Here is a 72,089-nt window from a genome sequence, read left to right on the forward strand (position 1 = left end):
CGGATCGGGTTTCAGCAGGTCTGTGCTGTTTCCCGGTCTGTGCGCCCTGCACCTCCACCCTGCCTGCCCCCCTTGATTTTAAATGCATCACACACACTCCACACGTTTTAATGCACCACATACACCCATCTCTGGGGGGCGGTGGGTCGTGGGTGGGGGGCGTTTGGCTGTTAGGCAGTAGTACCTGGCAGCCGTGCATTGGGTCCCTGCGGCCCCCACTGGGTGGCCAGTTGTCAGGGTGCCTCGCCAGCGGACCGCCCTGGGTCCCTCGGTGTGGGACGTGTCCCGTCCGCGAGGGTGGACCCATGGGCCTGATCCCGCCCCTCAATTGATTGGGTGGGGACCTCAGCCTCTGCGGTGCGGCCACAGCAATTACAGGACACTTCTGTCAGTCTTTGTGCATGTAAAACGGTGTCAATTCACTTGCATGTATCCGCAGGCACACACCCCTGATTCTCAATAAACCTCAATTATAATACTAAGAAACCACAGCGGAAGGTTAACTGTTTCGGCATAAAAGGGATACAGTTTTCCATTCTGCTTGACCTAACAGCCGAACAGGACAAAAAAAAGAAAAGAAAAAGATAGTAGCCAACCCCTGCATATGCGTTCCAATCATCTTTCGCGTTAGTGCATTCACTGACATAATTGGAAATGCACAATTTGAAACCCCAATTATGTTTACTTGACTTGTAAGAAAATATATACACCATTATATCCATCCATCCATCCATTTTCTGTACCGCTTTATACTCACAAGGGTCACGGTCATGCTGGAGCCTATCCCACCTATTTTTGGGCGAGAGGCGGGGTACACCCTGAACTGGTCGCCAGCCGATCGCAGTCTTTCCATTATAATGAAAGCTTATACAGTATATATAGACAACAAGTAATACTTAGAAGTACTTTGTAGAGAGGATTAAAAGGTGCTTTAATCTTTTATCACAGTATTGTATTCTCGAGGTGATATAGTTTTATTTATTTATTTACTAATTTATGTAGGGGCAGCCTTTGGCATGTTTAATTTATGATTTAATGGTTTAGGATGTTTTGTAGTTGTTGTTTTATGTAACAAGTTTCTTGTAACTCTGTGGTTAAATGGATGTCGTCATTTTACTGTGAAACAAATTTACCGAAGGGTATGAATAAAGTGAGTTGAAAATGAAAATGAAACTCATCTGTAAAAATGTCCAATCATCCACACATTTGTCAGGAACCACACACAATTAAAACTAAACTAGAATTTTTAACAGATTATTTCACGGATTATTTCTTGGTTTAGGTTCCATTCATATGAACAAACAACGATAAAAACAGAACCTCCTTCGTGGAGGAAATATATAAATAAAACCTAATCATAACCTTTCATTTTACGGCAAAACCCAATCATATTTGTTTCATAACGCAATTGCTTGGTACTGAAACAGTGCTAAAAATACTGAATTGGAAACTGAATTGGTTGGTTACCCTAGCAACAGTGTCCTAAAATGTCTCCTTTCTCAAATACAGAAGCCATTTTAAAATTAAACACTCAGTGGGTTTAAGATGATCAAAGGAGGCGGCATATTGTACGCCATTAAGGTGAACTCAATCACCAACGTCACCGACTCCTGTTGTTGCTGCAGGCCAAGCAGTGGACGTCATGTACTGTATACAATAAAAGTAGTGGGTGGATTGGCATGACCAAGCTGAAAGCAACATCTAAATAATCCTTTTTGTGCTCACAGTATGAGTAAAATTGATTTCCCCCCACATTAATTAAACAGCATTTTTCTTGGTGACACACTGACTGTCATAATACCTTTCTCCGGTGTAACACAAGAGGGAGCAAAAAGTGCCATGAAATATGGGCATTAAATAAAAAACACATCAATGCAAAAAAATTATATGTGCACTAAAAAAAAAAAAAAAGCTTGATTATGGCTTCGATTCATCGTCACTTGAAGGCAAACACCACACTTTTACATGGTTATACAATATGCTGATAATACTACGTAAAGCTATAAAAGAAACAGAGACACAGAATTGGGGAATGATGTTGAAACATTGTGGACAACCTTTAACACTAACCTTAAGCCCGATACTAAACTCCTAACCCTTACCCTGACAGTAGCCCAATCCTTAACATAACTCTTACACTGATCTATGTCATGTTACTGGGGTGAAATTTTAATTTATCTTCACTTAACATTTGTCATTTAGATCTTGAGAACATACTAATAACCTATTTTGGCACTGGAAAAGGTACCTTGAAGTCCACAAATTAGCGTGATTTTGAATGTACCATAAGGGACACAAATGGACTTTCGATATATTGCATTTTTGACCGTGCATTCTTCTTTTTCCCTTTATGGGATCACCTTTTTGGAGGAGCTTTCTTCAAATCTCCCTCTATTTGTTTTGGCATAAGCTTCATGGACAGATGCCCATCCTGACTCCAACCCTCCCAATTTATCCAGGCTTGGGACAAGCATTGAGTTAGGCTGGTTGCCCACCCTCCAGGAGGCTGTGACCATATACATATACAATTGATATGAAGCGAGCGAATGCAGGCAGCGGTGACGAGCGTTGCTTCTGAGTGAAGAAGATAGATTGACACGTGGGCGGCAGGAGTTGAAGCAGGAAGCAGATAGATGTACTACATGTCTTGATCACAGGTGAACTTGGGATAACTGCGCTGCAGGAGTAAGATAAGGGATAGGCTGGGAGGACAGATTAATGCAAGTGCATGAATGGATGGATGGGTGGACGGATGCGTCAGTCAGAAAAAAATGAATTAGAGAGAAAGAATGGGCACAAGGTCAATGTGCCAACAAGATTAGTGACAGTGACTAAGAGAAGCAAGTGAATGATAAGAGAAACTGCATTTGTTAAAGGCGAAGACTAACATGAGATGCGAGCTCTGCATTAGTGCCCCACAAGATCCATCAGATAGTGATACATTTTTTGGATTTATTTTACATTTGTGATACATTTTTGTGCAGTATGTTTTTTACATTTAGTTAATTTGCAGTTTAAGAAAAAAGGTTTGTGTCATATATGATTAAATTGTCTGTATGACCTGACAATAAAATATTATTAAAAATGATCTTTTGAAAAATCAACACTCTCTGGCCCCATCTAATGCCTTTAATTAATTTAATTTGCATAATTATTTAACAACTGGGGGGAAGGATGGGTGCGTGGGGGGTGTTTGGGGTAGATGGGTAAAGTGGACATCTATGGGGGTGAAGAATTTGAAAGACAATAGTCATGATAGTTGGGACATAACAAAAAAGAAAAAAAAGAAAAAACACACAATTTCTAAATTGCAACAGGACCCGAGCCCCCCTGTTCTTCTATTTAGCTAAACTCTGATTACGATTCTGTGTTCATCATGCCACAACGATTTTGAAGTCTGAATTGAGTGTCAAGCCAGGCTAATAGTATTTGGATCACATCTACATTGGCCAACATGAGCGCTACACAGGCCCGAAGGGGTCAAAAAGGACGAAATTGGACTGGTCACTGGTGGCCTCATACTGCTCAGATACAGGAATTTTCCTTTCTCTAAAACACCACATTGCACTTTCATTAACAATCATGAAAAGCCACAGCACTGTTCTTCATAAAAAAATATATATACTCATTTTATTCATCATGCTTTGTACATTAGCAATTACCACAGGAATGCACACAAGGACTCCATGCAGCCGTATTCTGCATCAACCAATTTCCATCCGGCCCCCTCCAATGTGCTGACGGCGCTTGAGTAAATACTTGCTCCGAAGGGAACTTTCATGCCAATGTCGACTTGACATATTTCAGATCAGCATATATCATTGTGGGTCTGACACACAACCCAAATAAAGCATTTCTTTTTGACGTGCAAAGCGCGGGGAGCTTTCATCACGCGAACACTTTAGTCATAAAAATAAACACTGTGGAAATTACTTCCAGGCAATTTGAGCTCGCACTGCAAGGCGATTTCAGCAAATCACTGAAAATGAAGGCCACATATTTGATATTTTTGGCATAACTTGGCAATTTTACTGAGTTTTTGAGTTTGAGTTTTTCTCGAACTTTCTCTCTCAGCAGAAGTAGACTAAAGTACTTATTACGATGCAATACTTCGACCATCCATCCATTTTCTGAGCCGCTTCTCCTCACTAGGGTCGTGGGCGTGCTGGAGCCTATCCCAGCTGTCATCGGGCAGAAGGCGGGGTCCACCCTGAACTGGTTGCCAGCCAATCGCAGGGCACATAGAAACAAACAACCATTCGCACTCACAGTCATGCCTACGGGCAATTTAGAGTCTCCAATTAATGCATGTTTTTGGGATGTGGGAGGAAACCGGAGTGCCCGGAGAAAACCCACGCAGGCACGGGGAGAACATGCAAACTCCACACAGGCGGGGCCGGGGATTGAACCCGGGTCCTCAGAACTGCGAGGCTGACGCTCTAACCAGTCGGCTACCGTGCCGCCACTTCTACAAACTGTAACTGCAAAAATCAAATGTTAAATGACATATTCTATCAAAACTCGGCCATCATATTTTTGTAAATGCGGAATTTTCCAAACAGTTCCTATGCAAGTGTCGCTAATGCTTTGGCCTGACGAGTTTATGTGGACTCGTTTTTTTCTCCGCAATTAAAATGTAATTAAAAGTCAGGACATGCATAGAAAACTTTAATTATTTGTCTGTGGCCTAGTGGTGCTTTTAACCTCCGGAACAGTTTGGACGGTTGGCATGGTGGTAAAACAGTCTGCCATCTCAGCAGTTAAGGCAGACACTGAAGCATTACCTGCATCTTAAAGAGTTCAGGCTGAGAACATCAGCTGCATACCAACATGTATATTGGCATGGAAAAACAATACCCCAGTGAGATACAACGAACAAGCTCTAGTTTGGGAAAGAAAAATGCAGGAAAACTGAATATCATTTAAATTAAAATTTTTGGGAAAGTCTTAAAATCAACACATATAAAACACTGTTAAATATATTTTAGAAGTTATCATTTATTTGCTTAGCTTGCATTAGTATTATGGATGATTTTTAGAAAGGAAGATGTCTCGCCTTCAAGAAGATGACTCAGCATCATCCGATGGAAGGGTGCCTTGACCAAGGACGTGATCGGATGTGGTCGGGGACGTGACAGATGTTGGTCCAATGTTTTGTGTTGTGTATTGCTGCTTGGAACGTTATGTCTTGTAAAACCCTCCTATTTTCAAATGTTTTGTGTTGTGTCTTGCTGCTTAGAACATTATGTCTTGTAGAACCCTCCTATTTTCAAATGTTTTGTGTTGTGTCTTATTGCTTAGAATGTTCTGTCTTGTAAAACCCTCCTATTTTCCAATAAATGCAGGAGCGACGGGAGAGATTGTTTAGAGCGTGTTGAGAGGCTGTAAACTGAACAATCTCCCATACGTCCTCCTCATGAGAAAGAGAAACCAGCGTCTTCATTCCTTTTTTGCATTTTTATTGGTGTTGGGTGAGATAAATCCAAAGATCAGAAGGTGATCTTTAAGAACAATAAAATCTACCTCAGAGATGTATTAAAATCTGTGGAACTCCCCAAGTCAGACACGCTTTCCACCTCTTAAATTGTGGCATCGTAAATAGGGCTGCTCGACAAGTTGAAAGTTCCGAGGAGTCCAACACCAATCTTCCTTCTACACAGGTTTGATGTGGGCCCCCGGAGGTAACTCACGGGATTAATCTGACAGTTCCCAATCACAGTCGGAGAAATGCCACAGGTGGAGGAAGCACATTGGAACCACAGGAGGGGACAGAACTAACAATGTTCCTGGCCTTGGGTTCAGTGTGAGAAATGGTGAGTCTATCACCCTCTAATTCCACTTTTTTTTCCCTTCAAGTGACGATGTATTCCTGAAACTGAAACTGTACGGACATTGCAGAAATAAAATAACATATGAGTTATTAAAGTATTATATTAGTTAGTCATGTATTAATCTAATTGGCATTGAATAAATAAATAATTATATAATTGTGAAAATTAATTAACATGTTAATAACAATACAGTATACAGTATATATTCTGGTCATGTAATACATGAATATAAATGCAAAAAAAAGCAGCTCTGGCCTCAGGTGATTTTTTATTCAATTGCAGATGGAACTTTTTGGAATAACATTACAGGTATTTGCTCTAGATACATTTAAAAAATTTTGTGCGGTGAAACTAGAGTTATAACAAACTTAAAAGGAAAAGTACTGGGCAATAGGAATAAGAAGGAAGACAGACTGGAAAGAAGACATAAATTGCACACAATATTGTTGAGCAATCAAAACGTCAGTCTACTGCAACACTAAGTGTTGTTAAAGAATGTCATCTGTGCACTTAGATGACATTTAATACTGTGTAGGAAACTCGCTTACAACATGTGATAAGTTTCCACACTTTAATACATCATAGAGATATGCACGGGCTTTGATACGTGCTGCTGTTTGAGTTAGTAGTGGAATTAATATCGTGGCGATTTAATACCACTGAAAATATCAATGAACTAAATCATGTTTTAATTTAATTTTTATTTTATATTCATACAATTTTGATCAAAATTAATCACATATCGCGTTAGATTGGTGGAAATGATTGAAAATATCATAAACATTGTCATTGTCCAATTAAAAGCCTTTTTTTGATAGTACGTGTTGTACTGTATGTTAATCATGCAATAAACCACAGTATATTTGTGAATACTAATTTTGTTATAAATGACAATTGTGTTGAACAAAAAGTGTTGGGTTATTATTTGGTTGGATTTAAGCTACTGTTTCACTTCAGTCTACCTCAAACCCTTCTGTAACCATTGGAGCACTAATTTGACTATTATTATCTAATTATGAGTTTCATTGTTAATTGCAAGACATATTGTCATACAAATAATACTTGGAGAGTTACTACTAACTACTACTAACTAATTTATAACCAAGGCATGAAACGCTTCATAAGTGTACCATATTGTAAGGTGGTGCTGATAATTGAAAGAAGAACTCGCCCATTGGGTAGGAATGTGGAAAGGTGTCAATATTATCTTCCAAAATTACATGACTACTTGATACTTTGTGCCTTGCCTGTACACATTGTTATCAGTATCAACTCATATGGCTGTTTTTACGCGCATATTCACGAGAGGTGAATAATCATCATACATTACATTCAATAGACCGCCATAGTCCGGTTTGTTATATTTACAAGGGTACTGACACCTAACAGAACGCAAAGCTACAACTACAGTGTTGTTTGCAGCACAATTGCAATACATCCGGCACGGCCACCTCATCCTCCATCACACCTTATTACACCTGTAAGCTCCAGTGACCACCTCTCGCTCACCAGTGTGCTCTTCTGCCTTCCATCAATCATGCTCAAGCAGCTGTGGAGCCTGAATGCGAGGTGAAGACAGCAGTTGAGAAGAATTTGAGATGAGCTAATTTAGCCTAAAAGTGTTTTAAGCCTGTATGGTATGCGAACACAAATGTGTACAAAGTTGCGATACAATTCCTGCTGGATAAAGGCTCACTTAATATATGTTCTATGTCATTTTCCAGGTTTTGGGCATGCATGGCCACACAATAAGAGATAAAAAGTCACGCAGAAGTGCACAACATGGCACTCGCATCCATCTTCATTAGACACTTAACCTTGGATGTGACCGTTGAAGCACAGATGATATGCGACAGCGCCTATCTAGATGGCCATTGTGCACTTGGAATGTGTGTTAGTAGGGTTTATGATCTGCAGGATTGGCCTAATGCAGCAATGCAACACAGAAATAAAGACTTACACTGTATCCGTGTGTGCTCATGTTTATGTATTTGGATTGCAAATCTCTTGCAGTGGGTCGACAGCAGGTCAACAACAGCTTTGCGGTCTCAGGCACCAACACCTCATTTCCTTTCGCCCCCTGGGGAGTTGGGAACAATAATTAAGACTATTCCTTAAAGGGTGCTTAAAGCGAGCCATAAGATTATATGTACAATATATGGAGGTAATCCTTATTATCTACTGAAGCAATACAAGTGAAACCTCCAAGGACCACAATTCAAGTTCCCGAATGCAGGTTAACCAGCATTCAGATCGTAAAAACATTCTCTACAGGAAATAATTGAAATCGAAACAATCTATTCCTAGGCCAAACTGTTGTCTTTGTAAAACTGTAGTTTCTTTTTTAAGAACCTCTTTAGTATTCTTAATTGGTTGATTTCTGTTTCCAATATTTCAGTCCAAATCCAATTTCAACAACCTCAAGGGGTGTTTGACTGGGCTAGCGTTCAGATTCGGAAAAATACAGAGGATTGAAAGACAGTAGACGACCATCCGGTATACATTTTTACGGGTCAGAATTTTAGAATATAATACTGTAGTAGCGGACATGCACGCCGCAACTTTGAGATGTCGCAGAGACTCGTGACCACCTGAGAACCCCCACTCCTCCACGCTGCCCTGCTGTGAGGCGGCGACTAGGACAAGGCCTCGTGTACGTCAAGTGGACCTTAACCTAATTAGAAGCTCAGTGCGTAATAATTGTGGAGAAATTACGTGCTTCATACAAAATCCCAACTTTTCTTTCTCTCGCTCTGACTCAACACATCAAACGCTCACACGCTCTTTTAGTTTAGCCCAGCGACCACACACGATGTCCTAATTTCCATTTTCGTACGCTTATTTTCTTTCTTTCGTTTACCCTTAGTGTTATTTTCTTGTTGTAGTTGTAGTTGTGTGTTTCATTAAATATACCATAAAATTCCACTAGTGGTCGTATTTTGTGTGTTCTGAATTTGAGTAAAACTGTAACCTAGGACTCAAAATGTCGTAGAGTGTAGCAACCTACAGATCATGAGATTGATTTAAAAAGGTTTGTCGTCATTTCGCCTAAAGTTAAACTTAAAAAATTTGACGAGGTGTCCTATTCGTGACATTAGTTTGATTTTAACACTCAAATCTAATTTTACGATAAACCGGAAGTAACGCAAACGTCGATCCCGGCTTATTCGTTATCCTAAATTAATTAAAATGTTTATTTCATACATAAACGCTACACTGTATTAGCTTTTTTTTTTTTTTTAAATGTGTCCAGATTTTGTTATCAGAATCAGAATCAGAATCATCTTTATTTGCCAAGTATGTCCAAAACACACAAGGAATTTGTCTCCGGTAGTTGGAGCCGCTCTAGTACAACAAACAGTCAATTTACAGAACACTTTGGGGACATAAAGACATTGACAAAAAACAATTGTGCAAAAAGATGCAGAGTCCTCTAGCACTTAGAGCAGTTCGAACGACTAATATTGCAATAGTCCGGTGCAATGACCATTGTGCAAAGGGCGCTGAGACTTCAAGGAGTGTATGCGGTTTAAAGTGACGAGTAGTGCGATCATCTGGGACAATGTTGGTTGTGCAAATGTTACAGATACTCCTCAATCAGTGTGCAAATGGAGCAGATGCTACTCTGGCATGAGTGGCCAGTATATGCAAATAGTGCAGCATGGCGAGACAACTACAATGAGTGCACGAGTAATACATAATTGGCCCCACAGAAATGTGACAACGAACTCAAGTCAAAAAATTGCCAGCTTGTTGTAATGGAATTATAGGTTAGGTGTTTAAGAAGTTGATCGCAAGAGGGAAGAAGCTGTTGGAATGTCTACTAGTTCTAGTTTGCATTGATCGGTAGCGCCTACCTGCGGGAAGGAGCTGGAAGAGCTGGTGACCGGGGTGCAAACGGTCCGAGAGGATTTTGCACGCCCTTGTCTTAGTTCTGGCAGCGTGCAAGTCCTCAATGGTGGGTAGGGGGGTACCGACAATCCTTTCAGCAGTTTTGATTGTCCGTTGCAGTCGGAGTTTGTCCTTAGTTTTTTATCAATCTACATCATTACATTTACTGAACAACATTACCTCAATTCTCCATTACTGCATGAATGTAAGTCAAGGACAAAAGTTTCCTATATGGGAAAACAAGAAACTGTTCAGAAAAAGATTTGGCGATAAAGGCTTTTAATTGGACAATGACAATGTTTATGACATTTTCAACCATTTCCACCAATCTAACGCGACATGTGATTCATTCATGTGATTCATTTTTGGTAATGGACCCAATTAATATCTAATGGGCTTGGATTCAGATCATGACCGTTGCTCTTAATGACTTGCCAATAAACCAAGTCAGCATGACAACCTTCTGCAATAACCTTTAGTTGCTTTAAGAACAGAAGCAGTATGGCAGCATTTCATAGTGTTACAACTATAATTTAATGATGGTTGGTTTATCTTAAAGTAATCAATTAAATATTACAGTTCTGTGCTCAGAGATTTTTCTAGAGATACGATACGGTAATAGAAGGTGTATGGTAACTAGCGACAAACCTTTTCTTGTTACATGCGTAATAATCATAATAATAGCAAAAGCATCAATGAAGGGAGAAAGGATGTAGATCATTTGAGAAACATTTTTGACTAAAAGTGACTTCTCTTTGTGTCGATCGATCAACTGAAACAAACTTGTTGCCATACGTGCTATCCAACGTTCGCATAACTGAATGAATCAGTGGTGTCTGACATCAAAGACGTTCTGATGTCCAACTCCTTTTTGACCCCAGTGAGGACAAATACAGACAGGTATAACAAACAGATGGACAGGGAAAAAAAACACATTATCGTAGATTTAATAAAGTTACCGAATGATTTTTCCTAAAGAAAAAATCACACTTGCACGCTCTTACACAAAAGCACACAAACACTCCCACACCTCCAGAAATAGAGGCAGCAATAGAGTCTCTGCGATTTTTTTCCCGTCAACCCACATGTTGATAATGTCACCTTTTCCCAGTGTTTCATTAACTTCTGCTAACAATCTTGGAGCACCACTAACTCCGTTCCCTCACCGCGTTCTCCCTGTCGCGCTCCGGCTTTGTTTTTAGATCAGTGGGATGTTTGAGATGAACTGTCATTGTGTATAATTGCCGTAGTTAATGATGCTACACTGCAATCTCTCTCACAGGGTAGAGACTTTATGATCCATTAATGTCAGTGCTCTTACCAGACAAGGGGAAGTATGAGGAAGGCACGTGCATTGCGGTAGAGTTGAGTCATTCTTCAAGTGTCAGGAGAGGTGCAATTATAATATTCACTTGATGTTAGAGTGATGCGCGCAGATCAGACAACAAATGACTTACGTTGATTTTACATGTTGATGTAGGCTACACATATTTTCCCCCAAATTGCTTCATAAAATCGGGCGTAAAAATAAACGGCCATGTCAAATTTAAACCCGAAGTCATTTTGCCATTTGCTGGTGTCACACAGGTCACAAGATTGAAGCATCCTGGAAGAAGGCGGAGAAGAACAAGGAAAAGAAGAAGCGGGGCAAGAAAGTTTTCCTTGAACTATGCTAGTGGCACATTCTCAAAGAGTCTTGGAAGAAAGCAAAGAACAATAACGAAAATGAAGAAAGACAGTTCTATGTTGGTGTCTTGAGTGAAAGTGAAGAAGAACAAGAAAGTACAGGCACAGAAAAAGAGCAAGAATTAGGTATGCTCTGAAATACACTTGCATCACTTTCTCAAAGCATATCGGAAGAAGGCAAAGAAGAACAGGATAAAGTGCATGCTATGGAAGTAGACGAACAAGATCAAGGTAGAGAAGAACAAAGTGAAGGAGAGGAAGAGAAGTTTCCGGTGCACTTTGGATTTACATTCTAATTCTTGGAAGAAAGGGAAAGAAAGCCAGGGTGACGAAGAATGAGACACAAAAGAAGAGGAAGACAAATGTTTATTCTTAATTATGCTGGTGTTACAGGCTCAAAGGGTCCTGGGGGGAAAAAGGCAAAGAAGATGAACAACATTAAGAAGAACAAGGCAATGAGGTTGATTTTGAGATGGTTTTGTTGTCAGGTGCAATGCTGGCAACACACACTGGAAGAAGGAAAAGAAGAACAAGAAGAAGAAAGAGATGAAGAAGAGTGAAAGAACAAAAAGACAATAGTATGAAGAATGTTGGAAGATGGTGGATAACTAAAAGGTCGAGAAGAGCAAGACGAAGAAGAGGAAGAAGAATGTGCGCTGTGCACAATGGCGGAGTTAGGGTCTCCAAAAGACCAAAGAAAATGGAGCATGAGGAAAAGAGGTGGTATAAGATCGTTGGGCTAGCTACTAGGATGGCAAAGAAGAAATTTTGCTGGAAAACATTGTGTCGCAAGCTTGAAGCATCGACGAATGAATGTGTAATATTTCTGACACAAGATGTTTACCTGAGTAAACACTATACTTACATTGTGTTTGGGCTGTTTTATTGAAACAATTTTCAAGACTAAGCACTGATGGAAAATGTATACAATCATATAATGATTTCTGCACATTCTTACATCAAAATGTAAATCTCACATATTGTATGTGCCTTGTTTTATACTGACTATAGAATTATTAGACTGTTGGGTATGTTTATTGTTAGTGTTATTCAACTCAGCATTAGATGCTACCTTTTGAATGTAGTTTATTGTTGTTGTTTTTAACTTTAGTATTCCTTTGTTATGTCACTGATGGTGTAGTGGTACACTCACCTGACTTTGGTGCGGGCAGCGTGGGTTCAGTTCCCACTCAGTGACGGTGCGAATGGTTGTCCATGTCTATATGTGCCCTGCAACTGATGGGCGACCACTTCAGGGTGTAGTCTGCCTTTCCCCTGAAGTCAGCTGGGATAGGCTCCAGTGCCCTGTGACCCTAACCAGGATAAGTGGTGTTGAAAATGGATCGATGGATGTTCCTTTGTTTTTGTGTTTAATTGTTTTTCCTTCATTGTTATTTTCATAAAGCACTTTCATTGAGCTGCAGTTGTTTTTTTTAAAGTGGTCGATGAATAAAGTTGAGTTGAGTTGGATTGATATCTTGCGAAAGATTTAAAAAAAAAAGAGAATTTGAGAAAGGCTTCGAACTGGGAAAACCTTTGTGGGGGCGTTAAAAAAAGAAATCTGCCTTCAAACAACAGACCCTGAATTGGGACACCGCTCAAAGCACATTGGAAAAGAGCAACAAATAAATAAGAGAGATTTTGCTTTGAACTATACTGCCATTATATTATAAAACTGAATATGGCGGGATAAAGCGAGGAAAGTTTGCTACAAACTATTGTGATGTTACATGGTTGGAGCATCTTGAAAGGAGGTGAAGAAGAACAACAAGCGTGGAGAAGCAAAAGAAGGACAAGATGAAAAAGAAGGATAAGAAGAAGAACGTTTGCTCTAGAAATGAAGAATTAGAAGAACAAAAGCATAAAGAAGGAGAGGGTTTGCAATAGTGTTGACATCACATGCTTGAAGTGTCTTAGAGGAAGCTGAAGAAGAAGATAAACATTGGTGATGTTTAAAATGTATCCTATGCAGCATTCTCCATTTGTAATACTGTATGTACTAAAAACTACTACCATTTTTGGCTCATGTTGAGATTTCAGTACTTAATTAAACGCTTTGCTCACTACCTAACAGCATACAGTGGGTACGGAAAGTATTCAGACCCCCTTAAAATGTTCACTCTTTTTTACTTTGCAGCAATTTGCTAAAATAATTTAAGTAATTTTTTTTCCTCCTTAATACACACACAGCACCCCATATTGACAGAAAAAAACAAAATTGTTGAAATTTTTGCAGATTTATTAAAAGAGGAAAAACTGAAATATCACACAGCCATAAGTATTCAGACCCTTCGCTCAGTATTTAGTAAGAGCACCCTTTTGAGCTAATACAGCCATGAGTCTTTTTGGGAATTATGTTTTTCACACCTGGATTTGGGGATCATCTGCCGTTCCTCCTTGCAGATCCTCTCCAGTTCTGTCAGGTTGGATGGTGAACGTTGGTGGGCAGCCAGAGATGTTCAATTGGGTTTAAGTAAGGGTTCCGGCTGGGCCATTCAAAAACAGTCACGGAGTTGTTCTGAAGCCAGTCCTTCAGTTTTTTAGCTGTGTGCTTAGGGTCACTGCCTTGTTTGAAGGTGAACCTTCGGCCCAGTCTGTGGTTCTGAGCACTCCGGAGAAGGTACAGCATATCCCTGTACTTGGCTGCATTTGTCTTTTCTTTGATTGCAACCAGTCTCACTGTCTTTGCAGCTGAAAAAAACACCCACAGCATGCTTCACTGTTGGGACTGTATTGGACAGGTGATAAGCAGTGCCTGGTTTTCTCCACACATGCCACTTAGAATTAAGGCCAACAATTTCTATCTTGGTCTCATCAGATCAGAGAATCTTATTTCTCACCATCTTGGAGTCCTTCAGGTGTTTTTTTTAGCAAACTCCATGCGGGCTTTCATGTGTCTTGCCCTGAGGAGATGCTTCCTTCGGGCCACTCTGCCATAAAGCCCCGACTGGTGGAGGGCTGCAGTGATGGTTGACTTTCTCGAACTTTCTCCCATCTCCCGACCACATCTCTGGAGCTCAGCCACAGTGATCTTTGGGTTCTTCTTTATCTCTCTTACCAAGGCTCGTCTCCCCCAATTGCTCAGTTTGGCAGGGCGGCCAGCTCGAGGATGGGTTCTGGTCGTCCCAAACGTCTTCTATTTCAGGATTATGGAGGCCACTATGCTCTTAGGAAACTTAAGTGCAGCAGAATGCTTTTTTGTAACCTTGGCCAGATCTGTGCCTTGCCACAAGTCTCTGAGCGCTTCAGGCAGTTCCTTTGACCTCATGAATTTCATTTGCTCTGACATGCACTGTGAGCTGTAAGGTCTTATATAGACAGGTGTGTGGCTTTCCTAATCAAGTAATATAATAATCAAACACAACTGGACTCCAATGAAGGTGTATAACCATTTTAAGGATGATCAGAAGAAATGGACAGCACCCGAGTTAAATATATGAGTGTCACAGCAAAGGGTCAGAATATTTATGGCTGTGTGATATTTCCGTTTTTCTTTTTTTATACATCTGCAAAAAAATTCAACAATTTTGTTTTTTTCTGTCAATATGGGGTGCTGTGTGTACATTAATGAGGACAAAATTGACTTAAATGATTTTTACAAATGGCTGCAATATAACAAGAGTGAAAAATTCTGAAAACTTTACGTACCCACTGTATGTTGTTGGTCTCCAGTGTTTGTGTTGCATTTGTGAGCTGAAGCATCAAATACACAATGAGAGCAATTATAGACGATGTGAAGTAAACACATTGCAGAGGACAAGCAAAGTATTTGAAGTGAAGCAACTAAGCGACAGAACAGATGGTCAGTGGGTTTTGAATGCTCGGGCCAACCTAAACTGTTGCGCGTTGGTTGGATAAATCGCAAGATTTTAATCACATGTTATGTAAACTGACAAGTGAGAGTGAGGAGAGGCCCGCCTGCATCTGCTGTGACGTTTGTGCGCGTCACGTACGGCGAGATTTCACAAGCATCGTGATCAAGCATCATCAAGACACATGATCTGACCAGGAGAACATTGGGAAATTAAGGAAGTGAAATACTTTATTTTCAGGGACACCCTGCTGCCCGGAATGCAAAAGCAACAAGTCAACACTTCCTCAAATAGCCAAAAGTGGTTGGCTTTCGGAAACAAGACATATGGTATGTATAGACGTTCTTTTAGGGGGCAAATTTAATGAAAATGCTGTAGTCTGCTGAGAATACTTCAGTTTATATGCATTATCTTTGTTGACCATTACATTGAATCTAAATAGCACACACACACACTAGGAAACACATTCAGCGGTGGTTTGGCCAATTTAAGTTATGTTATTATAAATTATGTTTGGGTTACAAAATACATTACACACAAGAGGACAGCAAATGGGATACATTCATAGAGGCAACTCCATTCCCAATTATTTAAATTTCAGCTAATTCTCACTCATAAAGGTCTTCTGGATGTTAAAACTAAACAGAATATATATATATATATATATATATATATATATATATATATATATATATATATATATATATATATATGACACATACGTACGCACTATATTTCTGAAAGTATTCACTCACCTGCCTTGACTCAGATATGAAATGAAGTGATATCCCATTCTTAATTCATAGGGTTTAATATGACATCGGTCGACCCCCTGTAGTTATAACAGCTTAAACTCTTCTGGGAAGGTTTTCCACAAGGTTTATAAAGGTAAATTGAGAATTTTTTAAAAATTAATTTCAGAAGAACAGTATTTATGAAACTGATAGCCTTTCGCATTAAGTAGCTCTCAATTCTGAAAAGGGTGGGGACCTGTGGTTTGGGCGCTAACGGTAATTAGCAAGCTGTGACCAAAAAATACAAAAATAAAATCCTCCTGGAATAGTTGGTAAAAACACATGCTTAATTTGATTGTTTTAAGGCTTGAAAAGGTGAAATATGGTCAATATTTAGTCCAGTAGAGTGCTACATTATGCCATACTAATGAAGACATTTGCCTTATGTATAGAATAACCAAAGCTTTTTCAAGTAACTGAAGAAACATGTCACATTCCCACTAATTACAGTTATTGTGAGATATATTTCAAGCAAGCTACAAGGACAATAGTACAACAGCAATAGACATACATATATATTTTGCACAGTACACGACGTCAGTTTATGGTTTATTGCTGCATGCAGTTTACAGAGGGCAGGACTTTTATTTTGTCCTCCACGTTGAGCTTTGATTTATTTCACTTGATTGAAGAAAATCACAGTCAATGCTCATGAATAATAATAATGACAATAAGAATACACTAAATAGAGACTTAGTGATTGAGCAATAATCCCCAACCAACTGAACTGCAGGCTATAAATTTTTTGTTAAAATATTTTTTTCTGAAATAAAACGGCGGCACGGTGGCCGACTGGTTAGAGCGTCAGCCTCACAGTTCTGAGGACCCGGGTTCAATCCCTGGCCCCACCTGTGTGGAGTTTGCATGTTCTCCCCGTGCCTGCGTGGGTTTTCTCCGGGCACTCCGGTTTCTTCCCACATCCCAAAAACATGCATGAATTGGAGACTCTAAATTGCCCGTAGGCGTGACTGTGAGTGCGAATGGTTGTTTGTTTGTATGTGCCCTGCGATTGGGTGGCAACCAGTTCAGGGTGTACCCCGCCTCCTGCCCGATGACAGCTAGGATAGGCTCCAGCACGCCCGCGACCCTAGTGAGGAGAAGCGGCTCAGAAAATGGATGGATGGATGGATGGATGCATGAAATAAAACGTGTGGGCAGCGCGGTGGACGACTTGTTAGAGCGTCAGCCTCACAGTTCTGAGGACCCGGGTTCAATCCCTGGCCCCGCCTGTGTGGAGTTTGCATGTTCTCCCCATGCCAGTGTGGGTTTTCTCCGGGCACTCCGGTTTCCTCCCACATCCCCAAAAAAAACATGCATGGTAGGTTAATTGACGACTCTAAATTGCCCGTAGGTGTGAATGTGACTGCGACTGGTTGTTTGTTTGTATGTGCCCTGCGATTGGCTGGCAACCAGTTCAGGGTGTAGCCCGCCTCCTGCCCGATGACAGCTGGGATAGGCTCCAGCACGCCTGCGACCCTAGTGAGGAGAAGCGGCTCAGAAAATGGATGGATGGATGGATAAAATGTGTGATCTTTCGAATAATTTCTGATTGAAAATTAAAATATTCAATTAAATATATAATATAATGTAATTTAATTACTTTTATTTGAAAATAATTTTGGAAAATTCAGCATACATCAGTTTTGCTGACAGTGCTACTTCCTTTGCAATTTGGCGCTGTACCATAGAGCAGAAAACGGATAAGGAGAGTTGGCAGGAAAACAACAAAATATTAATGAAATCACAAAATAAATGACTCCAAAACAAGATCATTACGATTATGACATATATTAAATCTAAAGAACCTATTGGAAAGGGAAAAAAGATCTTAGTTTGTTTTGTTTTTTAGCACAACGCCATCTGCTGGATGGAGGAATATGGTTTTGGGCCATCCAGTTACAATGTGACAAAATGTTTACTTAGATAGCAAGAGCAGCTTTGCAGTATTATTTAATTGACTTCACGAAATGTTGATAAGCACTCGCTGAAATTCATCCACCCCCACAAGGACGGACTCAATTATCTCATCCTTCCCAGATGAAATCGATAAAAGATGAAAAGATACCTTGCGTGAAGGTTGGGCCAGAGTGTGCTAACGAGACCCTGTTAAGAAGCTGACGTTCCAAGCGTAGCCGCAAACGGGTCCTGAAAAATCCTCGAGTCCATAAAAAGGCAGGGACCAAGAGAAGTGAGTAATCAAGTGGGATAACCACACTTGGGTTAGTCTCTCACACTCTTACTTACACAGCTTCATAAGGGAGATTCTTTTTGAGCGGAATTTTCTCAAGTGACCTCATCAAGGAAAAACCCTAACCTGGCTATGTGCGCTTACAGTGTTACCAAAATGGTTGTGCTTTTTATAAAAAATCTACAAATAAAGCAATAAAGGTGTGTTTTGCTTCTGTTTTTACAAAGAGGATGACTTTGTCGGATCTGTTTAAAAGGAAGTCAGATGACAAACAACTATAAGTGCCCCATTTGCAATTCTCAATAACTTTTTTACTACAGTCGATAAAAAGATTTAGACACAATGTTTTCCAATCAGTGCTCCTCCACAAAAATCCTGAATTATTGTAGACTTTACAATAGCAGCACATTAAACATTGTCGTGCATTTAAATTGTACCAACAGTCTTAATTTCTTGAAGCTCCGGGAGAAAGAAAACCCGCATTTGGATGTAAACGTTTTTGTTGGACTGAAGTGTAAATTTGTCCTCACTGTCAAATACCATGTAATCGTTGTAAAATATATTGTTACATTGCAATAATATCATGTCGCAAGAGACTCAATTCCAATCCCTAATTTGAATATCCCAAACCATTAGTTAAAGACTAAAATTGTAGGTGTGAATTTGAGTGAAAATTGTTAATCTCCATGTGTCACTAACAGGTGACCTGTCATCCCAACTCTTTCAAAATCCCCCCCCCCCCCCCCCCCCCCCCCACCACCACAAGTCAGCTATGATAGATTGACTTATATCCAGCATGGAAAACAAATGGATGGATGGATATGTTTCCGCTTTACACCAAAGCAAACCAACATTATTAGTGTGTTACTTAATAAAGATAAACATGCGAGTGACTCACACATACGACACTTGACACGAACCACTGAGCACACCGGGAAAAAGCACACATATCTGCTCAGCACTTACATGGCTGCAGGCCACTTTCTTTCCCCCACCCTCCCCCTTCCCACTTCCTATAAATGACACAAGGCTGGCTGCCACATACAGTTTAGGAATGTCAATTTAGTGTGTAGCCCACTGTAAGATTGTGTGACTCCAAACACATTATCAGCACGCATACAACGCGGCTTGGTGGATGTGTGACGCAGAGGAAAGAGGGTGCCCCTCATCCCCTTTCCACTTATTCCTGCAAAAGAACAAAAATCAAAAAGCCTGTTCACCGGGAGTGATTATTGGCTCATAACGTGCACATCTCTCAGGCAAATTAAAGCCATCAATCTCTCTCCGTTTAGTCCCTCTCTCTTCACGTCTTCATCACCTGGCCTGAGGTGGAGCTGGGATTGGCTCATTCCCGATGAGTCGCAGTGTGTGGAAAAGTACCGTTGCGTGCGGTGTGAAAGCTCTTCATTACGGGAGGCAGTGTCCCACCAGATGGCGCTATCTATCTTTCCAATGTTTATATTTAATACAGAGTGGAAATAAATGTCCATCCTTTTAGCTATCCATTTTCTAGGCTACTTGAACTCATTAGGGTCATGACTGAAACCTATCGCAGCTGAATTTGGCCAAGAGACAAGGTTCATCCCGGACTGGTCACAAGCCAATCGCAGGGCACAAAAAGACAAACAACCATTGACAATCACATTCACACCTATGGACAATTTACTTTAATTAACCTAACGCTCAGGTTTTTGGAATGTGGGAGAAAGCCTGAGTGACCTGAGAAAATGGCCGCAAGCAAGGCTAACTCCACACAGAAAGGCTGGTGCCGAGGTTCGAACCTTGAGGCAGACGTTTTAACCGCTAATTCACTGCGCTGCCTTAAAACAGTGCAGTACAACAGTACAAATTTCAAACAAATGTTGTCAACCCTGTGCACTGTGGCTAATAACAAGTGACCACACAAACGTGAGATGACCAGAGGCAAGAATTCTTTTGATTTATGCTGCTGCGCTTGCTTGATAGCTTGTTAAACAATTTCAGGCTCAGTTAAACAATACACTGCACATGGTTTGTGTTGGCGTTTTATAATTCTGCATTTCATTCGCAACATATTTACATGATGCAAGGTGGAATAGAGTTTTGATTCTCAACTGGTGGGTCGAGATCCAAAAGTGGGGCGCGGACTCATTTTGTGTGGGTCAGCTAGTTAAAACACATTTAAAAAAAATCACATGTATTCCCGTTGTGATTTTGTCAGTACAGTACAGAGATGGAACATGGTAGAAAAGTGAAAAGAAATGTTACTGTCTTGTTCTCTAGCCACTAGTTTACTTTGTAAACAAATACACTGCAGCTCATTCTTTGATTGATGGACGTCATGGCAAGCAATACGGCTTTGGCGGTACAGCAAACTCGTTTGAAACAGTATTTAAAAATATAATATACCATACAAATGTTTTCATAGACTATTTATGAACAGAATTGTCTTAATTGTCCATAACATATATGAAAGTGGGTCGTGAACATGCAACAATAGGAAAATGCGGATGTTGTTAAATGTTAAGCATGATTTTTTTTTTTAAATAGTTAAAATAATTGTAGTGGGCTTTCTCTTACCACCCTGTTGATTTAAATGAGGATAAGCTCCATGTTACTGTATATGACTTACTGGTTGGCATCGGTTATTATTTTGCTTATTTCATGGTCAACACAAATGTGAGTACAACACAAAATGTCCAAATTTGGTCCAATTGCATGTGACCTGTTTTTTTTTTTTGCCAGCGACATAGATATTCTGTGTTCAGCTATTTTATGGACACATTAAATTTAAGCTGTTTACTGACTAGTTTACAACATTGAAAAAAATACTTTCTTCAGGAAAGGACTTTACTCTGTTGCGCACATTGGACATACTGTCAAATAAAATATTTACAAAAAATGTGAAGTTGATATTATGTGAGATTGCCTATTATGGATTTTCAGATATGACGTGATTTTATTTGTATTTTTTTCTATTATTACAGAGATTGTCAGGAAAAAAAAGAACCACCAAATTATTCTGTCGCCTCACTGTCGCGCGATGACACGCGCACACATGCACGCGCCCCGGCAACACACGGGCACGTGTTGGACGCGCTCCTATCCACGTGCACGCGCTCAGAGGCGACTCGCGTCACTTGCAGATCAGATAGAGAAGAGAAGAAGAGGAGGGGGGCGATGGTGGAGGGAGAGGGGGCTTCTTAAGACGATACAGTTGAGAGTTATAGAGTGAAGATTTGGTGCTTAATTATTATTATTATTATTATTATGAAAAATGGCTGCAGGAGGCGCTTGGTTGGATGGAGCCGCGGTGTCGCTTCATAACTAAACATTCCCACTTTAACCACGCGTGAAAAAGGGCGGGGGGAGTTGTGGTGGGGGGTGGGGCTGGGGAAGAGGAGCCATGCGATGCAGTGCAGCCGAAGCATGCATGCACGACTGACGCGCACCACTCGTCCCCTTGCTGGGATGCAAATAAACGGAAGGCGACGCATGAGTCACTGGAACCGGGACGCTTATTGTAAATAAACCCCCCAGTTGCACAGGAAAAAATAAATACAATAAAATAAATACAATCATAATGTCATTGTTTATAAGCTCATGTGGCGCGCATTAAGCGAGGATGGTGATGGTGGTGGCATGCAGGGGTGGTAGTGGAGGTTTTTTTTTTTTTTTTTTTTGGGTGTCCTCTGATTTGTAGTTTAATTTGACGACTGCAAAAATTATAGGCTGGCTGCTTGGTGGACGAGCCCGTTTTTTCCCTCTCCCTCCCTTGCAGATGCACGCAGCTCGGCGCGCTCAGTGTGGAGTGGCGCGACTGCAGCGGCACATTCGCTCCTGCATACACTTTTATTTCCACGCCGAATAACCCCCCCCCCCTCTCTCTCTCTCTCTCTCTCTCGCTCGCTCGCTCTCAATCTCTCCGTATATTCCCTTTTTTCACGCTACGGAGAGAGAGATTCGTGGAGGATTTAATTTTGATTGCGAGAAGAAAGCAAACAGAGGAGGCTCGTCACGTCGGCGCAAACTGGTGAGCCACTGTCGCTTTCTATACTCTTTCATTTGAATTGTTTTGGCTGTTATTATATTTGAAGGGTGTCACCGTGCTTTTTTAGAGGCGCGTGTATACATGTCAGTTCATTGGGGGGGTCGGGGGTGAAGATGCAGTGCACCCCCCCCCCCCAAAAAAAAAAAACCAAATAGCATTCATTTGTGTTATATTTAGCTGCAATTGCAAAGAGATTACAGCAGCGGAAGTTAAATAGTGCTGCATACAGTATAAAATGGGCGGTCTCGCGTAATCTGACATGAAATCCTAACATGCATCCTCTTTTGGACGTGTTGCAAGGTGGAGATCACTTATAGTTTGGAGTGTTTTTTTTATGATTATTGTTCCTTTATTTTTTTTTATAAGAGTTGACTGAAAGAAACAGAGAGAGACCGGGGGGGGGGGGGGGGGGGGAGAGAGTCCGCGCGCGAGAGAGAGAGAGAGAGACCTGCATACATATCGTCTCCAGCAGCCTCCAGCTAGAATTCGTCAGATGTGAGATCACACAGGATTTATTTTCTATCCCCAACCCACCCCATCATTTTTTATTTTATTTTATTACCAGTCCGGCTTAGGGAATATATTTAAAGTTTGAGGACGGGGTACAAGCTTCTATTCCGATCCCATCTGCTGCTGTAAGTGTCTCATTTATTACCTCCCTTTTGGATGCTAGAAGATAGGAATTGAGGGTTTGGGGGCGGTGGGTCGGTTGGAGGAGATGTCAAGGAGGAGAACGAGGACTTCGGGAGTAAGGCGTCCAAATAGATTTTAGGCGAGACCGGAGGTGGATGGCGAAAGGAGAGAATTCAGCATCATAGCCAGCGCCCGCGCGTCGCTTCATTACGCACAAACCGGATCGCCATGCACAAAGCAGCCTTGCAGTGATGCCAGTTGCATGCTAAATCTTCAACTCCGGCTCCCACGTAGATACATGTCACATAATATTGTGGTGCTGCGAGAGGAGAGAGTGTATTTTTGTCTGGATAACTTAGAAAGTGTGCTGTTTTTTTTGTTTTTTTTTGGGGGGGGGGCAGGATTTTCTATTTTTTCTATATAATCTGCATCAGCCTTTAAATCCTTGTCAGATAAAGGATTTACTCCTTTATTAATTTATTTATTTATTTAATATAAAAAATATATTTTTGTGGTGCAGATTGCATCTGATTAGTAAATAATTCAGGCACACTCATGAGAGCACATGCAGCCACTAAATCTTGTGTTTTTGTGTGTGCAATGTGCATGCTTGCATCATTGATGACGCTCAACATCCCATTTTAATAACTGAGGAGGCAGCAAATGCTCTTATTTTATTTAGAGGGGAGAGGATAAGAGTAGGACTGGGGGCGGGGGGCTATCGAGGGTTTGATATTGCGGTACAAGGTTCGTTCACATTGCAGGCTTAAGAAGAGGAAGGAGGCGCTGCACAGGTGTTACCACCTTCCCTCCGACATCTAGTTGTTGGATATCTTCGGATTGTGGCTGTGATGCTTCCGTAGCAACACTGTCATCAATCATGTGTGTGTGTGTGCGTGTGTGTGTTAATGATACCTAACCTATCTGTGTATATGTGTCTCTCCGCTCTGACCTGCAGCAGTGAAAGGTCCTCATATTCAACAATGTGTGGACGGGGCAGCGTGGCCTCGCTGTGCCTGGGGGCTTGCTTGCTCGTAGCCAACATCGTCCTGGGTGCCAAAAGGTAAACACGAATCAACTCTGTTCCCCCCCCAGAAATGTGCATGGATGGCTGTATTGCATTGTTTGTTGTATGTAACATGACAAAATGTACACCGAAATACCATTTTGTGGTCTTATGTTAGTGTGATGTTGTATTTTGTTCATTTCATTGGAGAAGAATCCAATGCGGTTGTAAAGTGGGGCATTCCCACAAGACACCTCCATGCTTGTTATTCCATAGAGATAATGAGATAAGGAGCCAAAATAGCCACTACGCATGTCATAATGGTGTTACATATTAACTCTGAGTGTATGATTGTACGGGGGTCATGCTAAATTTCACAATTGACTTAGTCTGTACAGTGTGATGTAATTGTGGTCACATTTGGATGAGATAACAACAAAAACACACATTCTTGCGCGATTGTATCATAATCTGACAACTGCTTGGATTATAGGGCGTAAATCTGTCATAACAGCAATAGTAGTGGAACAATTACATGATTAGCAATCAGGCAAAGCTACAGTTGTAATTCTTTATCTGATGTAACTGCAGGTGATGTGCGCCCACCTTACTGAGGATCAATCAGGTCTCGCCTTGAACTATTCACCAAAAGTGTCACAGAGGCGCAATCGACTTGAGCGTTGATTCATGTCGAGATGCTGCGGCCTCGCAAAAAATTTACATCAGCGTGTCCTCTTGAATGCAAAAATGATGCCCTTGCATGATGATTTGCACTGATGTTAAGAATTGCCATGCGTTGACATCACAAGCCTCATTTCCATTGTTTATACTTTAGAGGACAACTAATATGAAGCCACTGAGGGCCTTCCACTGCAGCATAATTATCGACTCGCCATATAATCTTTTGCTTTTTGATGTCTCATACAGAATTTTGAGTTCCCTGATTTTTTTCCCCTAATTATTATTAATTAGAACAATCTAGATGAGATGTACAGTAGTATGGAAGAAGCGTGGGAGTTAGAGAGACATCAGTGTTGAGCGGCACTGTTGCTGTCTCGATGACCTGTAGATGGGGATGGTGCACAATGTTTTATGAAGAAGTGGGCCCCCTGGCTGATAAAGTGTAGTTTTCCCTGAGCATCTTTTCCGCCTTTATTCTTACCTGATGGTTTATTTATTTTCATCACATAGTGATGCTGGATGTTCAAAATAGACCCCATAAGTCCACCGCAAAAAGGCAGGAATGAAAGAACATTTGAAATGCAGAGTAGTAGATGACCTCAATGTATCCCACCATGATTATGATACTCCGTCTATTTCGTTTTAGACTGACAACAACCGAGTTCTAAAAGTGCAACATTTGTAGGTGGATTTGTCTGGAATGTTTGTATACGAGCAAAGACATGTGAACGTAGTAACACATTTCATGAGAAACAGAAACAGTACTTACTTACAAGCAGTTTATGTTTCTGTCAGTTTGACATAATGGGTAGAAACAACATGCTTGCCCAAAGATGGCAAAGCCCTGCAATGATACTACTTCACATTGGAATTACCCTAATTCGTAATTTAACTCATACAAAGATGACCGTCTTGACTGTCTTGTGAGTCTAAACGCTGGACTTTTGGTCTGAAGCATAAAGGACATTTATGGGGGTCGATGGAGATACTTAAAAACATGCCGTTATGACAATTTCATTTGTTGTTTAATGACACACTTTCAAGAGTACATGCTGTGCAACAATCTCCGTTTTGTTGTTGTTTTCTTTAAAAATAAAGTCACAAGATTTACATTACACAGCTATGGTGAAATTATTGTCTTTTAATAAATAAAAATCATAACTTCATCAAAGAAAGAGACATTTGTTGGCTCATGTTGAGACAAGTACTAAAGTCTGGTACTCGCAACACATTTTAACCTCTTAACGACATTTTACAAAATGAGAGACCCTATATATGACAAGGGGAAAAAAAACACAATGCTGGTGTACTCTCAAGATGACCAACACAGCACGCCACACACGTAAAAATATTTCTACCAATAATCATGAGTCTCTTTGCCCAGAACTTAAATCTGGCGTAGTACCTGGACTGACCTGTGAGAGGCAACACAATGCCACAGGGCAACCAGACTGCCTGAAAGACAAAGTAGAAGAAAAAGTAGTAGAAGAAAGAAAAGAAGAAACTCGGCTGTTAGCTTGTCTGTTGACTACATTGTGGTTGCACCCTCTTCTACTGATTACATTTTTATCGTCATGAAGGACTTGGGAGACACGATATCCAAACATTCAACAAAACCAGTCACTCCTTTGTTTCCATTCCATTACACGTCACAATCATGGAGTCTATGGCTCGGCCTAACTCCTTGCTGACCACATGTAAGGATTTGTGATTATAATATTAAACAGTTTAATCTTTTACGATTGTCGGCCCTAACCATTTTATGGGCAGCTCGGGGGTGAAAAAAATCAGTCTAAACACAAACCACACTAAATAATAACTTTTATTATAATGTAGAATAGATTATTATTATTTTGTGACATCGGACTTTTGCTGATTTAGGGAACAGGTTCAAAATCGGCCTGATTATTGGTATGCGGGTATTCGTCTTTAGACATTAAACTTGAACGTGATGCAAATAAAACTGTAACGTGTGTTCAGTAGTAATGAGGAATATATTGTATGAGCAAATTTAGCTGAACACAATGATGAGAATATGTTAGTAAAGTAAAATAAAGTGGAGTTATAAACTATGATCAGTTGAATTTCTCCGTATTTTATTGAGCGTCTCACAAGGAGTTAAGGCATCGCATGTAAAATGTCTAAATGAAAATAAAATGGAAAAAGGCCCAGCAGAACCGTTCAGGCTGTCAGTGTTATGGGACCACACTGGCATCAGTTCAAGAATATTCAATGACGACAAGGGGTTGAGGTGTATTATAGCCCAATTTAGGCTTTTGAATGTCTCAGTTATAATTGTATGAGATTGGAGAGCAGAACACATCATCATTGTTATTTTTTTTTTTTTTTAATAGTTTAATGCATTTTTTTTTTCCATTCTGGAAGATAATGATAACAATTTCTTGGGGATTGGTGGCTGCCGAGCAGTCCCTTAACCCTTTTATACAAATCCACGTGTGACAGGATGACAGCATCTGTATTTAGAAAGGAAAATGTACTGCAGCCCATCCTCAATCAGCCTCAATCCCTCAGCTTTGACGATGAGCCGTGTCTCGCTTCTCCCCTCTGTTTCGCTCACCTTTTCCTGACCCTCTCCCACTCCCCTTACCCCTTCATCTCCATCTGCATTCTTCCCTTCTTTTATGTTTTCTTCTCCTCCAAAGGTTTTTTCTTACACATTCCTCCGCATGTCACTTTCCCGCCCACAGCCGCCATCCTTTCCCACTTCCCTTCTGTTGCGGCTAACTCATCTCGATGACCTCTCTCTCTCCTTGGAGCTATTGGGCGAGATGAGCTTGTTTCCAAACATTGGCTGTTTATTTAGCAGGAAGCGAAGTTTTGCCATTGGCGTTAAAAAAAAGATGAGAAAAAGAAAGAAGAGGGAGCTTATGATTGCTTTGCTGCATTGCTAGAGACATCCCCCTTGTTATCAGCGCACAAACATGTGGATGGATGTGAGTACTGTACACATATGCATCGATTCAGGTGTTGTATATATGTAAATGCATGCATGCAAACAATTAAGTGTAAATATCTGAAATATTCATACACAATTTCCACCGGTGAATATTTTGGCTTGAAGCATTTTGTTTCATGTTCAAGCCCTGCGCATCCAGCAGCGCCTCAGTGGCCTGAAAGACCATATTAAGGTATTAATAATGGATTGCAATTTCTCTATGATTGTGCCTACGTGTGCATGGACTGTGCATTCCGCTTTTTATATTAAGCATAAAAGTGGCTTTAATGCATGCAAACATGTCCCTACTAAACCACACAAGGATAATATGGAATAACATATTGGGGTATTTTCCTTTGGAGTATACAATATGTTTAACATTGTTATATGGCAGAAAAGCATGATCTGAAGTAAAACACATTTTCAGTTGTCAACAATTAAGGGAATGAAAAAAAGAAAATGAAAGAAAATTGAGAAAAAAATTCAAGAAAAAGAAATACCTGATCAATGGCTTTCATATGATTGCCGACTTGGTATGGTCTTTTGCATTCGGAATTTTGGTCATCCCACAAAAATGCAAACACACAGTGATCAAAATTTTGTAGCGTACTTTACAGCTGATGTTTCTTAAAAGAATGACAGCATGATCTGAAACTTAAATGGAGTGCATTATTCCATCATATGCAAACAAACATCGACACCTTTAATATGAGGTACGACTTGATGTGGTTAAAACTCGGTTAAGCCAAAACTCATGTTTTTGTATTTAAGTTAGCATATGAGAGCATATAGACAAAATGATAAGGGATCTAGAATGCCCATTATGATGATGTATGACTTTTCTGTTGTTGCAGAATGATTTTTGCTCATATTAGTAGTGAACCCCTTTTATGTTATTATAGAGAGCAAATAAGTTGGCAAAATAATTACATATTTGTAAAGCTTTCATCAAGACCTTTAATATAAGTATCACTAAAATATATTTTTGACCTTGTTACCATTGAACAAAGTCCTCTCATAGATTTTAACATGATATATGACTTGATTTGATATGTTGCACATTGATTTTCATCCTAGATACAAGTGAAATTGGACATTTTCGGGTAATTCCTTGATCATATGAGGACGTAATAAGCAATTAATGATTTTTTTACTAGGGCTAGGTGTTGAATCGACTATTTGACTTGTTGACTTTAGTACGTCACAAAGATGATTAGAGGATACGGTTAATTAATCGCCAGTCACCTGTTTTGGCAACACAAATGTCTCCCCGTGCCTGCATGGGTTTTCTCCAGGCACTCCGGTTTCCTCCCACATCCCAAAAACATGCATGGTAGGTTGATTGAGGACAGTAATAACAGTAACAGTAGTTTAAATGTGCCCTGTGATTGGCTGGCGACCAGTTCGGGGTATACCCCGTCTCTAACCCGAAGATAGCTGGGATGGGCTCCAGCACGCCCGCGACGCTTGTGAGGATGAAGGGATATGGACAATCAGAATCAGAATCAGAATTATCTTTATTTGCCAAGTATGTCCAAAAAACACATAAGGAATTTGTCTCCGGTAGTTGGAGCCGCTCTAGTACGACAACAGACAGCCAATTGACAGAGAACACTTTTGAGACATAAAGACATTTGCAAAGGATGAAAGGATATTGTTATTGTATACTGTAGCAAGTAGCGACCCTTCAGCTGTATTACATGATTTGGTGTTTTAGGGTTTTACATGTTTCGACTGTCTGTGAGGCCATGAAGGTACCTGAAAAAAAAAATCTAATTGTTTTATTGTGTGAGAGAATATTGACAAGTAAAAAAACACCTCACCAAGACATTTCTTGTGATGTATGCCTTAATTTGATTTGTTGCACATTGATTTTCAACCTTGTTACTAATGAACTCTGATTCAGGGACATTTTCTAGCCCAAAAAGCAGGTTTTTCACATCATTAGATTATCATATGAAGACAACTAAAAATAAAAAAGAAATTTACCAAGCCCTCATTTTTTGACATACCTAGTTATTCAACATTTATTTTACACCCCCACTCCGAAAGTTTGCTTTGCTGTAGCCTTGTATTTTGACTTTCGACTTAATCCCTTTAAATAGCTCCAAAGTCAAATAACCTATTTAGAGAATGCCAAATGTTCTTGTGCTTTGAAACCAAAAACACACCAAAAAAATGGCAATCAGGACAATGACTTTCGCAGTTGTCTTTCACTTTTGTTGAGTTTTCTGAACAGTGAGTCACTATCTATTGTGCAAATCTTCATGATCACAACTGCCTCTGCAACTGCAGACATCCTCCTCATTGTTTGTCAAACAGAAACACATGAGTCATATTCCGAGCCTTTTTTTTTTTTTTACCGTTCTTCACAATTTGTAATTTTTATTTCTTGCCACGGCAGTTGCGCTCTCTTTGCCCGGGACTTGACATGCTCTTTCCTGATTTTTGGCAGCACTGGGCAGGACAGCGAGCACAACACTACAGTGTTTACCAAGATCCTAGACAGCCTTCTGGATGGCTATGACAACCGCCTGAGGCCAGGACTAGGAGGTCAGTAACCAACACAACACACCACGAACAATGTTGGTTTATTGTGATTGATATGGAAATAATCCAAAGGTAACAGTGGCAGATGCAATGTGACTACAGGGTTTAGAATCAATACCGTCATAATGCATTTCATTATCAGCACTGCTAATAACAGATTAGTGAGATTATACAGGGCAATTGCAAAGTAACTTCCTATTTTAAAATACTTAAATTATTTATCCATTGTAGTTTTGTAGTATTGTAGTATTCATTCTTTGATTAATATGAGAATTTAATCTGTTTTTTTCTACTTGTTTTTCCTTTTGTTCTATTATGTATGAGAATTTAAATAACGGTGGGGTGTGAGGTAATCTTGGACAGGATTGTGGGTCATTCTTCGCGATGCCAGTTACCAGTGCTTGGGAGAATGTTGACGATTTTCATGCACGATCAAACTTCCGCATTTTGCTATTGTTGTTTGTCAATGGCTGAATGCCCACTTCCCCGGGACATGAATGGGTTGTCCTCCTCCGTATGAGTGGCTCACCGTGTGACTTTTTTGTTCGGGTTGGTTAAAGGAGCAAGTCTACAGTACCAAACCTCTGCAACCTTTATGCTAACATACAATAAGAAACTCCATTGGCACACAGACTATCCATTAGCATCTACTGTATATGGCGGTGTTGTTACCCTTTAAGCAACGGATATCAGTCAGAACACAAACGGTGCTGCGACACATGAAAACAGACCACGTATCAACATGCTCAAGGATGTATTCTTTATCCTCAGCGAAGACCTACAAATATTACTGCCATACTGAGAAGCCAGGTGAGGAACTGAGCCTCCATTACAGTATATCCGTCTGGTTGTCAGAACAAATTGATGGCATTTCCATTCATTTCAAAAGGGAAAGATGACTTGAGATATCAATGTTTTGAGTTACAATTAGGGTCAAGGAACAAATTAAAGGCACCACTGTACTTGTTTTCATCAGATATTGATATTTGATGCTGGTGTTGTGACACAGTATTGATATTTTGTCCCACACTTAATGACTGTACTATCATTCCAGATGTGGGCTGTTTCAAGTACTTGCAATAAAAAAGCTATTTTATTATGCACTTTATTGTGAAGAAACAAGGGAACTATAATGTGTGAAGTGTTTCGTGAAGGACACAAAGGTTTGTGTTGCTGTGATACAGAAGGCAGGGGGGGGGAAGGATTGTTATGAAATTCATACTGTTAAAAAAATGACTTTGGAATCAAGAGGGACGGGTGAGGGGAAAAAAATGCCCAATGCAAAGCCCATCAAATGTTATGCGAGCAGAGTGGCTTATTTGTAGCGCGCTGCAAATTTATGAGGAGATTGAACTGTGCACCTAATGGAGCTGACACTGAAGCCAATACTCGCAGAAATGTTTATTGACATCCAGAATGGGCTCTTTTCATGGTGCTGTTTTTGTGTGTTGAATGATTCGGGGGCCGAGCCAGGTGGTCCAGTATTAACAGGTAGTCGGGGGTGGGGGGGGGGTAATGAATGCCATTGATAGTCACTCACCCTGCCAATTTCCTGCTTCAACAGAGCGTGTAACTGAAGTCAAGACTGACATTTTCGTGACTAGTATCGGGCCAGTTTCGGACCATGACATGGTAGGTCTCTTCCATCCCCCCACCCACCCACCCCGCCTGTGTAAATGTCACCAGTTTCCCCCTTCTCCACTCCATCCACATCATCTTCATTGCCATTTGTAGACCCAGGAGTGATCTCCGAGCCGTAAGAGAGATGTCCTCATGCCATGATTCATTTCATTAATTCGCCCTGTATTAATAAAACTGTCTCGTGAGATATGCATTTGCTTGCCAACAGTAACTAATCCTACTCGGCATAAATGCCACTCCCACGCCCTCGGCATGTGATGTTCGTGACCAGTGATGTTCAACTGTGTAATGTGTAATTTGGTAGCTTTGCGTGAGTCAAAACATTACTATTGTTGTTTATACAAATCACAGTTAATTGAATTTGATATATTTGTATTAAATGAATTCATAAAATGGGTAGCACGGTGGACAACTGGTTAACACATCTGCCTCACACTTCTGAGGACTGGGGTTCAAATCCCGGCCCCGCCTGTGTGGAGTTTGCATGTTCTCCCAGTACCTGCATGGGTTTTCTTCAGGTACTCCGGTTTTCTGACACATTCCAAAAACATGCACGGTAGGTTAATTGAAGACTCTAAATTGTCCGTAGGTATGAATATGAGTGCGAATTGTCGTTTCTTTATATCTGCCCTGCGATTGGCTGGCGACCAGTTCAGGGTGTACCCCGCCTGCAGTTAGCTAGGATAGGCTCCAGTATACCCGCGACCCTAGTGAGGAGAAGCGCTACGGAAAATGGATGGAGTTTTCTTTGCCCACATGTGCTTACAACCAATTAACCTCATCCAAATGCTTATTTTGTGTCTGCTAAGAGCATGTACGTATTGCTTTTGACATCATCCCTGTTAATTGCGCTGGCATCTGAGGGACATTTCCTCACGTTTCCCTCCACCATTAACTTGAATCTCTCTCACAATTCTCAGTAATTATCTCACTGAGGTTGAGTGGCTAGAAGAGGAGATGGGGGAACATGCTGCCCTGTAATTTTCACATGCTAACTTTACTGTGCAGTTACGTGGAACCATTAAAATCTGCTTTCAGCTACAGTCACGAGCCTGCTTCAAAAACTGGTCCGGCACTTCCTTTTTGTGTCGATTCTAATTTGGATTGCTAGGAAAATTGGCTTTTTCGTGATCATTGTCTAACCAAACAATGTCCCCCATAACCAGAAGCTGAATGATGCTTAATTTGTCACGTGCTGTATTCTACTGGACACATCACGGATATTAAGGGAAACGAAAGGAATTTTTTCAGTGAAAGAGAGATAAATGACTACACTACAGCAAGGCAGTCGTTCTCTTATAAACCCCACAAGGCAGAGAACCATGCACCTCCACACAATGCATCCTGGTTACTGTAAAGCCGTTAACACGAACAGACAGATACCAGCAGGGATAGTAGGCCGAGGCCGCCGTATGAAAGTCAGAGTCAAACTGAGAGCTTATCAAAGGGTAAAGACGTCGAAAAAAAATACAACTGTACTCCTTTCTAGTCCATGAAGGTAGAAATATACGTGGACTGGTGTCAACCCTATGGCCCTTCATCCCATTGCAGGAGTACACCATTGATGTGTTCTTCAGACAGAGCTGGAAAGATGAGAGATTAAAGTTCAAGGGTCCCATGGCCGTGCTGCGTCTCAACAACCTGATGGCCAGCAAGATCTGGACGCCCGACACATTCTTCCATAATGGCAAGAAGTCTGTGGCGCACAACATGACCATGCCCAACAAACTGCTGCGCATTACAGAGGAAGGCACCTTGCTCTACACCATGAGGTACGCTGCCACATTTTACTAGTGCAATAAAGAAATGTATAAATATGTATTTCATTGACAAAACTAAATGAGGTGGACGTATTGGATCTGCCGGTATCATCTGTGACTGATGTAATAATTATGGTGAGACCATACATCTGGATTTGTCATAAAAACTTTGCAATACCTAAAAATAGCATCTGACCGTAAATTAAGAAAGATCTGTTATTTCACTATCTCAAGCTACATTTTTATGATTGGAATGTTCAAAGAAGTAAAAGTATGAGATAAAAAACAAACAAAAACAAAAAAAACAGCGGAGGCGGCACGGTGGGCGACTGGTTAGAGAGTCTGCCTCACAGTTTTGTGCCCTGCGATTGGCTGGCAACCAGTTCAGGCCCCGCCTCCTGCCTGATGATAGCTGGGATAGGCTCCGGCACGCCCGCGACCCCAGTGAGGAGAAGCGGCTCAGAAAATGGATGGATGCATGCACCAGCGGTTCATTCAGTCACATCGCTGCTGTCCTCCTCAAGTTTCACATTCCTGCTTGGTGTGACCAGAATTTTCTTATGGCCAAATCTTAAATGGAAAGAACATAATTTTGACAAAATTGGTTTTCTGTTAGTTTTTCATTTTAATTTAATTAGTGCTGTTTGAGGGCAGCTTGGTGATTTAGTGGTTAGTATCTGCCTCATAGGTTTGGAGTTCTAATCTTTCTATGTGACGTTCGCGTGTTCTCAATGGGTACTCCATCTTCCTCCCAGGTCACAAAAACACGCATGCTGGGTTAATTGAAGAGACATTTGTATGACTTGATACAGTATACAGATTGCTTAAACCAAGTCATGACTTGACTCAATATGCTAGAAATGTATTTGTGACTCAGTTTTGCCAGAGTAACTTGGGACTTGTTTTAAACTTGAAGGTTAAGACCTACTTGCAAACTCACACATTGTGACTTACTCGCACCTCTGCACTGATTATACACCTCTGCCTCAGCTCATTCATTCCTCCTCTGCTTGCCCTCACTGCCTTGCGAGTAAATGGTAAATTTACAGAAAAAAGGTGACCGTTCACAGGTGATTATGGATATCAGGTAAAAAACACCGATCCAAGTGCCTGTCCTCTTGCAGTTCTAGAGTTAATTGAAAACTCTAAATTGTCCATAGGTGTGAATGTGAGTCTGAATGGCTACAAGAGCTGTAATTGGCTGGCGAACAGGTTTACCTCGCCTCATGCCCAAAGTAAGCTTGGATAGGCTCAAGCTCAACCACAACCCTAGTGAGGACAGGCACAAAAGAAAGAAAGATGGATGTATAGTATATTTTGATTTAGTGAAAAGGTAGTGACTAATTTAATTGACAGTTATGATGGTTGAGATTATTTGCATTGTGCTGGTTTGACAATATGAATACATGTTTAATACATTTAACATATGTTCATAAAATGCAGAGCCAGTAGTCATGGTAGTGTTGGAACATGAAGGCAAATGGTTGTATTGTGGCCTCATGAGGAATAAAACATTAAGCATAGCATGGAGTTACACAATAAGGAGAAAAATTTACTGAATAATGGCAATTTTGTAGGATCTGGTACAAAAACTATGCAGGAATTAATAGAGAATGGCCATAATTTTACATCCTGGGAATATATCTGTGATTTCCTACGAAATTCAAGTGAAGAAAAAAAACTTTTCTCTCTTTATAACACTGGTGAAAGTTCAAACAGTGCATTGAGTAACATAGTGCACTATAGTCCGTGGTGCGCTAGGCGAGGATTCCAAGATACTTATTTAGCATGCTTACTGGCGGGGGGAGGAGGAGGCCGTATTGCTGTCACAGATGAGCGAGATGAGGGGACGGATGGAAGATTAGTGTGTCATGGGTGGCCTGACATGCTGTTTTTCTGAAAGCTGTCAGAAAAGAGAAGCTCGAGGGAAAAAAAAGAACCTTTCTGAGGTTCTGAGAAAGAGACGCAGTTTGACAGCGATTATCTCCAATAGACTGGAAATAAACAAAAAGTGTACGCCACATGTTTCTGTTTGCAGACTGTGTTCCTGTTTCTTTTAATCATCTGTTCATGTCTGCGTGATGGCTTTAGGCTGACTGTGAGAGCAGAATGCCCCATGCACCTTGAAGACTTCCCAATGGACGCCCATGCCTGCCCACTCAAGTTTGGCAGCTGTAAGTCCCCTCTGGAGGCTACACGACATCAACTTACACACAGCAGGCCTGTCTTATGAGAACTTAGTAGAATTTTGGACAAAAAGTGATGCGCTGTGATGTTTTCTTTCAATTATTCTAATTGTTTGTACACAGACGTATAGTGTATATATATATGTACACTTTGTTTCTGTGGAAAACAAACTCATTGGCATGCTCCAAAAAAAATTCTTATCGAAACACAGTCCACAAACAACACCAATTCCAATGAAGTTGGGACGTTGTGTTAAACATCAAGAAAAACAGAATACAATTTCAAATCATGTTCAACCTATATTTAATTTAATACACTACAAAGACAAGATATTTAATGTTCAAACTGATCAACTTTATTGTTTTTAGCAAATAATCATTAACTTTGAATTTTATGGCTGTAACACATTCCAAAAAAGCTGGGACAGGTGGCCAAAAAAAACTGAGAAAGAGGAATGTGCATCAAACACCTAATTGGGAACAGGTGGATGCCATGATTGGGTATACAAGGAGCTTCCCTGAATTGCTCAGTCATTCACAAGCAAAGATGGGGCGAGGTTCACCTCTTTGTGAACAAGTGCGTGAGAAAATAGTCAAACAGTTTAAGGATAATGTTCCTCAACGTACAATTGAGATGAATTTAGGGATTTCATCATCTAAAGTCCATAATATCATCAAAAGGTTCAGGGTGCAACATTGAATGCCCGTGACCTTCGATCCCTCAGGCGGCACTGCATCAAAAACCGACATCAATGTGTAAAGGATATCACCACATGGGCTCAGGAACACTTCATAAAACCAATGTCAGTAAATACAGTTTGGCGCTACATCCGTAAGTGCAATTTGAAACTCTACTATGCAAAGCAAAACCCATTTATCAACAACAACCAGAAACGCCGCCGGCTTCTCTGGGGCTGAGCTCATCTAAGATGGCCTGATGCAAAGTGGAAAAGTGTTCTGTGGTCTGACGAGTCCACATTTCAAACTGTTTTTGGAAATTTGGTGACATCATGGCCTCTGGGCTAAAGAGGAAAATAACTATCCGGACTGTTATGGACGCAAAGTTCAAAAGCCAGCTTCTGTGATTGTATGGGGCTGTGTTAGTGCCAATGGCATGGATAACTTACACATCTGTGAAGGCACCATTAATACTGAAAGGCACATACAGGTTTTGGAGAAACATATGCTGCCATCCAAGCAACGTCTTTTTCATGGACGCCCCTGCTTATTTCAGCAAGACAATGCCAGACCACATTCTGCATGTGCTACAACAGCGTAGCTTCGTTGTAAAAGCGTGCGGGTACGAGACTGGCCTGCCAGCAGTCCAGACCTGTCTCCCATTGAAAATGTGTGGCGCATTATGAAGCGTAATATACGACAACGGAGACCCCGGACTGTTGAACAGCTGAAGCTGAACATCAAGCAAGAATGGGAAATAATTCCACCGATGAAGCTTCAACAATTAGTGTCCTCAGTTCCCAAACGCTTATTGGATGTTGTTAAAAGAAAAGGTGATGTAAAACAGTGGTAAACATGACCCTATCCAAGCTTTTTTGGAACGTGTCTCAGCCATAAAATTCTAAGTTAATGATTATTTGCTAAAACCAATCAAGTCTATCAGTTTGAACATGAAATATCTTGTCTTTGTAGTGAATTCAATTAAATATAGGTCGAACATGATTTGCAAATCATTGTATTCTGTTTTTATTTATTTTTAACACAACGTCCCAACTTCATTGGAATTGGTGTTGTATATATATGACAGAAATTATGATATTGCTGTAGGAAATAGTCAAATGCATAATAGTGCATAACTATACAATGGCTTTACAGCCATAAAACCTCTAGGACGCCTGATCTCATCTGATCTCAGATGTTAAGCATAGTAGGGGATGGAAAACAGAAAACCAGGTGTTCTAAGTGCCAAATGTAGTGTACTGTTTCACATAGCTAACTCGTGTAGCTGGTGACCAATTCAGGGTGTAGTCTGTCTATAGTCTGTCAGATGGGATATCCACTAAAGTTGAACAGTTCAACATTTCTGTTGGAGAGTCCCCATATTTGTGTCTCTGGTGTGAGTATCACTTGGGGGGGGTGGTCACATGGGGGTGCTGTGCTGGAAGGGATGACTGGTGAGTGACCGATTTTGCATAACGACGAGTTGGTAACCAGACATGTGAACACCACCCAACGGAGATGCCTACCAGAGGCATAAGCCCTTTTCCACTGCCTATCAAAGCCATCTTTTTCCTGATGTGACAATGTCTCAGCTATGAATATAGTATCGGCAGCATAACCAAGGTTTTCTCAGCCTTTTGCATTCTAGAAGTCACACCAGACCCTGATGCTGACGTCACACGTGTACATATCTGATCACAAAACACTGTGTTGGCTTTGTGAAAGGGCACACAGTTAGAGTCACAGTCTACGCAAAAGGCACAGGTTGATAAACATCTGGTGTTTTTAGCAGCTCAAAAGCACCAGTTTTGTGGAAAATGCTTTTGAAAAAATCTATAAATATAGGGACTTTCCACCACAAATTTAGAACAGAAGAAGCCTTTTGGATTAAAGATGAAATCTTAAAAGAAAAAGACCAATTGCCTTCTTTTCAGCCTTTCCAGATGACCTAGTTGACTGGGAATCTCTTTAAACGTCAGCTGGGATAGACTCCAAACTCATGCCTTGATCTTGAGCAGGATAAGCGGTATAGAAAATGAATAGAAGAATCATGATCTCACGTTGCCCATACACTCAAACCTCATCCAACTGGAAACATGAACAATAAGGGACTACAACACGATAGCAGATGTTCTCCCAGAGGAAGTGTCCGCTAAGGCCCCTCCGGTCTCCTTTGACCCTGCCAGGCCATGCATGTCCGTGCCAGACACTGGCAGGCAAGCAACGTGCGGACCTGTATTTATCCAAGGTAGTGCTCTTTGAAAAAAATTCCATAGTGTCACACAAGCTGCTCACTGCTGACAGCAATATAGGCCTAAACCTTGCATCCTGCTTGAAGACAACATAACAAGCGCTAGAATGATAGAGGTTGGAGACTAGAATAGCCAATGAAAGAAAGGCTGTACGCTTCCTGTTACCATTTGTCAGACAGCTGTGCAGCATGAGCGAGAGGACCTGTCCTCGGCCGACACCCGTGGACCCACCAACCCCCACCTCCTCTTTAAATTGAATCCACTTCCTAAATATTTCAGTGTTTAGCTCTCTGCCTTCTGCTGCAGTCTGCAGCGGGACCATCCTTTCCTCAGCAGTGGTTGAGCCACACTGCAGTCATGACAGGTTGGCCGGCCGGAGGCAAGAAAACACTGACTTGGCGCTTTTAAGGTCACGCCGTCCTGTTGGGATGGTGTGTGTTTGTGTTCCTTTTAAGTTGGACGACGACGTGATGTGACAAAACATCAAATTATAAAAAAAACAAAAAACGAAAACACTCGTTTTAGGGGCAGAACATGACTCTGGATACACTCGGATACGGGCAGATTAAATCTACACATTTCAGATGTTAATTGCATAAAGATTCAGAATACAGATGAGATGTTTTTTTTTGTGCTTACTTAGATGCTTACACCCAAGCAGAGGTGGTGTATGTGTGGACCAAAGGTGCCGACCAGTCTGTGGTGGTGGCAGACGATGGTTCAAGGTTAAACCAGTACGATCTGATGGGCCAGAGTGTGGATTCTGGGGTGGTGCAGTCCAGCACAGGTATGTAAGGCTACACACACACTTTGTCATTTAGTATAGTTTGGTTAAAACAAACTGTAGTGCGAGTGCTCTGATTTCGTTTGGTCAAGTGTGAAAGATATCATCCGACACCATTTATAAGCCCTGTTCACTTGAGCTCAGATCTAAACCCCTGCATGAATCATTGTTAACATGACAGTGAAAGTAAATTACAAATATTTAACAGTAAAGACTTGCCCCTGCATCAGAAAGATAGTCCCTCTAGCTCTTTAAAGGAATGGAGCTTCTTATGGCATTGATCTTAAATGGTGAAAATAGCACAGTAAAGAAACAAACAGTAGTCAGCATTTACATTTGGAAAATGTGACTGTTATTGATTTATTTTTTTACTGGGCACCTTCTGGTCTGATGATAAAAATGCCGGTGTGAACGTTATGTGAGAAAATGTGAGCATTATGGATTTAAGTGACCAATTTTTCATTGCCTTACTCTGACATGGGAACGTCTGTCTTACTTACTTGTCATCACTGCACAAACAATGTTTTAGAGGGTACTGAAAATGAAACAACTTGATGGCTGTGTCATCTGTCACTTTATACAGAAATGACAGGCATGTCCTAGATTTTGAATTTCCCTACTGGCCATTGCATTGCATTTTACACCACTTCTTTTTTGGTACATTGATACTGGCAAAAATTAGTCACAGCACAAAATGGGTGACCTGTTTGCAGCAATGTTGGATGGGCTGGATGGAGTGATTAAGACCCCTGACCCCCCCTCAGAGGCTGTCAATGGTTACTCTCATGTTTGGTTTGTACCATGCTCTGAATGCACCCAGCAAAGAAATGATGTTTTTATCCCATAAAAAGTTAACGCGGTGGAATGGTGGATAACTGGTTAGAATGTCTGTCTCACAGTTCTGAGGACCGGGGTTCAAATCCCGGCCCCGCCTGTGTGGCGTTTGCGTGTTCTCCCCATGCCTGTGTGGGTTTTCTCCGGGCACTCCGGTTTCCTCCCACATCCCAAAAACATGCATGGTAGGTTAATGGAAGACTTTAAATTGCCCGTAGGTGTGAATGTGTGTGCGAATGGTTGTGTGTTTATGTGTGCCCTGCGATTAGCTGGCTACCAGTTCAGGGTAATCACATGCTCAAAGCCGGTCACTTTTGCGTATATCGCCCGCTGGTGAATGATACAGTGGTCGTGTAGAAATTTTGTGAAGTCTGGATCACCTTTGCATTGCGCAATAAAGCCAGCATGTTTTGTCATGGCTGGGGCCCCATCTGTTGTTACCGACACCAGCTTCTCTAATCGCACCTTTTTCTCCACGAAGAAGATTTCACCACGTTGTAGATGTCAATTCCCCTTGTTGTTGTCTTCAGTGGCAGAAGTGTCAGGAGTTCTTCTTTTGTAGAAAAATCATCAAACACCATTCGGGTAAATATCATTAGCTGAGCTGTGTTGGCGCTGTCCACCTTGTCACCCTGAATGCTAAACCACCTGCACGTAGCGAGATCCTGGTCCAGTTGCTCTGCTAAGTTCTCCGACATAGATGACACTCGTCTAGCCATCGTACATTCTCGAAGTTGGACATCGGTGAGGGCAGAGATGACATCGGGACCATGCTTCTCATCTTTGAACATTGTGTTAGCAACAATCATCATAGCTTCTTTGAAATCCTCCCCATCGGAAAAGGATTTCTTGTTCTTTATCAAAAAAAATGTGAAGCTCTGAAAGAGGCTTCGGTTGCTTTCTGTGATTTTATTTTCACTAGTTTTGTGAAAACAGTCCCTTGTTTGTCTAAAGCTGCCTTTAATAAACGGGACTTTTCGATCCTTAATGCGCTGCCGGGTGGGTAGTTCGCATTGAAGCTTTCGTCACAAGTTTTGAAGTGTCTCTCCACATTGTGCCGCTTTGGTATTGCAATAGTCGTCCCGCAAATAAGACAAACATTTGTCTTTAAAAGACGTAAAGAAGAACTCTCCCTCCCAATCACTGTGAAAATTGTAAGTCCTTTTTCGCTTTTCTGCCATGGTTTCCTGGGCTAAAGCACAAGTAAGCTAACTCCTCATCCCCGCTGCAGTGTGTCAGGAAAGCGGTGAAGTCACCGCGCACACACATGAACTTTGACTTGAGGTCAGAGTTCGTTATACATAAAATATATATATATATTTTTTTATATTATATGACATTATTTTTAAAATTACATTAACGTAAGCAATTCTGATTCAAAATTTAAAGCACAAAAAACTATATATAAAATTGTGACCAGCGCTATTTTTAGAACATGCCTCGCGGGCGCCTTAAGTGGTCCTCGCGGGCTACCATGCGCCCGCGGGCACCGCGTTGGTGACCCCTGCCTTAGACCGTGCACGTTTGTGTAGAAATAAATTATCACCCATTTAATTATTTGAATGCTCAAAGCCGCAACAGCTGTGTAACAAGAAATGCTACAAGTCCTCCATGCGCCAATGAGATCGTCCTTGACATTTGGCAATGAGATCGTCCTTGACATTTTCATGTACGTTCCGCAGGAGAGTACGTGGTGATGACGACCCACTTCCACCTGAAGAGGAAAATTGGCTACTTTGTGATTCAGACATATCTGCCCTGCATTATGACAGTCATCCTGTCGCAGGTGTCCTTCTGGCTCAACAGAGAGTCTGTCCCTGCCAGGACTGTCTTTGGTGAGTACTCTGGCCCCTTTAACATCCATTCATCCATGGGTAGGACAAAACAATAGAAGGACTCCTAAAATGAAGGAGTTGCTGCATGTTGAGATTAGTGGGAACTAGCTGCACAGAAATGGTTGGTGAGTGGTGACTTCCTGGAGTCTCTGCTGGTTGCCTGGCAACTCACTTCTATCGCTCTTCGTCATTTGACTTTCAGCAGCAAAGCTAATCAGCATGTTCTCGGCATATTCACTGCATATCTCACGTGTCCCCGAACCATTCCCTTGGAGGATATGTGACATCTTTAAACTTATTAACTTTGAATTGCATATTGAAGCTACAAGATATTTCTATTCTACTCTATTCTGCACCAATGAGGGTGAAAGAGCTTTCATCAGTTGGGGCTGCATTGAAATTTCAGGCAAAAAGCTCAGTGGTGTTTAAGCTTTGAACGTGTGTTTGTGCCTCCTTGTGTTTGTGTGTGTGTGCGCGCGCGTGTGTGTGTGTGTGCGAGTGCGTGTGTATCTGTCTGTCACACTCGGTTCTTACATAACACTGGCCAAAAGGGAAGCTCTCGCTTGCTAGTCTGCAGCATGCTCTGTAGCACAGCAGCAGGCGGAATGTCCTTGAGTTACCTCACACGACACTCCTTTTCCTCTCTTTTTCTTCCTTTCTTTCTTTTCCTTTCTCTCACAGATGTCAGTGTTTCCCTTGGCTCACTTTCACTGAAACATTTACACAAGCATTTGATTTTGCAGCTCTTTTGCAACTTTCATTCTGTATTTATTTTTTATTTTTTTTACACAGCGTACCCTGCAATGTTTCGGTTTGTGAGAGTGTGTGTCTGGCTATGTATATGTGTGAAAGGGTGTCACAGCTACCTGTGCCGCTCGTCACTTGTGTTGAGGAGAGAGCGAGGGTGGCCCAGATTGGATTTGAACATCCAAAGTATCTAGGTCATGTGTGTGTTCTGCATGCAATCACTGCTGGTTTTTGCACAGTGGAATAGCAATGAGGGTAAGGCAGCATATGGACACAGCACAGCACGCGCACACACATACCTGTACACACATTAACGCAGCACAAGAGGTAGGTCACTCGTGTAATTAATATGTATCATCTGAGATGGAATAATAATGAGTGTAATGTGTAAAGAAGACAGTAGAGAGATAAATTAATCATTAAAAAGACAATTCTGGTTATAATTAAAATGAAAATATAAACTAAGATGCTAACTAAAATGCCGCCTTGTTACAAGCAGGGGCTCATGTAACTAATTTTTATTTTTTATTTATTTCATTTTTTATTTTTTTTAAGGGTCAAAATACAGGGCGTTAGTTATTCTAATAAACCTATGAATACAGGGTGCATCTTGATACATTCTTAACTGGGGCTGTCACGATCAAATCTTTTTAGAAACGATTATCCTATAGATATTTCATTGACCGCCGACCCCCTTTTACTACTAACATGCAATTTAATTTCATATATGAGGGCTGGACTTCCATCCTTAAAGTACATATGTTGGTACTAGTATATGGTATAAACTGTCCAGAATTTGAGACAACAAAATCACCCATTGCTAAATGGGTGATTTGGCATTAGTACGTGATGACCATTTTACTTTAAAAAAAACGAACAAGAACCATTAACTACAATTTAGCTCACTCATATATCATGTTATATGTATCTTAAACTTCTAATAGTGTCTTAAAAATCACTTATAGACGCTTCTACCTACTGGTAGTCCCAGTTTTAATGTCATGCCCTCTTCTTGTTCATGGCCAAGCAGCGCAAAACTAGGCACCCGGTTCTCTCTGATAAAAGATGAAAGTGATTGAAAAATGAATTGGGTGCTCGCCTCACTCTTGCTCACATGCATTTGGCTATTGATTAAGATTTCAAAAGCATTAAGTTTTTATGGCCATCACTGATTTGTGTGCTTAGAACACTCACTTCCTACAGATAGTTACTTTTAAAACTGAATCCTGGCTTTGCCAATGCACTCTCTTGGAAACCATAAGTCATTTGAATGGCCCCAAAAAGTCCCCCCTGAGATACGCAGAAGAAAATTACATATTACTCACTTAGGTACACAACATTGTTATTCAAAGCACTCGCTCCCTTTGTTTTACACAATATATCAAAGTATGCACCACTGTTAAGCTTAATTTGTGTTCTGTAATCAGACGTGTTCAACACAGATGCATGAAGCCTTATTAACGTGAGCAAATTCAGCGGGGAAAACATAATGTGACATGACGAGCAAGCATGGTCTCACCAATTCAAGCCTAAGGCAACTTACAAAAACAGCTGTAGGAAGCCTTATCGTATTTACTGTATCACTGTGCTGATAAAGATTGGATTTACACAAAATGTTTGATTCAGAAAAAAACTTGGCAATGTTCAGAGTTGCGTCATAGCACTGTCAACAGAAAAAAAAAAAATCAAAATTAGATACCTTTAGATATGGTCATGTAAGATGTTGGATTTGGTTGATTGACATGACAGTGATATCGGGTATGAGCCACACGAAAGTGGATGTAAATAGAAGAAAACAAAAACAAAATACACTCGCACTTGATTGGTGTGTACCGCACTCAAGTACGGTTCAAAAAGACAGAGGCACAACACGATTGCTCATGCACGAGCACAGAAATGCAATGTAGTTGTGTCCCATGAACAATTCCAGTGTTCCTCCCACCACTAATGGCAACCGCCCACTTTCATGGTAGAAATGAAGAGGGAGGTGTAACTGTGCATAAGTACGGTATAATAGAAATGACCAAGTGTGTCTGTACCGAGTTGGAATAGAGCATTTTACAAGATCTGCAGTCTAAATCCAGTCTAAATCCACAGTCACCTATAGAGTTAGCGTTTTGTGGGCTCTCCACTGTTGGAAGCGGTGTGCTTGGGCAGGGTATGATCGCTCAAGTCGAGCATGTCCAACCTGGACATGTTGTACTGTATTATCAATGTTGACATTCTCACTTATTGATCATAAACACCACCTTCCATGATAGAAATAGATGGCGAGGGGAAACTGCGCTAAACCCCATTACGATAGAAGTGACCAAGTGTGAGTGCACCCCAAGTCAGAATTGCTAATTTAAGAGTGGCAGTCAAAACTCTACCCCTGCCTTGCGTTATAGAAATAACCAAAATCACTTGAAATATTCCACGAAGTTAGGAAATTATGGTGATGACGTGCTGAAATACAGATGGGGGCAGTGTGGGCCAGCAGGGGGATAGCAGAGGGAGGGGAATCTGTGCTATGCTATTTACTTACTGTAGATGCAGTCTGAAATAAGGGAGGAAAAACAATTAAGGAAGCAACCACTGATGGTAGTGATAGTTTTTTTGTGCTCCCTCTTTGAGCTGTCACAGGTTTCCTTCTCAGCTCTGTAAGAGCAGCGTTTTTATCGGCTCTCCCAAGATGCTCTTTATTGCATTTACTCATGAAGGAAAAAGACCTATAGTAGTATGTATGTAGGGGTGAAGCAAAATGGGGTTGTGTATGCACACATGGGTGACAGCATGCGGTTTTCACAGCATATAGGTACTTATACATTGATACATACGTATATATACATATATGGGTGCTCGTAAATTGCTATTACGACCAAACAGCCCTTGCAAAGTGCAATGCTAAAAGACCTTAGGAACTCATTCTTGGGGCGAGTCTAGTATAACCTCTGACATGGTCATTACACCCAGGCATGATGCACTGGGATCTATTTGTGTTTCAAAATAAAGGGCTTTAAAATCAAACAATGATACAAAACCACACGAGCAACAGTCCTGTCAATTCTACAGAAAAAGTAATGATAGTATATCACAATGTATTTTAAAAAATATTTAATAAAACATAAGGAAAAGAGAAGTGTAAAAAAAAAAGAGTGGGGGAAGAAATCCAAATTAAATTAAATAAATATAGTTTATTTATGGCGACACGGTGGCCGACTAGTTAGAGCGTCAGCCTCACAGCCTCTGAGGACCCGGGTTCAATCCCCAGCCCCGCCTGTGTGGAGTTTGCAAGTTCTCCCCGTGCCTGCGTGGGTTTTCTCCGGGCACTCCGGTTTCCTCCCACATCCCAACAACATGCATTAATTGGAGACTCTAAATTGCCCGTAGGTGTAACTGTGAGTGGGACTGGTTGTGGGTTTGTATGTGCCCTGCGATTGGCTGGCAACCAGTTCAGGGTGTACCCCGCCTCCTGCCCGATGACGGCTGGGATAGGCTCCGGCACGCCCACGACCCTAGTGAGGAGAAGCGGCTTAGAAAATGGATGAATAGTTTATTTATGTTACATTGAGGTGACATGGTGGACAACTGGTTAGCGCATCTGTCTCACAGTTCTGAGGACCGGGGTTCAATCCCCGAACCCGCCTGTGTGGAGTTTGCATGTTCTCCCCGTGCCTGCGTGGGTTTTCTCCGGGCATTCTGGTTTCCTCCAACATCCCAAAAACATGTATGGTAGGTTAATCGAACACTCTAAATTGCCCGTAGGTGTGAATGTGAGTGCGAATGGTTGTTATTTTATATGTGTCCTGCGATTGGCTAGCAACCAGTTCAGGGTGTACTCCGCCTCCTGCCCAATGATAGCTGGTATTGGCTTCAGCACTCCCGCGACCCTTGTGAGGACAAGCGCCTCAGAAAATGGATGGATGGATGTTCCATTGAAATCATTAAAGAACTGTTAACCTGTCCCCAGAATGAATTTTTTTTTAAAAAGCGGCCTGCTAACATACAGTGGGTACGGAATGTTTTCGACGGAAGCCTCTTCTCAGTACAAAACTAATGAAAGTCCGCGTTGGAGTTTGCTAAAAAAACAAAAAAAACAAAAACAAAAAAACACCTGAGGGACTCTAAGATGGTGATGGTGAGAAATAGGATTCTCTGGTCTGATGAGAGCAAGATGTAAATTGTTGGCCTTAATTCTAAGTGGCATGTGTGGAGAAAACCAGGCACTGCTCATCACCTGTCCAATACAGTCCAGTCCCAAAAGTGAAGCATGGTGGTGGCAGCATCATGCAGTGGGTGTGTATTTCTGCTGCAGGGACAGGGAGACTGGTTGTAATCGAAGAAAAGATGAATGCGACCAAGTACAGGGATATCCTGGACGAAAACCTTCTCCAGAGTGCTCAGAACCTCAGACTGGGCCAAAGGTTCACCTACAAAAAAGACAATGACCCTAAGCACACAGCTAAAATACCAGCGGAGTGGCTTCAGAACAAATAAATGGGACTGTCGCATGCGTCGATTTGTAATGCCCAATGCTAATTACCTGCATCAAGCAAGAAAACACGAATGCGAGAGGTCCTGCTTGGATCAATGCTTGTTTGTTGATTCATTAGCAGGATTACGAAAAAACATTTAGAGGGTTGGGCTGAAAAATAATCCATTAAATCATATGACATAATTAGAGGAGTTGGTTTGTGTCTACGCAGTCATAATACAATAGTTTCCCTTTCCCCAGAATGAGAATGAAAGTGGTACATTTCCGTTTTTTTTTTTTTTTTTTTTGCTGTTTAAATCAGGTTGAACCCGTGCCACATTATCAAAGATGATATGATCCTGTTTGTCCATTAATGACATTTTACTTCACATCAAGTGATAAATAAACAGTTAGACACCAAATATAGTGATTTTCACATTTACCGTTGTTGTTAGCAACATTTGTGTTGTTTTTTTGCCGTCACAATAGAACTGTAAATACTATATTGCCTCATCCCTTGGAGAGCTTTAGTTTAGTAACAAAAAAAGGACTATTCCGCCAGCGACTGGTGAAGTGTCCTACTTCTCACTGTTCTTTTGACCTCATCCCACATTTTGGTTGTCATGTTTAATTGGTGACACACTCAGTCAAATCACTGTCAGTGGCAAATATTTGCCCACAATCAGCGAGGCAGAGAGCAGCAGCGAGCGCAGCCATTTTTCTCAGAAGGTCCACTCTCATCCACAGAGATTTGTTTTGTGTGGCTGCGATCCAGTGGATGGTGATTAACTGAACGCTGTCATTTCAATGGTACACAATCAAGTGCAAACTAAACCTGGGGGGAACATATCAGTAAGATCGTAATTAACACACAGTGTTCAAGCGGTACATCACAGTTTGTGTACAGAATACAGGTAACAGTTTTAAGTGGAACACATACACACTAAGTTGAGGTTACCATAAACGACATTAATATAATAGAATATTGTCTGGTCATAATGCATATTATTGGTCTCTATTCATAAATATTGGTCTCTTTTAATACCCAAAACTTGACTGTTGCAATGTCTGGGAAAACTGTATTTAACTGTAATGCCCTTGACTACAAATGGACCAAAGTAGATATGAATACCAAAAAGAAAATCCATGTTGGTTGATTAACTATCCCCAATGTGTGCTTTCCTCCATTTGTACTCGATATTGGAACCTATGAAGAAATCCAGAAGTTTGTCGATATACGATGTGGTCATCAATGGCAAAGCAACAAAGAAAGCTATGTTTTTTTTACATACCTGGGTTATTTATCATTATTATTATTTTAAACTTGCAGCGTCTTCACTTGGTGTTATTTATCATCATTATTTTAAATTTGCAGCTTCTTCACTGGGTGTCTGTCAATCTTTTAGACAGCAGTCTCTTTGATAAGAAATCCAACTTTCCCAAGCTGAGCAAGGTTGTGTCAGAAACCGTTTAAAAGGGTGAACGTTATCTGTGCCTATATTTGATTCTTTTCCTTCCCATAATCAAAACTGTCCTTGCCTGTAGCAGCTGTAAAGTCGTTTTCACCTTGTCATTCGTCACCTTAAACCCTGAATTCACCTTGTTGCCCAGTCTCCACGGTGTATTTTGACATCTCTAGGACATCTAGAACTCACTGTCCATAAACTAATCAAAGAAATAATTTGACGGTTTGGTCTAAAAAAAAAAAAAAAAAGATAAAATTGGATAAAATGGCCACACGTCAGGATAGTGCAAACAGTTGGAGTTGTGTTACGAAAAATGCATAAGGAGATGAATGTCATGTCCTCAGTATTTATAGAAACCTGTCTCTCCGGGGGGTGGGGGCATAACCTGCAAAACATATACAGCGTAGAAACGAAGCTTTAGTGTCAAGATCAAATGAAAAAGACTAGAATAGAGTGGAAATTCTACAAAAAAAATCCAATATTAGTTTAGAATTCTGCTCTTTACAGCACATTCTTAGATGTATTACAACAAACCTTTTTAATGAGTCATAGAAGTGAAGTCGAGAGCTCGACTGTTATAAACATAGCCACAGTGCATATACAAGCACTGTTTACCCTCAAATGATAGCCACTGTTTTAATAGTCTTTTAATTAATCACCAGGTACATTGTGAAAATAAAATGAAATTTAACTAAAAATGGTGCCCATTTAGCAATGATTAGTAATTTGGTACACTACATGCACCCTTTTTTGGTTTTTGTTTCTACGACAGGTGTATATGCGGGACGCGGATCGCTAAAGGTGCTAATAAATAGCATGACCTTATAGCATTATAATTAAACGAAGAAGAACAATAGCAATAGGGAGGTCTGGGACGTCTTTAAGTGGGGTGCACACACAGATATAAATCTTAACTGGTTTTTAAAATGAATTCACCCATGAAGAAGAAAAGAAGTTTGGCTAACTGTTTACTTATTTGGTACCTACTGTATATAATGGTTGCAAATTCTTTCCCTTGTCATTTTTATTGTAGTGAATGTCTTGGAACATAACCTCCTCTTTTAGTTTCAGACAATAGAGGCAACCTCAACCATTTTCCAAGCGAATCAGGGAGGAAAAATAACTCATAACACACCACAGCATAATCCCTAAGGATAATCTTTTAGAGACATCCAACAATCGGACCTTTGGTAACTTTATCAGAAGTAGGGAAAATTCTGAAATATGTACCCCACTGGGGACAAATCAACCCATGGGAATTGGGTTTGGAGGAGGGGAGTAATTTTGAGTAGCATGGCTTTACGGAAACCTAAGAAGGGAACAATTCGCGCTGCCTTCAACTACACTGCAACATTGATAGGAACCAAGAATAAAAGGACACACGAATGGAAACTGCTCATGAGAATTCCATTCTCTCGTGGAAGTAAGAATTAAAAAAAAAAAAAAAAAAAAAGCAAATAAAGGATAAAATTGTATTCTTCAGTTGACTAAATAAACACGCCTGGCCACTATTTTAGCAAACATGATACATTGTACTAATTCAGTGCAACAGTCTAAAATGTAAAAGACAAAAGCACAAAAGTGACACTTGCTTCCCTGATTGCTGAATTAAGACAATGGAGGAGTACTTGTTTCCATGACAACATAACTCGTCAAACAGTAAAATATATATGATTGCCTTTTTTATGAAGACTTGTGTAATACCCAGGGGTACTGGCTGCATCCTCCCCCACAATATTAAATTATTTACTGTGCAAACGGAGAAATTGACAACATTCTGTGGACACCTACTGATGCATGCACCTGCCTCCGATTCACCCCCACACACTTCCTAATATGCATGCACAGCAGGGCCTCATCCACCTACATTCATCTCCAAGTCCACTCATGGCCAAGTTTTAAACACATTATCCATCCATCTATTTAATGTGTGCAGAAACAATAGATGAGGTGGCGCTGTGTTGTACCTGGCAAGGCCATTAGCACACATGATTGCTGGCACAGGAGCTTAGCGCTGGATGCGCGCCAGCGGAAAATGCTTTGGCACTCTCTCTTCATGAGCTCTGGCACCACAGTGACTCTTAAGAAATTGTGACAAAACAAGCTTGTGCTTTCGCTCATATTGCACCTGTATTCCAAGTACAATATGTGTTTGTAGTTTGTTTTTTTAGCAAGATGGAGTCCATTAAAAACTCACTGTCATAGCCCTATGATTCATTTTCTATAGAACTTGTCCTTTTTATATCACTCTTTCATGTTCAAAATATAGAATTCAATTCAAATGCAGGGAAGCAGGAGAAGCAAGGCAAGGGAGCAGGCGTAATCTTACAAAAAAAGGATTGATTTTCAAAACCAAAAAGGCAATCAATGCACATGGAATAATGACAATAATTAACAAAGCCACCCCCCAACAACAAACAAGATGGAGATCTTGTTTTTAAGTAATTGTAACTTGTTTTTAATCAAGCTGTTGCTTAATGAAAAGTGTAAAAACAATCGCAACTACTGTACTAAATAGACGGCTGACCTCCAGCTTGATGAATCACATGATGTTCACATAGCTCTGCCCATATCACACATCTGTAAAACAGCTGGTCTCATTAAATGTAGTGGCACATGTGAATGCCAGATCGGAATAGATCACGTCACATATAAAGAGTTGATCTGAGATATTCAATAGGCAGTATTTCAATCAGAATGAAAATATGTCTGCATGTTTTATGATGGCAACAGCAATAATGAACCGACACTGGCTGAAAGAAACCAGGGAACTAAATTCCAACAGACATTAATGAGACAACGAGGCACACTTGGACAAGATGCAAGTGGCTGGAGGGAACTGATTGGTTGACACAAGGTAGAGGGCTGACGAGAACAGGTGGAGACGAAAAACCAAACGAGCAGACGAGACATGAACACAGGACATAACATTAAACCAAACTAAATCTAATCAAAACAATGCAAAAGTCCACACAAACATTGATCGTAACACATTCAGAGAGAAACTCTCCCAGCCCTTTCAATATCTACATTTGTAGTATTATTTTCAAATGTATTAATTTCCCACATGATCAATCCAGAAAATATAGTCAAAGGTCCCTTGCTAATATAGAGCCTTTCAAGTTGTGCATGCAATAGCTAAATATATTAAGGGATGTTTAAGGGATTAAGGGATTTAACCTACTCATAATGAATAAAAGCAAATTAGAAATAATATAAAAAACAAACACTACCATCTCCATAAAACCCACAGTATATGTTTTTCAGAATGCAGGTTTTCAACAATCAAAACAAATAATGGAATGTTCCATAGTCAACCACAACAAATAAGGAAAAGTTGCATTCTCCTGTCGACTGGTTAGAGCGTCTGCCTCACAGTTCTGAGGACTGGGGTTCAATCCCCGGCCCCGCCTGTGTGGATATTGCCTGTTCTCCCCGTGTCTGGCTGGGTTTAATCCGGGCACTCCGGTTTCCTCCCACATCCCAAAAACATGCATGGTTGGTTAATTGAAGACTCTAAATTTTCCCGTAGGTGTGAATGTGAGTGCGAATGGTTTATATGTCCCCTGCAATTGGCTGGCAACCAGTTCAGGGTGTACCCCGCCTCCTGCCCGATGATAGCTGGGATAGGCTCCAGCACTCCCCGCGACCCTTGTGAGGATAAGCGGTAAAGAAAATGGATGGATGGATGCATTCTCCCTTGTTAGGCAATCGCCTTTGTTAGCCTACAACAGCCCTAATGGTAATTAGAATGGAAAGGAGAGAAATAATTGTTCAGTCTCACATGACTGAAGGCCCTGAGGATGCAGAGCAAAAGCGGCAGAGTGCTGAGTCGGGAATTTTCATCTCATAATGTCAGGTTTTTATTTGACTTGGACGGCCCACTTTTGAATTTTATATATATATAATATACATTCATATTGACATTTTAATCATATGACTACAGCGGCACAATATGGATATTCTTGACTATTCCATAATTTTTATTTTAATTAGTTTTGACAGATGAATTGTCTTGGATATAAAATATGACCAAACATGCAATAAAGACCCCAAAAACCTAAATAAATAAATAATGTTGACCTACTTGTTCCCTTTTGATTCATAATGAATGTGAGAAATGCATGACCACGCACCCATGCACCAGCAATGAAAATGCCGTAAATCCATCAGATGGGTCCTGTTTCGTTCTGGTTAAGTGACTAATCAGAATATTGTAATCATACTTCATGCTTCATGTCACAAGCAAAATCCAAAAGCATATGAAAACGAGCGTGGGAGGATGAGGAGAGCGTGATTCATCCATTTACTGTTTGTGTCGTCAGAATTGAGGGAGACGAAACATCCTCAGAATGCTTTCAAAATAAAATATACTGTACATCAAACTGATAATTGTGTTTAGACAAACGTTTGGTTAATGGTATTTTGTCGCATTGAGGCCACCATAGCCTGCTACTAATAAACAGATTCATTAATTGTAAATATGCATTTTTAAATAGCAATTAAGGCCATTATATGAGCAACAATAAATCTAGTTTCAACTAAAACCGAACGCAATGAATGCAAACGCTACTGCATTCGTATAAAGAGGCATGTATAGACTGATGTTAGCCTCCTATACTCCTGAAAATTAAGTAGGATGGGCATTTTTTTGTCCTGTATAAATACATCTCGATTTAATAATGAATCTTATACAAAATAATCTGTGCTAGCCTTTATACTTTTTATAATGGACAAAAATGTTTGTGTGTGTAGCAGTTGTAATTTTACACTCTTTTGGAGGCATTCTATTGGTGTATAACTGTTGTCATCATCATCATCATCATCGTCATCACAATGAATAGTGAAAGGCATTTAAAAAAAACATCTTAAAAGCTGTGACATAATTGCAAAAATTGCAATCACATCATTTTTATTCTTTACGTTAGCATAAGAGGCACACTAGTCAAAAGTTTTTTGATCTCGATCTTTCAATCAAAAATCTTAGAGCTTAATTGAAAGATCGACGAAACGCATATCAGATGTTGAGCATCAGAATGAACGGCACAACATGTGTATGGGAGATGTTCGTATGTCATGTTTCATATTTCCCTCTGTACAAGCCATCTGTTCATGTTCTAGAATTGATAGATGGCTTTCTGTTGAGGCTCATGTTATTTGATGTGTAAACATCTGCAGTAGCCTATTCTGTATGGGAGACTGACTAACTTCCCCAACCCAGTTACTTTGGTTCTCTGTACAGTTGCTTCTGTAGTCAGTGACTGATAGGGCAGTGTCGGCAACATGCAGCAGCTATTATTTTCCTCAGCTTTCGCATTCTGTCTTATTTTTCTTCTGGTGTGTTTTGCATTGGTATGTAGGATGTCATTCTATCAGCTTATTTTGCCTGCATGCTATTTGTCAGCCGCACTATCCCCGAGGACAACCGCATGTTGCGGCTGCATCTGGGGAGATCTCTTCCTTTGCGAGTCTATTAAAAGAACAAGCTACATGACTGCACAGCTGCTCTGACAGATTAATACAAATGTACTGTGAACCCACTTGAAATAGTACGCTCTAGTAGAAAGCCTAAATGATTTATATGTATATGCAGGTGTTAAGTGGCACCCGGCGTAAGAATATGTCATCACGTGGCACAAAAAGGCATGCCCAGTTATCACCATACTTCCTGCTTTTCATTGGATTGTTATATATCTATAGTCTAGAAGTGTTTTTCTTCTGACGGCAATACGTTGAGATTGTGCAATGCAGCACCTGAAGTTTCTTGCACCTTTAGAAGCCTACATTGTATCCCTAAAAAGTGTGTCAAACTACGGCAGGGCGTTTGGCTTTCAACACAGTGCGTGATGGCAATGACAACTTTTAGATTTTGTGTGAATTTCGAGGCAGAATTTTCCTCAAAATGATGGCTGAAGTCAAAATTGTACAAATTCAGGGTCTTTCGACTTTCAAGATATGGGGCTCTATTTTCATAGATGGCTGATAGCTACTGGCACAATGAGGACTTTGACACGCACCAGGTCTTTTTACGAGCAATATGACACGTTACATGGGGGAAAGGTTGTTTGAAATCTAAAAATGCTAAGAAAAGGCACATAATACAACCTTTGAACCACTTTTAGCACAAGTTAATCTTGACTAACTTTTACAAAAGGATGTTAGCCATAATCTTTTAGGTCAGCAATATTTAAAACAACAGGCCACTGACAAAGTTTACCGACTGTAGACGAAGACGCTCCAGAGTACAAAAGAACAAGAAAAGAAAACTATAATCTATAAAGAAGAGGTGACGAACCACGGGAAAGCTGTAGGGTACTGCAGGGTAATATGTCCAATTCTGATCTTTTGTTAAAGCCAATCTTTTTTCTATGTAGTCGTTCACATTACAAAAACAAACACTTCTGTGAACGGAATGCGTCCGTGGAGTGTTATTGCATGTGCACAAAACATGACGTCACGTGGCGTAGTGTGTTTATGTAAGTAAATATGGTCCCTCATGTAGGTCTTAGTCCTGCCGCACTTGAAGATTTTGTGCAATCGGAGCCAACATTTTCTTGACCAAATAATTTCACGTGGGTGATTAAGAAGGCAGAGGGCAATAATTTTGGCTATGGCAGTTTGTGGGGTCGCGTCTGTCTGTTTTGCCGAACAGTTGTGACGTTTCTCGCCTTTTGATTACGTATATTTCAAATGAGCGCGATCCGAGCATCCAGATGGGCTACATATGTGACCTATATCCACATGTGAAAGAGGCCTGGGTCGGATTTGAAAAAAATCAAATTGTACTGTTCAACTTGACATGAAAAAATCAGATACACCTCTCACTCAAAATCAGATGCGATAGGCTCGAGGTCACCCACGACCCTAACGAGAACAAGCAGTACCGAAAATGGACAGATGTATGGAAAATCTTTGGAGCTTATTAAATGACTATATTTAAATTACCATTTCAAGACTTTTTTCTCTATTGCTATCCATGTAAATAGGTAAAAAAAAAAAAAAAAAAAAAAGACATTTATTTTTGTTAGGGTTATCAATAGTACACTTTGTCCAATAATATTACTTTCAGTATATCACATAGACCACATATTACATTCATGCTTGTTTGTTTTATGGTCCTTCAGGAGTGACCACTGTCCTGACCATGACCACCCTCAGTATCAGTGCCAGGAATTCCCTTCCCAAAGTGGCCTACGCCACCGCTATGGATTGGTTCATCGCCGTGTGCTACGCCTTCGTCTTCTCGGCCCTCATTGAGTTCGCTACAGTCAACTACTTCACCAAGAGGGGTTACGCCTGGGATGGAAAAAGCGTGGTGCCAGAGAAGGTATTTGAGATGTTACTTTCATTCCACGCAGATCCTCAGCTGATTGAATCACAGGGATAGTCTGAAAGGTAATGATATGGTTTCTGGCATAATAAATTATCCTCATTTATAGAGTCTTAATTTCTTTTCAGGAAGATTTGTCACCTGGGCTTAGATTGGTTTTCAGAATGGTGTCAAATGTATGAGTCCGGCAGAGAAAGGAGCCATCACAGTTCTTCATTTGTTGCACACGGGGGCGGTTAGCACTCAACTGCTGTGGGAGCAGCAGCAGGCAGGGAAGCATTTAGTTGTCATCGTATAGAAAATTCAATTTGTGTAACATGACGTGAACATTAATAGTTTAGTGTTCATCTCGTGCTTTCTGCTCCACTTGTCTGTGTGCGGCATTTAGCGGGGCAACACTGCTTCTGAGAACTTTTTTTTTTACAGGCTTATTGATTTGTATGAATCATTGGGTTGCTGATGACGCAATATCAGCAATGATTATTATTCATCTTCATGTGAGAGTAATTTCCACACAGTTCACACAGCCTTTTCTCATGATTTACAGTATTTTGTAAAACAGACATTTTAACAATGAAAAATGACTATGGAAATGTGTGATATCCCGAAATGTTTGAATTTAAGACCGAAAATAGTGCTTTGAGGCAAAATGCAATAGAACCCCTAAAGTCAAACATCAGTCGATTCCGTGATGCTGGTTGACTTCTGATTTGGTCTGATTTTAAAATAAATTTTACGATTGTAAATTAGAAAACCTTTATTAACTGCACAGGCAACTTTTGTATATTGTACCATGTAGGCATTTTGTTAAAGTAGCGTTTTAACATTAACAGCCATAAAGATGTTGTAGAAAATCCCCCAAAAGCCAAAGAAAAATGAATCTGTTCATCCTTTGATGCCCATTGAACTTGCATTTTTCACAATTTCCAGACATATCCATTGAACATTAGTGGCTTCTTTTTCTCTGAAATGTTGGAAATGTTCACAAATGTACATTATTAGCTTAACTTTGTTTCAATTTCCCCAAAAACTCAAAAAGAAATACAAAAGAAATCAAGCTGATCTATGGAACATTGGTTGGCAGCTGTACACTGATCCTCTCTTTGTTTTTCTTTCCTTGTCAAACCAAATCAGCAAAAGAAGAAGAAGGAGTCCATGCTAAAAAAGAACAACACAACAGCGTATCCGGCGGCCACTGCTACAGCCTTCGCTCCCAACATTGCCAGGGACCCTGGATTGGCCACCATTGCCAAAAGCGCTCCTCCACCACCAACTGAGCCCAAGGAGGAGCCAAAGCCCAAGCCCCCAGAGGCCAAGAAGACCTTTAACAGCGTGAGCAAGATAGACAGGATCGCCAGAATAGCCTTCCCTCTGCTCTTTGGAACCTTTAACTTGGTCTACTGGGCCACCTACTTGAATAAGAAGCCCAAACTGCAGGGGATGAATCCACACTAATCCATTGTTTGCTCCTTTTCAATTTTACCTATATAACTTTTATTTTCTTTGGTATTCCTCAAAAGAAAAAGAAAAGAAAATGTGTTTATTTTCAGACAAACATGATGTCCATGCTGGTTTGAATTCCCAGTCGTTGCATTGCTTCTGTTTATATACATTTTGAAGATTTGGAAAAAAAAAAACAGAGACCAAAAAATAATTTAAAAAAAAACAAAAAACAAAAGAACAAGGGATACAGAATTTTAAAGGGTTGTTGTTCAGGTGTGGTATGATGCTTTTAAGAAAATACTACCGTAAATATATAGCCGAGAGGAGAATGCTATTCTCCAGTACACAGAGCCCAATCTTGTCTTGGGCTTTCCTTTCTTTCTTCTTCTCATTGTATATTTTGTTATTTTGCAAGGTTCCAGTTATAATCTTTGCAGCGAGAGTCTCTAGAGTTATTACCATTTGAGTACAGATAAATAAATAGAACAAATGTGGTTTCGAAGAGGGAGACAGTCCAACAATTTATTGCATCTGTTGCGCAGACTGCTCCAACCTGTAACTAACTGCCCAATATATCTGCAATACTGCAGCAAATGTTCATCTACGTAACATAGGCTTTGCTAAGGACAAAGTGACATACATAATGCAAATTGTGCTGTCTAACCACTCAAGTCAAGCTTATTTCTCATGACTTTTGTTCTATTATTATTATTGTAATATGACCGAATTTCCGCAAATAGTGTCTGAGGCTTAGCCACTTAACTGCAGATGGTGTAGACGTCTGTTGATATTACGCAATGTAATCGGTATATCAAAGTTCATGTAAAGTCAAAGTGGAGTTAGAAATAAAATCGACTGTTATGGTGGAGAAATGCTGAGAAACTCAGGCTCAAACATATTGTAAAACCATTGACACACACAGACAACATTGGGGCGCGATCACACGTCAGTCTACAGGAACGCTAAACGTTGTTAAAAAAAACTGTCTCCACATAGTGTAGAATCATCTTTAATTCCACGCAGGGAACCCGCTTACAACATACAGTAAGACATCACACTTTAATTAACCCAACAAACTGTTCATGTGAAACGGTAGGTGCTACCGTTTTGGCTAGCAACAGAGTTCAAACAAGCTCAGTTGTTGACTTTTTAAAGTCTCTGCATTTTTTGTAGGCATTTATTTGTCTGAAATAGATTACTTGGAAAGAGTCTATGAGAAAAACATCCACTATTTGAGGAAATATGTTATATACATTGATGCTGTCCAGTCAAAAGCATGGATCCCGCCCAACTTGTATTCTTTTTTTTTTTGAAAGACAACGTGAACATTTGGAGATGCATGCTTTTAATTGGTTTGAATCAATATAAAGAATACTGCCAAAATATTACATTTCAGTGGTTTGTGCCAAAATGTCCAACAGTGGCAAAACATGTTTTACTTTCCTTATCATAACCTACAAACTAGTTGTGAGAATATATGGAAGAGCCGTCTATAATTAAGACCAAAATTATCAAGATACTGATAAAATTTTGAAACTAACTGAATTGTTTGTTGAATGCAACCCAACCAAGAACAAAATTATGTGGTTCTTTTGTCGATAGATACGTACAGTAGATTCAAAAAACTTTTAAATTTTTTTAAAAAACTTTTTTCTTATGCCTAATTAGATCGGTCAGTTTTTAAGAAACATAGTATTTTGCACCATTCTGAACAATCCTGGTAATACATTTATAATATCTATTAGCTGTGAATCATTTTGGGACATGGATCTTTTGTCCAAAACAATACAAGTGACAGATATTTCTAGAAAGCATTTCACATGAAGTCAAAATGTGGCCAGGGTATGAATCATTTTGGGTTTGGCTGTATATTTCTGGCTATTATTTTGTTGTTTCTGCTCTGTCACTGTGGCTACACAGAGATTGGTGATAAGAGCTTAAAAGCCTTTCACTATTGGTCAGCAGGTTGCATCCATTGTCCTATTAAAGAATGCATTATTTTATTCGTGTATTGATGGTAATAACGACTATTCCTATTGGCACAGAAATGTATGATTTTTATTACTTTAAAAGCTCGAGCCCCTAAGTTTCCATTGGCTCCCGCACAAATCAAACCCTGCTTGCATCTTATTTCTTTCTTTCTTTTTTTCCCTTTTTTTTTTAAAACCACAGACATGATAAATAGCACGCATGCATATGCATGGTCAGGGCATCCTTAAAACAACATACGGTAACAATCACCATTGATTAAAGGCTTTCATTTCTTCATACAAAAGACAAAAGATTAGCCGTTCTTCAAAATAGGTTGGGGTTTCTGCAAAAGCAATAAAACACATCTCAGTGGACACACCGTTCATTTATCCCCCAAATATATGTATTAAAAAACAATAATCTCTGCTTAGAAATGAAAATAATACATGTATTTTCCTTTCAGTCTTTGTAAATATTCTCTAATGTTAGAGATGTCAATATTATGTTGGAGTAACTAAAGGGAATGTTTAAATAATACATGAAGGAGTCATTTTGCATTTATGAGACATACATTATGGCGTATTTTGTGCTCTTGAGACTTTTTTTTTTGGCCATGTTTGAGTGCAAATCTCACTTTTCATTTTGGTTCACACAGATATAAAAATGGTGTAAAATGTGATGAGTAAGAATGTAATGAATTGTCTTCAAACCTATTTTGATTACATCCAACGATTATTTCCTGTTTTTGTTGTTATAAGGTGATGGGGGAGGGGCTTGTTTGCCAAAAATGCTGTTTGATGCAAAGTCATGTTGGTGTAATTTAATGAGGGACGAGGCACATTGTGGAGGAGAAGTGCCTTTTTCATATTTCAAGAGTCAGAACTGTGAGGATGGCTTTGCTGTTTGATGGCATGTCTTGCATTTGGTGACCCACTGTGAACCCAAAAACATTTTGCTTGTTTTTTTTTTGTTTTTGTTTTTTGGGGTATTTTTTCTGTTCACTATTTTTGTGTTTCGAGTCGAAAATTGTCAACACTCAGAAAGTACCAGCTACACTGCCTTCAGTAACACATGCCCTTTTAGATGTATATTTGTTGCTGCTTTGTGGGTGAGCAACAGTGAATGAGAGCACGAGAAAGACAGTGAGAGAGGCAAAAGAAGACGCTGAGATGATGTGATGTCGGAATTTTATGTTAGCCGGCGTCGGCACACAAGGCTTGTCGAGTCATTCTATGATAGTGTTGAAATTAATATATTTTTGTAGCATGATGTCAGCCCCTCTTCTGGAAAAAAACAACAACAGAACAGTGACAGGATAGCTTTTTTTTTTTTTGTCTTGAACATTGCTTGCGCTTGTTTTTGTTGTTGTGTTTACGAATATGAACTATTTCTCAGTGGTGGCTCGTCAAGGTATCAGAACCGCCCAGTTTCAATTCTGTTAATGTAGCAATATTACTTAGCAAGGGCTTTTCTTAGGACTTGAACTTGGAAATTAGTGAAGGGATGATTGCCAGCGTAGCTTTACTTCAATTCCTATTTTCATTTGTATGCTTAAATTTTTATTTTGTTTAGACAAAGTTTTTTTTTGTGTGTGTCCACATTGAGATGAAAAGCATTTGTCCCCTACTCTAGGCTATAAATATTTTCACCTATTTCTTATTAAATTTAATTAAAATGTAATTTCCATTTTCCATTTTATTTTTTAAATTGTGGTTTTATTTCACGTTGTTCTGCTTTTTATTTTACAGTACCTCATTTAATTTGTAACCACACTATTTATTTATTTATTTATTTATTTATTTATTTATTTATTTATTTATTTATCCGTTCATTTAAAAATAATCATTTGTATTAATTAATTATACAATTTGTAATGCCCAAATGGGAAATATATTAATGTGTTTCCCCCCCCCCTGTCAATAAGGTCACAATCTATATTGAGGGTTAATGTTTAGCTTATCCATCCATCCATTTTCTGAGCCACTTCTCCTCACTAGGGTATTTGGGATGTGGGAGGAAACCGGAATGCCCGGAGATAACCCACACAGGTACGGGGAGAACATGCAAACTCCACACAGGCTGGGCCGGGGAATGAACCCAGGTCCTCAGAACTGTGAGGCTGACGCTCTAACCAGTCGGCCACCGTGCCGCATGTTTAGCTTATGATTTGTATTTTCATGATCGCCAGTATTGAACCTGTCCCTTATAAGCAAACAGAGGGGTGATGGAAGTGCAAAGTCACGGTGAAGAGTTGTATACAGATAGGTACAAATAAACTATTGTATGTTGATTATCATGAAGAAAATTCTATATATATATAAATATATATACATATGTAAAATACATGATGCCTACAGTATTTGATTCTATTATTGAAGCTGTTAGCGAAAAGGATGAATATTGTTTGTATTCTCAACCTATTGTTATGAATTTTGCACATTTAGATGAACAATAACATTACATGTACGTAGTTGGCTTCGTGCTATGCAAGGACAGCTTTGAATCACCGATCATCGACCTTGTCTCCATTGTGTTTCAGATTTACAAGCTATTATAGAGCGAAAATAAATAAATAAGAAGCTTAGGGTTTTTTTTATATATCAGCTGTGCACCCATTAGCTTTTTTTTAATGAAACCATGGCTATACAGGGTGACATAAAAGAAAAACAGCGGATTATGTCTTTTGTTTATGCTTTCGAATTGTCAGTGCTTGAAGCGAAAATAGCTTCCATTGTCGGTTGCACTTTTTCTCCTGGGTCATGCAATAAAAGGCACAAGACAAGAAAAAAAAAGAGCAAAACTGTAACAAGGTCTTACTTTTTAAAAGTTGGTGAGCGCGACCAAATTGATATCAAACTGAAAAAAGACTAAAGTAGAGAGAAATTCTAGAGACAATTTCCACTGATACTTTACAAGGCAGGTTAGGTTTTGCTACGTTTGATATTTTATGCTCCACATAGAGAATGTGCAACATGAGGTAAAGTGCAATCATGAGCTTCCGACTAACCTTATCATCTTACTCATTTGCAAAGCTTTCATGTATATATCAAATTTGTTCATTATCCTTTGTATGTTTGGTTGGCTGGTTTGATTTTAGGCCACTGACCATCAGCACTTGCTGTTCAGCAGCAGGTCTTTTTGTTCTTACCAGATATGTACTGGAGGGTTTTTTTCTGGTTGACTTCTCATTTTCACTGAAATACTAACAACAATGTAAAACAACAAAACATGTTCTAAAGCACAAACTTTGATGTGGATATAGGAAGAGTATGGACAACAAAAGGACACTATAGACTCCACTGGGATGTGTTGTGGACAGGATTCTGATGGGTGGAGATGAAGTGGTGAACCTCCTGTAAATGTTTTCTTTTGTTTCTTTTGATTACAATATGGCCCTGTAGATTCTGATTCACTGCATTAGTCTTTAAATAAAAAGGAACAAATGAACGTGGCTACTGTTGTCTTTACTGGAGAGTACTGGTCTCTTAATGTTAAATAAAGTGGTAAAAGTATTTGTTCAATTATATCCATCAGCACAAACATTCAATGGGTTCCAACATTATCTTCTTTGTGGAAATGAGTGTCGATTTTTTACTTTAATTTTTTATTTTTTTGTGGGGGGGGGGGGGGGGGGGGTGAGACTTCAGGTGCAAAGGAACGTGCGCTCCTTCTCGAGAAGCATGTGAGCTGCCGAGCTCTGAGAGCATTATGTAATGAAGCTGCTTCTTGCTGGCAGAAGAGCACCGGAGGAGGTTTTTCTCTCACTTTGTCGGCCTGTTTCTCCTTTTCTGCTTCCACTCCATCAATTTTCCCTCCACCACAAGCACAGCTTTGAACTCATGCACATCACAAGCAGGTATTGTAATCCCATACGATCCTTTTGTTACCAGAAACCTTCACTGACTATAGCCATTTGAATGCCATGGTTATCCCATGGACACATTTGTTGCTGAATAATAGGAAATGATGGCTTCATCCATCCATCCATTTTCTACCGCTTATCCGAGGTCGGGTCGCGGGAGCAGTAGCTTTAGCAGGGACACCCAGACTTCCCTCTCCCCAGCCACTTCGTCCATCTCTTCCGGCGGGATCCCGAGGCGTTCCCAGGCCAGCGTAAGGATGTAGTCTCTCCAGCGTGTCCTGGGTCGTCCCCGGGGTCTCCTCTCGGTGGGACGTGCCCGGAACACCTCACCAGGGAGGCGTCCGGGAGGCATCCGAATCAGATGCCCCAGTCACCTCATCTGGCTCCTCTCGATGTAGAGGAGCACCGACTCTATTCTGAGATCCTCCCAGATGACCGAGCTTCTCACCCTATCGCTAAGGGAGAGCCCGGACACCCTGTGGAGGAAACTCATTTCAGCCGCTTGAATCCGGGATCTTGCTCTTTCGGTCATGACCCACAGCTCATGACCATAGGTGAGGGTAGGAATGTAGATGGACCAGTAAATTGAGAGCTTTGCCTTTCGGCTTAACTCCTTCTTTAGAACAACAAACCGATACAAATTCTGCATCACTGCAGAGGCTGCACCGATCCACCTGTCAATCTCCCGTTCCATTCTTCCCTCACTCGTGAACAAGACCCAAAGATACTTGAACTCCTCCACTTGGGGCAGGATCTCATCCCCGACCTGGAGAGGGCACACCACCCTTTTCCATGGTCTCAGATTTGGAGGTGCTGATTCTCATCCCAGCCGCTTAACACTCGGCTGCGAACTGCTCCAGTGAGAGTCGGAGATCACGGCTTGATGAAGCCAACAAAACCACATCATCTGCAAAAAGTAGAGATGCAATAGTGAGGTCACCAAACCGGACCCCCTCTACGCCTCGGCTGCGCCTTGAAATTCTGTACATAAAAGTTATGAACAGAATCGGTGACAAAGGGCAGCCTTGGCTGAGTCCAACCCTCACTAGGAACAAATCCGACTTACTGCCGGATATGCGGACCAAACTCTAACTCCGGTCGTACAGGGACCGAACAGCCCGCATCAGGGGGTTCGGTACCCCATACTCCCTTAGCACCCCCCACGGGACTCCCCGAGGGACACGGTCAAATGCCTTCTCCAAGTCCACAAAACACATGTAGACTGGTTGGGCGAACTCCCATGCACCCTCAAGGACCCTGCCGAGGGTGTAGAGCTGGTCCACTGTTCCACGTTCCTGTTATGGCTTCATTTAGGTCCATATGTACTCTTGTAACAAGCATCACATCCAAACCAATGTCATCCGTCTCCACAGAAATGAAAAATGTCTCGCTCATGCCAAACCAACAGGTGGCACTGTGACTACAACCGTAAGGCAAATTTTTCGATCGAATGTGTGTGTCCATATTGGCCGCTGGTTACGGACGTGACATCACAAGAGTGTCAAATTGCCAGCTTCTACATAGACGACACTCATACTTTATAACAACATTTTGCACAGCTTTGGACAAAAGTAATTTTTCGCATGCACACAGGCGTTGTCTGCCATGAAAAGGATATTTACACAGGCCTCTGGGCAAGAATATGCAAGCCTGTGTGTATAGTCATATTACATTATATGTAGCTAAGGAAAACTACACATGTATCAATAAGTCAGCAGTGGATTGTCAACTATAAAAGAATAAATAATTTATGAACAGAGCAAACGGCACGGTGCACGACTGGTTAGAGCGTCTGCCTCACAGTTCTGAGGACCGGGGTTCAATCCCTGTGTGGAGTTTGCATGTTCTCCCCGTGCCTGCGTGGGTTTTCTCCGGGCACTCCGGTTTCCTCCCATATCCCAATAACATGCATGGTAGGTTAATTAATGATTCTAAATTGCCTGCAGGTGTGAGTGTGAGTGCGAATGGTTGTTTGTTTCTATGTGCCCTGCGATTGGCTGGTGACCGGTTCAGGGTGTACCCCACCTCCCACCCGTAGATAGGAGGACATGTTACGAACTCCTGTTCCCAGGCTTGTAAGACCCCGTGTTGGACACCGTAGTCGTAAAACTGTGCCAGCATGTTCGCCATGAAAATGAGACGAAACACAGAAATTCAAAGAGTAGCTAAGGGGGACATTTGGTGATTCTAATCGCTATGGTCTTACCGTCGTCTCCGGGGTTCCAAAATGGGCGTCACGCTGTGAAACGTGAATAGTTAGCACCCAGGGGTGAAGGGGGTGCGAGAGTGTGTCGCTGCCATGTACAGATTCAGATCCTCCTGGAAGAAGCCGTAATACACAACAATATCGGGGTTTGGAATTTGGCAGTGTTGCATTTGTGCTACCTCGGAAATATCAGAGTCTCTACCAATGACCATTGGGCCACCTCGCATCTGCTCTCCCTCTGTCAGAAATGGAAAAATAGTCTGGAACGTGTGTACTGTCTTGTTTTTGTCATAATCATGTTGTGCAAACAAGTTATGCTTTTTTTTGTGTTGTGTTGTATTATTACCATAATTTTAACTTTTAATAGTACAGTTTTCTCCAGCGCTCCCGCGACCCTTGTGAGGATAAGCGGCTCAGGAAATGGATGGATGGATGGATGAACAGAGCACGATACTCTTCTATTCATACTACACAAGCAAATGTGAATATAAACAAAAAGTAAAAAGAATACTGAGCGGCATTATATGTGGTGACTATACATGGATCAGCGAAGCCATACATACAATATACAGTAAGCAGTTGGGAATGAAACTGGTAATAGAGTCCCAACGGCGCATGAATAAATAATATATACACAATAGTGTAGAGGTTATTGAGAGCAGTGTTGGTTGTAAAGTGTGACAGCAGCAGGAAGGAAGGAAAGACTTGCAGTACCACACATTTGGGACGAAGCCATGTGTCATTAAATGAGCTGCTGAGTGCATTGATGGTGTCCTGCATTCGGTGGGAGTTATTGTCCACCATTCTCCCCTCCCATGCCTCCTGGACTTTAGCAGGGGACATGTCAGGACAGAGTTGACCTTCCTTATCAGCCTGTCCAGTTTTTTCCAGAAAACTGCCCCAGCAGACCACTCTCTGTAAATAATTGCCACTATTGAGTCGTAAAAAGTCCTCAGGAGGGCCCCCTGTCTGCCAAAGAACCTCCTCAGCAATCTGAGTCTGCGGCGGCCTTTTTTCCACAGGGCCTGTGTGCTTGTTGACCAGTCACGTTTATTGTTCAGGTGAACAAACAGGTAACAATCTCTCTGCCCGTCCTTAAAGTCCAGAGTCAGTTGTCTGTACTCTACACCGTCATCCACTCAGTCTGCGCGTGGTTATTATGTAAACTAGCCAGACTTATTATGTCAACGAGCCAGACTGTGAAGTCACAATCTGAACCAGAATAGCTCACTCACAGATACCTTTTCAGAAAATGAACGCTCATAAAACATTTACTTGTTATTTTTGTTTTTGTCTTTTTAGTTTTCACTTAATGTGTGGGCAGGCACTCCAGATACCCCACTATTTGTATAGAAGCAATAAAAAAGTTGCAGAGACCTTCTATGACTTATTTGTTCCACCAAGGTTGCCTTGCTTCCTGCTATTTTACTACATTTCTCCCGAATAGTCCATATTGTATTGAGTTTTAATCACGAGGTTTATTACGCATACATTCGAAGATCCATCCATCCATTTTCTTTACCGCGTAACCTCACTCGGGTCGCGGGCATGCTGGAGCCTATCCCAGCTATCTACGGGTGGGAGGTGGGGCTTCTCTCTATAGGCTCCAAATTCCCAACCTCACGAGTGGCCAACACCTCCTGCGATTTGTATTTCTTTTTCATTTGCTCCTGCATGTTTTGTGTTTTTGTTTTTGTTTGTTTGGGACTGATTTGTTTGCTCGGCCACGTACGTATCATCTTGAATGGAAATGAATAAATAAATGCACAAACGATCAAGAAAGGGACAATTATAAGCAGAAATAATTGCTTGAGGCTGTGAACCTAATGAAAGGAAATGTTTCTTGTGTGGATAAGGATAAGGTTTTTTTTTTTTGTCTTTTGTTTGGTTTTAAAAGGTTTGAAAATGAGATTTTTAACCCTTTTTTGGGTGAAGAAGTTTGAGGTGGGTGGTCAAAATGCCTCCACTCTTCACTTATTAAGGCAGTCGAATCCTATGATTTCCCCAAGGCGTCCAGTGAAATTATTAAAACAAATACATTAAATAAAGGTGAGACGGTGGCGACTGGTTAGAGCGTCTGGCTCACAGTTCCGGTTCAATCCCCGGCCCCGCCTGTGTGGAGTTTGCAAGTTCTCCCCGTGCCTGCGTGGGTTTTCTCCGGGTACTCCATTTTTCTCCCACATCCCCAAAACATGCATGGTAGGTTAATTGACAACTCTAAATAGCCCGTAGGAATGTGAGTGTGAATGGTTGTTTGTTTGTATATGCCCTGCGATTGGCTGGCAACCAGTTCAGGGTGTACCCGGCCTCCTGCCCGATGATAGCTGGGATAGGCTCCAGCACGCCCGCCACCCTCATGAGAAGAAGCGGCTCAGAAAATGGATGGACATTAAATAAAAAATAAGAATAAATATAATTTAAAAAAACACGTTTTGAGATATACATATAATATAAACTAGTCAGCTAAATAAAATAATAGTACTAATAATAATAATAATAATACTACTACAATAATAATAATACTCCTACTCATAACAATGATAATTTGGATGATTCCTGTGAGGAGTTTGCATGTACTTTCTTGCTTGTGTGGGTTTCTCATCTTTCCTATCCTAGCACCATTGTCTCGCTAAATATTGGCATCCACACCACCACAGATTGAAATCTCCAACTTCACCAATTTGTCTTTGTAATGGTCCAAGTGTGTGTGCATGTACGTTGACTACACAAAGCCAGAACAAAGAACAATCTATTATCTGGCTTGCATTGGACAAGCATACAAACTCACACGTATACACTTCCCACATCATTTCTTTTTGAATTCTAATCCTAATATAATCACTCAGTGGGGGACCCACACTTTTCGTTTAACAGTAATTCTAAGAGTGGGACTTAACAAGTGTGCCCAGAGGAACCTTTGCATATACAGTTGTTACTTTTTTGGGACATTTTTGATTATTTCCAAAAGCCCCTAAGTGATTTGTAACCCTACTGGAACTTGTGTGGAGCTTGTTGTGCTCACGAATTAGCATTTAGAGCACTTTGTGCAATAGAATGTCTCCAATATATGGCCCAGTGTATCTTTCGTGCTTGTAGATCTATGTGACTGCAAAGGTACAAATGGATTCTACACCTTACAACAAGGAGACATGTCGAAGATCAAAGATACAGTATTTTAGGGTAGACTAGTTTGTAATAAAGAGAGGGGAATTTTGTCATGGCGGCATGGTGAAAACTGGTTAGCGCGTCTGCCTCACAGTTCTGAGAACCCGGGTTCAATCCCCGGCCCCGCCTGTGTGGAGTTTGCATGTTCTCCCCGTGCCTGCGTGGGTTTTCTCCGGGCACTCCGGTTTCCTCCCACATCCCAAAAACATGCATGAATTGGAGACTCTAAATTGCCCGTAAGTGTGAATGTGAGTGCGAATGGTTATTTGTATGTATGTGCCCTGCGATTGGCTGGCAACCAGTTCAGGTTGTACCCCGCCTCCTGCCCGATGATAGCTGGGATAGGGTCCAGCACGCCCGCGACCCTAGTGAGGAGAAGCGGCTCAGAAAATGGATGGCTGGATGGACCATAACCAATCGATAAGTGTATGACCCCGGTTTGGATAGGCATCTGCAAAAGGACTTTGCCAATCGTGTATTCAATAACCATATCTGCAGCACATAAACCACTTTTTGTAGCAGTACAACTGGGCTGATGTGGAACAAATTTCAGCCGATAGTGGTTTCCGGTTCTTTTATGGTGAACAATGGCGCTTGGCGTCCGTCAGCTGCCATAAGCTACTTGGCTACACAGTCAGCAAACACAGCCTAATTCTTGAAGATCTTCATGCGATCAGATGCGAACAATACAATCGCATGGTCCAACGTGGAGCTGTTTGGAAGGACTTTTTGTCTGGATAATCGTTTGTTTTGTTTTTTTTAACAGGAATTTCATACGCGCCATTAACATAACGGTAAAACAGAAATGATTTAGTCTTGGGTTGGGGAAGCGTGCTATAGCCAGTGTGAACTCACTGCTGACAACATTTGAGACATGATACAAAGATAATGCTCAGACGTATACCGCAGGTATTTGTTTAATAATCCACGAACAACTGCGAAAACAGATGTCTGTCTTAGTAACAAGATTGATCTGTGAGAAAATAAAAAGTAGGAAAAAGCGAGTTGTACGAGAATTTGATAATACATTGTTTTGCTTACTCTTATCCGTCTCATTTTTATTGTGGCGGATGACTTGTGAGACGAATGACTGAAAAAGAATGGAGCGGGAGATCGAACCCACCCAAACATACGGGGGCAACTTTGGCTCAGTAGGTAGAGCGGGTTGTCCAGTGAGCGAAGGGTCATTGGTTCAAATCCCGGCTACAACTGTCGGCATGTTGAAGTGCGCTTGGGCAAGACACTGAACCCTAATTTGCTCCCAGTGGGCCTGGCAGCACCTTGCATGGCAGTAGTCGCCCATTGGTATATGAATGTGTGTGTGTGAGTGGGTGAATGTGAGGCTTTGTAAAGCGCATTGGTCACTGTGACGTGTAGATAAAATGCTATAGAAGTGCAGTCCATTTGCCATACCCCAGAGGAGCTACAGTAGATGAAGTGGCTGAGGAGAAGAAAGTCTGGGCTTTACTGCTTATGCTTCTGCCCCCACAATCTGACCCCAGATAAATGGAAGACAATGGTTGGATGGATGGATGAATGGATGGATGGGTGGACTTGTGAGACATATTATACAAAGACACAACCAGTTGCTCCTCTATTTGTCCTTGGTTATTGTTCCGATTCACGTCACAATCAAGAAGCTCGTGGGATCAGCTGAACTTTGTGTTGACCATACCCACAAATTTTGAAATGAATACTGAACATATTTAATTTTTAGAATTGTCGGCACTAACTGTTTTCTGAGCACATAGAAGAGGTAAAATCACTCTTAACACACCCTACACCTTAAGATAATCCCTCAGGTTAATCTTTTAGTGATAACCAAGAGTTGGGCTTTTGGTAACTTTGATTGGGAGCAAGGAAAAATGCACAAATTTGTCCTGATTGACGGTATGCGTAACAGTCTACTCGAGTTACACCTGGTCATTGCCCTTCTTCTGTCCTGTGTTCACTTTGACCACAGTTTCACCCTGCAGTGATTCAAAAACTTGAAGCTTGTGTTCATTTTCCGCTTGTAAAACAGATTTTCTTTCTTACCGTCTTTTGCCTTTTTCCCATTCCCTTTCCCCAAAGTTCTCCGAGGCCTCGCGGACGTCCTTTGTCGAAACCAATCGCTGGCATGCTTGTGATCTAACAAGCTCGGAGGTTCAAAAGGCTACCAAGCTCCTTTCTGCTCAGCCACACATTGTCATTCAATCATATCCTGTTACCGTGATATGCCCCGTTCAAAGCGTCCATTCTGAGAGGGGGAAAAAAGGCACTGAAAGGGCACAAATTGTATCCAATTGAATTAAAAGAGCAGAACGTATTTTTTGAGGGGATTGGGGCCTTGCTTTCACTTTTCTAGTTTGCCAATTAATACACTTTCTGACAGATGAAAAACAGCGTTGACCCTGTTTTTCCACTTTGCAGAAGTGACTTCTTGACGACACAACGCTGTGTTAGGTGTAATTCTGATAAATGCATTGGCTGCAGACGCTACGGAATATCATCCTCTCTGGACCAGCTGCTTCTCCAGTCACAGTAGCGTAAATCAATAAAGAACTTATACTCCGAACACAGTTTGTGACTTAGGATGAAGCGTGGCGTGTAACATTAACTGGACGTGTAGCTGACATATACCCTGCCTTCCTTTTGCACAATAAGAAAACAGATTTGAGGAGGACATGCTATTTCAATTCAGCTATTTTCTCCATTAAGCCAACTTGCAGCCTTGTGTCTCCCACATGCACGCTTTGGTTCTCAATCTTACTCCGCGTGTGGATGGCAGGCAGCTCGCAAAGTGCACGCGCCAAACGGTAAATCAAGGCCTGATCGACTGCGCGCAATGACTTGACACGCATCTCACATCAGTTCCCCGGGGGATGCACGAGATGCTAAAGGCATCCATCAACAGACAAATGCAAACACCGGGGAGAGCAAATGGATCCTGAGCGGACCGCCGGCAAATGAAAACATATGGCTCCCCTTCCTTCGATGTAGTGAACACCAGTTGTGCCTACAAAAAAAATACACTTTGCTGCCGGTTAACATATGCAGCTTTAAATCTTTGTCGCAACAGTTCTGCACAATAATTGGTCAGAACCAATCTGACCAACCAATCCACTTCCATTCCTTTCCTATGTCAAAGTATTTATAAATATACATCATAAAACTACGATGGTACAAATTATGACCAAATGCAGCATTTTTGTAATGTGTTGTTGCGGGACTCATACATGCGGATGGAAATAAAAAGTGGAAATGTTCTACAGAGTATCAAATCTAAGGTGGAAAACAATCTGTTAAGGGGTGCTCGTCCACCTCTAAATTATTTTGGATTTTGAAGCAATTTTTCCCATTGGTCAAAGTTTTGCTGTTGTAAAACTTACATTCCAATTTAAAACTACCGAAGTGCACAATTAAGTTAAAGACT

The 72,089-nt window shown here is 40.8% G+C and overlaps 1 protein-coding gene across 3 annotated transcripts; it reads left to right on the forward strand.

Annotated features, from left to right (window-relative positions):
* Window positions 1-21,993: 21,993 nt before the first annotated feature.
* On the forward strand, window positions 21,994-57,978 carry gabra1 (gamma-aminobutyric acid type A receptor subunit alpha1). Of its 3 annotated transcripts, none has more exons than XM_061702907.1 (10): window positions 21,994-22,214; window positions 23,824-23,928; window positions 29,964-30,061; window positions 31,623-31,690; window positions 33,251-33,471; window positions 35,551-35,633; window positions 39,219-39,362; window positions 41,876-42,028; window positions 55,822-56,024; window positions 57,162-57,978. In XM_061702907.1, exons 2-10 carry the CDS (start codon window positions 23,849-23,851, stop codon window positions 57,480-57,482), a joined length of 1,371 nt encoding a protein of 456 aa, XP_061558891.1. In that variant the 5' UTR covers window positions 21,994-22,214; window positions 23,824-23,848; the 3' UTR covers window positions 57,483-57,978. The 3 variants fall into 3 exon arrangements, with proteins under 3 accessions (XP_061558891.1, XP_061558892.1, XP_061558893.1); XM_061702908.1 differs by lacking the exon at window positions 21,994-22,214 and adding an exon at window positions 22,676-22,867; XM_061702909.1 differs by lacking the exon at window positions 21,994-22,214 and adding an exon at window positions 23,598-23,659.
* Window positions 57,979-72,089: the final 14,111 nt, after the last annotated feature.

Source organism: Phycodurus eques, chromosome 17 (genome assembly GCF_024500275.1).
Source record: "Phycodurus eques isolate BA_2022a chromosome 17, UOR_Pequ_1.1, whole genome shotgun sequence".
In the NCBI taxonomy this organism is placed as follows: domain Eukaryota; kingdom Metazoa; phylum Chordata; class Actinopteri; order Syngnathiformes; family Syngnathidae; genus Phycodurus; species Phycodurus eques.

Excerpts from the sequence above, each read along its gene's own strand:
- gabra1 (XM_061702907.1), top strand. The coding sequence starts at position 23,849 with ATGTGTGGACGGGGCAGCGTGGCCTCGCTGTGCCTGGGGGCTTGCTTG. Across the intron at positions 39,363-41,875 it reads GGTGGTGCAGTCCAGCACAG|GAGAGTACGTGGTGATGACG; the intron begins GTATGTAAGGCT and ends TACGTTCCGCAG. Across the intron at positions 56,025-57,161 it reads AAAGCGTGGTGCCAGAGAAG|CAAAAGAAGAAGAAGGAGTC; the intron begins GTATTTGAGATG and ends AAACCAAATCAG.